Source organism: Thalassophryne amazonica, chromosome 16 (assembly GCF_902500255.1).
Source record: "Thalassophryne amazonica chromosome 16, fThaAma1.1, whole genome shotgun sequence".
Lineage (NCBI taxonomy): Eukaryota > Metazoa > Chordata > Actinopteri > Batrachoidiformes > Batrachoididae > Thalassophryne > Thalassophryne amazonica.
Window position 1 is genome coordinate 46,980,970 of NC_047118.1, and position 67,444 is coordinate 47,048,413.

General features: G+C 39.9%; 1 protein-coding gene across 1 annotated transcript; it reads left to right on the forward strand.

Moving 5' to 3' along the window:
- The first annotated feature begins 25,332 nt into the window (after positions 1-25,332).
- LOC117528467 (homeobox protein Dlx4a-like) lies at positions 25,333-56,732 on the forward strand. The gene is made up of 3 exons (XM_034191103.1): positions 25,333-26,075; positions 29,544-29,740; positions 55,312-56,732. Exons 1-3 carry the CDS (start codon positions 25,739-25,741, stop codon positions 55,552-55,554), a joined length of 777 nt encoding a protein of 258 aa, XP_034046994.1. The 5' UTR covers positions 25,333-25,738; the 3' UTR covers positions 55,555-56,732.
- Positions 56,733-67,444: the final 10,712 nt, after the last annotated feature.

Here is a 67,444-nt window from a genome sequence, read left to right on the forward strand (position 1 = left end):
AATAAATAAATACATACATACATACAACAATAACTTCATACATATTTCATAAGAAATACATAAAATAAATAAACACAGAACAAAGGAACACAGGGTGAGACATCCTTTCTGTGAGCTTGTTCACTGAGGTGTGTGTGTCGGCTGCAAGGACCAGCTGTTGAGATCTGTGGACTCACAAGTCACAGCTGGAGAACGCACACCGTGCCATGAAGGATATCACCTGACAACCCTCCCCCGTGAGATGCATGCATGGACATGCTGTCCTCACGTGGAAATACATAAAAACACATATCACCTTTGCAAAGGGCAGCAGTGATCATGTGTCAGTGTGCACATCATCACGCAGACTGCCCCATGTGAAAGGATCCAACTGATCATGTGAACAGGCAGCTGGCAAGCTGAATGTCATGTCCACCATGTGAGCTATGGTCCACATGACGCAGTGTTCTTTGGCACGCCGCTCACTGGACACCTGGTGCTGGTCGATGCAGACATGATATGAGGGCAGGGCTTCATTCATGGCAGCCCATTATTGTTTACGTCCATGACTATGGGTCATGTACAGAGGAACAAGTGGATGATATTTGTATTGTTCGCTATTTATAACAGGAATTACATGACCATGTGTCCCTCCTGACAGCAGGTTGAATTTTTCATGGTTCTCCAATTCGTATTTTTTTTTTTTCCCCACGGTTTTTCAGCTGGTTTCTGCTTCTTTCACCCAACTTTGTGCTATGTGTGAAGGAGCCATTAAACAAGTTGATGTAGATGTGTTATTGATCACTGATCATGCATACAGTCCCGTTCCTCCATCTTGTACAACTCACTTCAAAAATCTTCTTCCTTCATATCATGCCCCAAACTATGGGACATATGTGCTGATGACATTTATCACCATCCCTTAAATTTTCACCTTCTTAATAGACATTCCTCCAGGATTGATCCTACACCATTTCTCCTCAAATCCACACCACAGTAGAACAGTTTGAACCCACCTCCAGTGCTCCAGGCCTGATTCTGCTTGCACTTTGTCTCTTGTTAATGTAGTATGTCTACCACCCTACTGGCCTTCATTTCTGGCATTTGTTTCCCATTACCTGTCATATTGCCAGTATTCAAAGTACAGACTCTTCCCTCCATGCTTCTACTGTTCCTCCTCCCTTGTTGGCTCCTGACAGGGCTTGTCCTTCTCCTTTTACACTTTTTTAATAACTTATGCAAAGTAGACAGCAATTTTATTTAGTCAAACTTAACATTTTGTTTTGTGTAAACCTGTTAAATTAGCTCACTAAGATGTCTTTATGTTCAGTCAACATGAAAGGTCTGTGCAGGTAGTTGCCTTAAATGCTGAAATTTTTGTCCACATAAAGGAGGGTATGCTTTATTGATTTAATGTCCATTTGTTAGTTTATTTGTTCGCTGTCTGTCAGAAGGATTACGCAAAATATAAAGAGATTATTTTTTTGTTGATGTTCATTTGTTTGTAAAATGCAATGGAGAAGTGAAGGACAGGCCTAGCACAATTTCTCAAATTTTGGAACAGATATGTATAAAGTGGCATTTTATTATTATCATAATCTATCTATAAAGCAAGAAATGTGTGTGTGTGGGTATGTGGCTTGTATATCTCTCTGACTGTTTGTCAGATCAGCCTCATATTTTGGATATGGCTTCCCCATTGAGGCTTTTCAGGTTTCAAATCCCGCAAAACCTCGGAGAGGTCGCTGCGCTGCGAGATCTCAGTAACATTGAGAACTGCATTAAGATGCTCTGATCGGGCTTCACTTTAACCGCTGCACATGAACAACACCATTAACACTGCAACATAAAACTATTTTTATATTGTGCCTAAAACTCTCGTGAATATATTCTCTGGGTTTATAGATGTTGTTATTGCGTTTATTTTATGTAAACGTGTATGGGAGAATCACAGACTGTCTCTCCGTTATTTTCAATGGGAGCTGCTGTGAGCTCCGCTCGCTTCCTGATCATGTGGTTCTGGGGAAACTGAAGTTTGCTCTTTAACATCTTGATAATTGTTCTTTACAACACTGTTTGTCCTCTTTGTTCCAGACTAATATATATAATATGTCTGAAATTCGGTTTACGTTTATTAAATTCCATGCAGATTAAACGTAGTAGACACGGATTATTTGTTATAATTGTTTTAGCAAGTTTTCAGGGTATCATGCAGCAGTCTCTTATTAACGTGATGAAAAATTACATTTTTGTAGTATAATATTCATTTACAATTGTCATCATGTGGATTCTCTATGTTGTTTTGACTGCAGCGATTCTCTGGTGCACAAGGGATTATGGGATACGTGAAAACCCCGAATGGCACGATGATGTGCATCCTTTATTATGAAAACTTTGGATTAATTTTCAAAACCTTTATTTTGACATTAAACCTTTATTTTGACATCGTAACATTAGTACTTCCAAGATGGCGCCCTCTGTGGTGTCTAGCGACTGTAACCAACTCTGACTAAGAGCTACAACTTCAGTGTCAGAGTAAAGTGAGAAAGCAAACAAACACACTGAAGGAGAATAACTTTTGAGAACAGCAGTCAGTTAAACATGTTCTTTTCACATTTGTTTGCAAATAACATCAAGTGTGGCTCACTGATGTTACTGGTAGCAAAGTAAAACAACATCAAATAGTTCATGTTGCTTGGACCATTTCACAATAAAACATTTAATGTCAGCATCCCATCAAATACTTTTACTGTGAAAGGCATGCTGTCAGTGTTCATTGCGACTGTGTTTAACTTGACAACACCGAGTAGATGTCAGCTAAAATCTGTTTTTGCTAAAAACGATTAATTTCCCACAATTTCTACAAAGTTTCAGTAAATACATAAGATGAATAAAATTTTATATTTGCTGTGAGTTCAAGTTTAAATAAACTCTGTTCAGGAGGTGGGATACTGAGGATTTGCTGTTTTAAATATTCTAAATGTTCTGTTTAATTTTGTGTGTGTCTCTTCCAATAACCTATTTAATAGGAATCCTTTATTTTCATATAACTGATAATAAAACTGATTTCTGAAAACAACATGAAATGCTATATTCAAATAAATTGTAATGTAACATATCAAAACATACCCAAATTACATAACAAGTGCTTAATGTCAACTCCTTATGTCAATCAAATATCTTTAATTTGTGTTAGCTTTAGCAGAGGCGTGGCTCAAACGAAGTAGGACACAAATGCAAACTCTCAAGCGCTACGTAGTAATGGAGTAAGAATAGCAGGTTTAATATTGAAGACAAGCAGAGATTCGGTACACAGGTGGTCAAGCAACCAGGTGGAGGTAACAGGCAGTCAAGAGACTGAGGTGTGGTCCAAGAAGCAAGCAGAGTCCAAAATACAGTATGGTGGAGTTCAGTGGCAGAAACAAAATCAAGGTCAAAAACAAGGCAAGGTCAGAATATGGGTAGGCAGTAGTACAAATCAAAACGAGGCTGTGGAAAAGGCTGGACCACAAACATAAATTCAACAAACTAGTGGAGAGGTGGAGAATGCAAAGAGCTTAAATAGGACAGGTGGTGATTAGGAAAACAGGCCACAGGTGTGAGAGAACAATCAGGAAGAGGGCATGGCAAACAGAAGGGACAAGACACACCCATACCAAACTCTGAACAACAGACAAGAGCGTGCAGTTAGACAAAAGCAAAGTGAACAGGACCCAACTAAAAGACGAACGTAAAACCACAGTGATCCAAATAAAACACCAAAACCAAAGATGAACAAAACCCAAGGCCTTATAAATAAGACATAAAATAAAGAAGACCCAACATAAAGGAATAAGGAATTAAACCAGGAAACAAACGTAAGAACTGAAAAGGGATCAACAAGAAAATAAAGGCAAAGACAAAACTAGAACGGATCTCACATGTGGCAAAAGGATAATACATAGTGCAACTAATGATACACAATGGAGAAAAACTAAGGCTGGACAGAAACTGTAGTGGCACTAAACACATGACTTAAGTATGATAAACAGAAAGTGATGAACAGAAAACAAAACCAATGACTACAATTTAACAAACAGAAAATTAAAGACCTAGGATCAAAGAAGGATGGCATAAATACAGACATGAAACAAAACCATAACAAGAGCCCAGAACAGGTAGAATCATGACACCAAGTAGCTTTTGAATGTTTATATTGGATCAAAATTTATATTATTTCTACCTCAAATGTTAGAATGTAAGTCGTCAGCTCACATTTGGCTCACATATCAATCCACACATTTCACAACAAACCTAAATGTCCCTGACTCACATGATCAATAACTACTCTTTCACATCCATTTGTTTGTGTGTCATGTACACTAACTGTATTTATTCCTTTCTATATCTCTATGTGTGTATATATGTCTGACCATGGTGGATGAATGGCAATCTTTTTCTTAAAATCACTGTATTTGCGTGTCTCTTTGTATCTCAATCTCAACCATGTCTTAACAAATGTACACTTTGTCTGTTAAAACTATGTAAGAGTAAGTACACGTCTTTGTACATCTCACCTTCAAACACAGCCTCATACGACCATCCATGAAAAATCTACTTCAGCTCCCAATTATCTATAAAAATACAAACTTCCTACAGGCACTGCACTAGTTTCTCAGTAAATATATGTCATGGATCTTTCTGAAATATGTAAAATTTAGTGCAGATCCAGTGACACAAAATATATTTTTCTACAGTCAAAAAATTCTTAAAAATTAATTGCATCTGGTTGTCTTGAGGTTTTTTTTAAGTGATTACAATGTGTGATCTTAATTTGGGAAGAAATAAGGGAAGAAATACATACTATAGAAGAGAGGACTATTGACCCTGACAGAGGACTATACTGTCCAACTGTTCTATATGTTTGAATTTGTTCTATTTTTCAGTATAGTTGTCTTCTTGAGAAAATGTTTTGCCATCTCTCTGATTCCTACTTTCTTTTAGTGTTAGTGTTGCATTAAGCATGCTTAGAGGTAGCGTGTTATTGAGCCAAACATTAACCTGATGATTAGATTAAGAACTCTGCAGTCCAATTTTGGTCCTGGCCCATTGGTGTCAGTGCTTTTCCACAATATGTACAGTGACGCAGGTGAGACTCTATGACTCCCTCTGGGACACCAGTACAATGCAGGTTACTTCCCCATCCATATCTGGTACCCGGTACAGATTAAGCACCTTGTCTAAGGACACAGACAGTAAGAGTGACTGGGAATCAAACCCAAGTAGTGCAGTACCTTATCCCACTGACCTACCTGCTCTACAGGTGCAAAATGGCACAGGGTGGAGGTGTGGAGACCAGAGTTGTCAGAGAATTTCATTTCAACATCTTGACCTTATGAATTAAACATATATTGAGGATTGTTCAGCTAAGAACAAGAACAAGATGACTTTACTGAGTGTTCATGTTGTTGCTTTGACTAAATTCTCTCATGTCAGTGTCACTTGATATTGACGAAGCTCAGTTCAATGTGTATCTTATTATCACAAGCCTTTCCTCCACTGTCAGCAGTTACCGGCGTCACCGACCAAACTGTCCCCCCTAAAAATCCCACCCCCCACACCTTCACTGTGCATGCGTCATTTCGGATCATCATCAGCGATTCACTAATTTTCGCCTCGTTTCTGCTTAAAACTGACTTTAGAATGATTTAAGAGGTTGTCATCTGATGGCTAATAATCACATTATTCCCTTTGATCACTTTGGTTGTAGCGAGTCAGACTCAGAGAGTCACACTCAGATGTGCTTGAACTGTAGCTTTCAGCCTCCAAACACTGATGCGGTGTGTCTGTGTCACATACACAGCAATAAAAGCAGTATTAGCAGAATTATGTTTGGTTTTTTTTGCTGCAATAATGTGATTACAGCTACATTACAATGGCGTACAAACAGCCCACGCCCTTCTTCTGTTCGTTGAGGAGAGTCCTGCACACCCTTCACAGTCAGTCCTGTTTCTGTCTTACACACACCCTCCCTCCTGTGTTTGCTGCACACCTACACGGACAAACCAGAGGAGACACACATGGAGGGTTGACGCCGTGCTGTCTGCGTTGCGTTGAGTACGGTTATTAACTATGATGTGAACGGGAGCAGTACTACATCCCCTGATCTCTGACTGCTGCAGGGCTTGCTTTTGTTCTGTATTCTACAATGGGATGCCATAATTATGGTACAAGTGAGAAACCAGAGGTAGCACTGAACTCACAACCAGACTCACCTGGCTTTACCTGACATGATGACAACATGTGCTGCATAGTTACAAGGACGAGTTCCTGTGCACTTGGCAAAGTCAGTAGGCGGTGGTGCACCTCTCTGCCTGACGGTGCCTCTAATTTGTAGGATTCTGGTCATCAACAGCACAAAAAAATATTTGTGTAAACAACAGAATTTTTACCTTTCTGAAAATATTAGGATTAGAATGAAAACTAGAAAAACAGTTACTGCATGACGTTTTCTCATCATTCACCCATCAAACTTATTTATCTAATTAAAAACAAATTCAGGATCCCCAGCACTTGTATTCTGCTCCAAAATATATATATATATATATACAATATATATACAACCTGAAATCACATCTTAAGGTGTGCAACAATTCGGGGAAATCATTGATGTATTTTTCTTTTCAAAATTCTCTACACATTCTCTAATGGGGACAGGTTAGGACTCCAAGCAGGCCAGTCCAGTATCAGTACCTTCTTATCCTGCAGCCATGCCTTTGTAAACTGTGCAGAATGTGGTTTTGCATTGTCTTGGTGAAAAATGCATGGATGCCACTGGAAAAGATGTTATCTTGAAGATAGAATATGCTCTGAAATCTCAAAGAGCTTTCTTATGTTAATGTTGCCATCACAGAAGTGTACCTTTGCCGAGGGCACGTACACAACCCCATGTCATGACAGACCCTGGCTTATGGACTTCTTGCTGATAACAGTCTGGATGGTCATTTTTGTCTTTGATTTGGAGTACAAATCTTCCCAGAAAGTTCTGCAATACTGATTTGTCTCACCACAATACACATTTCCGCTGTGATGGTCCAACACAGATGTGTCCAAGCCCAGAGAAGTACCGTGCATCTGGAAATTATTTTCCACATTTTGTTATGTTACAGCCTTATTCCAAAGTGGATGATTTTTTTTTCTTCAAAATCCTACACACAATACCCCATAACAACAATGTGAAAAAGTTTTTTTTTTTTTTTTTTTAGATTTTTGAAAATTTATCAAAACTAAAAAATTACTTGTACCTAAGTATTCACCGCCTTTGCCATGAGGCTCAAAATTGAGCTCAGGTGCATCCTGTTTTCACTGGTCATCCTTGAGATGTTTCTACATCTTAAGCGGAGTCCACCTGAAGTAAATTCAGTTGATTGGACATGATTTGGAAAGACACACACCTGTCTACGTATAAGGTCCCACAGTTGACAGTGTATGTCAGAGCACAAACCAAGCATGAAGCCAAAGGAATTGTCTATAGACCTCACAGACAGGATTGTCTTTAGGCACAAATTTGGGGAAGGGTACAGAAACATTTCTGCTGTTTTGAAGGGCCCAGTGAGCACAGTGGCCTCCATCATCTGTAAATGAAAGATGTTTGGATCCACCAGGACTCTTCCTAGAGCTGACCGCCCATCTAAACTGAGTCATCAGGGGAGAAGGGCCTTAGTCAGGGAGGTGACCAAGAACCTGGTGGTCACTCTGTCAGAGCTCCAGCTTTCCTCTGTGGAAAGAGGAGAACCTTCCAGAAGGACAACCATCTCTGCAGCAATCCACCAATCAGGCCTGTATGGTAAAGTGACCAGACAGAAGCCACTCCTTAATAAAAGGCACATGACAGCCCACCTGGAGTTTGCCAAAAGACACCTGAAGAACTCTCAGACCATGAGAAACAAAATTCTCTGATCTGATGAGACTAGTCAGGATTGAGGGAAAGATGAATGCAGAAATGTACAGAGACATCCTGGATGAAAACCTGCTCCAGAGCGCTCTTGACCTCAGACTGGGGTGATGGTTCATCTTTCAGCAGAACAATGACCCTAAGCACACAGCCAAGATATCAAAGGGGTGGTTTCAGGACAACTTTGTGAAATTCCTTGAGTGACCCAGCCAAAGCCCAAACCTGAATCTGATTGAACATCTCTGGAGAGATCTGAAAATGTCTGTGCACTGATGCTCCTCATCCAACCTGATGGAGATTGAGAGGTGCTGCAAAGAAGAATGGGCAAAGCTGCCCAAAGATAGGTGCGCCAAGCTTGTGCCAGAAGACTTGAGGCTGTAATTGCTACCAAAGGTGCATCAACAAAGTACTGAGCAAAGGGTATGAACATTTATGTACATGTGATTTCTTAGTTTTTTATTTTTTAATAAATTTGCAAAACTTTCCAAAAAAAAATTCATGTGGTCATTATGGAGTGTTGTGAGGAGAATTTTGAGGGGAAAAAATTAATTGGAATAAGGCTGTAACATAACAAAATCTGGGAAAAGTGAAGCACCATGAATAATTGTACTGTAGATTCTTTTTCAGAACAAAGTAATAGGTTCTTTTTTGCACAGTAAAGTTTGAGGAGGCACTTGTGAATGTTGCTGTGTATTGTAGTACTTGACAAATATTTCCCAAAGTAATTCATTGTAGGTCGCTGCCCTTGTATTGTCTAGTCTAAAGTACTAGATTGAATTTTTTAAATTTGCAGCTCTAATTGCCTGCACTTTTTTGTGAAAATTGCCATTGAAATTTGGCAATTTAATGTTCCTGTCAGTTTGGAATTTTATGCCATTTCCAACCCATGAAGCTTTGTGATAATGGAACGTGAACTGCATTTATATAGCGCTTTTCTGTCTGCATCAGAAGCTCAAAGTGTTTACAATTATTCTCATATTCACCCATTCACACAGACACACTCACACACCGATGTCAGGGTGCTGGCATGCAAGGCGCTCACTACAGACCAAGACCAACAAGGGGATTAAGGACCTTGCCCAAGAGCCCTTAGTGATTTTTCTGGCTGGGTTTTGAACTGAGGATCCTCTGGTCTGAAGCCCAACGCTTAACCACTAGACCATCACCTCCCCTTACATGGGGAGGTGATGTAAGTAATGCAATGACAATATAAGCCAATCACCATATAGAATTTGAGAGTTGCTTCAAGAACTACAGGAAAAGTCTGACCTCTATAATTGCAAACAAATGTTTCTGTACCAAATATTAAGGTCTGTTTTTCTGTTGTATCAAATACCTATTTCATGCAATAAAATGCAAATTAATTATATAAAATCATACAATGTGATTATCTGAATTTTTTTTAGATTCTGTCTCTCACACTTGAAGTGTACCTACGATAAAAACTGCAGACCTCTCCATTCTTTGTAGGTGGGAAAACTTGCAAAATCGACAGTGGAGTAAACACTTATTTGCCTCACGGTTTGTGGCCTTGTGATAGGCTGGCCACCTCTTCAGGGTGTACCCCACCCTCTTGCCTCATAACCGTTTGGGATAGGTTCCAGTTCCCCTATGACCCTTAATTGGAAACACAAGGGGAACATTCAAACTCCACACATAAAAGACCAGGTGGGAAGTGAACCCAGGACCTTCTTGCTGCCTCAGTGATGCTTTGTCATCATTATTTAATTGTATTTGTGATGTAAAGCAGTGGCTGTCCCAAAACTTCCTTTACCTGAATGATGGTAAAACTGAGATCATGGTGTTTGAGCGCTCTGGCATATCAAATGTGGTAACACCAAATTTTGGTGCTTTGGCTAACTATGTAAAACCAGCTGTCAAGAATTTGGGAGTGATATTTGACAGCTGTTTGAGGTTTGATCAACAGATAAACTCTGTTGTCAAAGCTAGTTTTTTTCCAACTTCGCCTTTTGGCTACTTTCTCAGTAGACGTGATCTTGAGACAGCCATTCATGCTTTCATCAGCTCCAGACTTGATTATTGTAATGCACTTTATTGGGGCATTAATCAGTCCTCTCTTGCACGTCTCCAATTGGTGCAGAATGTTGCTGCTCATCTTTTAACAAACACTTTTAGACGTGAGCATATTACGCCCGTCCTGTACTCACTCCACTGGCTTCCAGTTCATTTTAGAATTGATTTTAAAATTTTAATGTTTGTTTTTAAAGCTATTTATGGCCTTGCACCTCCATACTTGTCTGAAATTTTAACTTTGCGCACCTACAGTAGGACATTAAGGGCGTCTGGCCAGCTTTACTTAGATGTTCCAAGGTCAAGATATACACGCTGGGGTGATCATGCTTTCGCGGTAGTTGGCCCCAGACTGTGGAATGAGCTACCTCTTGAGTTATGTACTATTCCTGACCTAGCACTTTTTAAATCTAAGTTAAAGACTTATTTATTTAAACTGGCTTTTAACACTTAGTGGGGAGGTGACATGTTCTGATATTTTTATGTTCTTTTTTAATGTGCTGTTTTAAAATTTTATTCTATATGTGTTTTATTTTTGTGAATTTGTGTTTTTAATGTTAAGCACTTTGGACACCAGTCGGTGCTGTAAAGCGCTTTATAAAAAAATGTTGATTGATTGATTAATTGATTGATTGATTGCTGTGAGGCAACAGTGCTAACCACTAACCACCCCCTTTTGATTCCATTCATTCTTTAAATGTAATCAGCAGTAATAAAACAAAGCCATGGGATTTAAATGATGTTATTCTTCATTTATCTGACCTAGTTTAAGTGTGACTTGCATGTTGTACGTCATCTTCATTCCATGAAACCGTGATTAAAGGTTTGCGTAGGACTCAGAAGATTTTCAGGTTTCAAAGTGGGCCACGATGTTCATCATTTGTATGCATGAGCCTTGTCACGTGTTTTCAAATCTGTTATTGACACGTGTCTTTTCTGGAGACTTTGATGCACACCGCAGAGGCACGCGACACCAAATGCTCTAATTTGTTGAAGCTTGATGTGCGCTATGCTGGGTTTGGTCATGAGTGATGGGTAGGGCAGTGTCTATGCTCCTCATGCAAAACATAATATAACATGGGAGATGGAATTTTGACTCCAGAAACTTACTTTGTACAGCTGCAGCTGAGAGGGCTCAATGAGGCACTTGTCGTCAGCAAGCACGGCTTTACATGAAAGCATCTGTCAACTCTGAAAATAATTATTTCATTTTTACATCCAACATGTTGTGATTTCTGTTGCACAACTAGCCTGACCTTTTCTGGTTCATGGTTCATTTCAATTTTCTTTGAAATGAAGCAAAACAGACACGGAAATGTTCTCCGGGTGTCAGGATTTGCACGTTAATGAAACTGCATGACGGAATCGCTTGCATTTATTTAATTTTTTTATGTTTATTGCTTTTAATGTTTTCTTACATTTTACACCTTAATGGTTGAAGAACATCACCAAAGACTGGTGCACTTCAGTTCTATTTCATACCACTTATTAGACATGAAAGCTTACCACTTCACCATAAAAAATAAAGGTTTTTTGGGGGGGTGTCATTGTACCACTGAAACATGGCTGACGCGGTGAGGAGGGTGTGCCTGGCGCTGAGAGGTGAAATCAGGGAGGGGAGGAATGTTGGCTGGAGATGAAAGCAGTAGCTCAAGATTGCATGTGTAATAATTCTCCACACTTCAGCCTTTTGTAATAATGAGCCGGCTCCCCAAGGCAGGGGAAGAGAAACACGACTCGCATGTCACAAAAAAACATGCCAAAACATTTCGCACTCTATTAAAACTGCACAACTCCTGCCGATAGAGAGTCGTTCGCATTTAGAAGCAGACTATTAATCCTTAACATGCAGTGAGTTTGCAAGCACGCGTTGCATGGGCGAGTTCAGGCAGCCAACTCGAGTCATGGCACTACAATCACATGGCATGTATTACAAAACTTTACATGTAACCAACGTAGTCGTGTTTGCTAAATGTTCTTCCTTATTCGTGTTCACTCATGCAGTTGCAACTGCTGCTTTGGTGCCTGCTCCAAATATCTCCGCTTGTACACTCTGATTTTTAAACTGCCACCCCTCCAACACAGCATCCACCTAGAGAGGCTCTGACTGTTTTTGCCCTAGTGGCAGAATTTGTATCATCACTCTCCAACTCTTTCTGTGCAAGGTCATTAAATATACGAGGGCTGTCCGTAAAGTATAGGTCCTTTTTATTTTTTTCAAAAACTATATGGATTTCATTCATGTGTTTTTACGTCAGACATGCTTGAACCCTCGTGCGCATGCGTGAGTTTTTCCACGCCTGTCGGTGACGTCATTCGCCTGTGAGCACTCCTTGTGGGAGGAGTCGTCCAGCCCCTCGTCGGAATTCCTTTGTCTGAGAAGTTGCTAAGAGACTGGTGCTTTGTTTGATCAAAATTTTTTCTAAACCTGTGAGACACATCGAAGTGGACATGGTTCGAAAAATTAAGCTGGTTTTCAGTGAAAATTTTAACAGCTGATGAGAGATTTTGAGGTGATTCTGTCGCTTTAAGGACTTTTCACGGTGCGAGACGTCGTGCAGCGCTCTCAGGCAGCGTCATCAGCCTGTTTCAAGCTTAAAACCTCCACATTTCAGGCTCTGTTGATCCAGGACGTCGTGAGAGAACAGAGAAGTTTCAGAAGAAGTCGGTTTCAGCATTTTATCCGGATATTCCACTGTTAAAGGAGATTTTTTTAATGAAAGACGTGCGGGCGGATTGCAGCGTCGGCTCGCAGCCGCCGCGACGCTCCGTCACAGGAAAAACACCTCCGTTGGAAGCCTTAAGGACAAGTTGGAACATCTCCAGCTGATAAACAATTTCTCATATACTCACTCCACTGAAAGCCATCAAAAGCCAACTGGATTTTAACAAGTGGTTATCAACACGGAGGTGTTTTTCCTGTGCCGCCGCGCCGCGTCGGCTGCGTCCCGACGCGCGGACCCGTCCGCACGTCTTTCATTAACAAAATCTCCTTTAACAGTGGAATATCCGGATAAAATGCTGAAACCGACTTCTTCTGAAACGTCTCTGTTCTCTCACGACGTCCTGGATCAATAGAGCCTGAAATGTGGAGGTTTTAAGCTTGAAACAGGCTGATGACGCTGCCTGAGAGCGCTGCACGACGTCTCGCACCGTGAAAAGTCCTTAAAGCGACAGAATCACCTCAAAATCTCTCATCAGCTGTTAAAATTTTCACTGAAAACCAGCTTAATTTTTCGAACCATGTCCACTTCGATGTGTCTCACAGGTTTAGAAAAAATTTTGATCAAACAAAGCGCCAGTCTCTCAGCAACTTCTCAGACAAAGGAATTCCGACGAGGGGCTGGACGACTCCTCCCACAAGGAGTGCTCACAGGCAAATGACGTCACCGACAGGCGTGGAAAAACTCACGCATGCGCACGAGGGTTCAAGCATGTCTGACGTAAAAACATATGAATGAAATCCATATAGTTTTTGAAAAAAATAAAAAGGACCTATACTTTACGGACAGCCCTCGTACATTGCAAGGAATGATGAGGTCAAAACTTTGAAGATGGTAAATGGACTGCATTTATATAGCACTTTTCCATCTGTATCAGACGCTCAAAGCGCTTTACAATAATGCCTCACATTCACCCCGATGTGAGGGTGCTGCCACACAAGGTACTCACTACACACCGGGCCCAACTAGAGGATTAAGGACCTTACCCAAGGGCCCTTAGTGATTTTCCAGTCAGGCTGGGATTTGAACCAAAGATCCTCTGGTTTCAAGCACAGTGCTTTAACCACTAGACCATGACCTCCTCCAAAGATAAACTCTATCTGCTTCATTAGCACACTGTTCAATCAATCAATTTTTTTATATAGCGCCAAATCACAACAAACAGTTGCCCCAAGGCGCTTTATATTGTAAGGCAAGGCCATACAATAATTATGTAAAACCCCAACGGTCAAAACGACCCCCTGTGAGCAAGCACTTGGCTACAGTGGGAAGGAAAAACTCCCTTTTAACAGGAAGAAACCTCCAGCAGAACCAGGCTCAGGGAGGGGCAGTCTTCTGCTGGGACTGGTTGGGGCTGAGGGAGAGAACCAGGAAAAAGACATGCTGTGGAGGGGAGCAGAGATCGATCACTAATGATTAAATGCAGAGTGGTGCATACAGAGCAAAAAGAGAAAGAAACAGTGCATCATGGGAACCCCCCAGCAGTCTACGTCTATAGCAGCATAACTAAGGGATGGTTCAGGGTCACCTGATCCAGCCCTAACTATAAGCTTTAGCAAAAAGGAAAGTTTTAAGCCTAATCTTAAAAGTAGAGAGGGTGTCTGTCTCCCTGATCTGAACTGGGAGCTGGTTCCACAGGAGAGGAGCCTGAAAGCTGAAGGCTCTGCCTCCCATTCTACTCTTACAAACCCTAGGAACTACAAGTAAGCCTGCAGTCTGAGAGCGAAGCGCTCTATTGGGGTGATATGGTACTACGAGGTCCCTAAGATAAGATGGGACCTGATTATTCAAAACCTTATAAGTAAGAAGAAGAATTTTAAATTCTATTCTAGAATTAACAGGAAGCCATTGAAGAGAGGCCAATATGGGTGAGATATGCTCTCTCCTTCTAGTCCCCGTCAGTACTCTAGCTGCAGCATTTTGAATTAACTGAAGGCTTTTTAGGGAACTTTTAGGACAACCTGATAATAATGAATTACAATAGTCCAGCCTAGAGGAAATAAATGCATGAATTAGTTGGCAAACAGTGCATAATGTTTGCCATCTGATACCTATAATTGCTCATTGTGCATGATTTACAGATCATAACATGTAGCACAAACAATATACAAATGTTTATGAGTTCAGTTGTAAGAATTAGAGCCTAAGTGATATATCAGATGGCCGATAATATCGGTCATTGTGAGTCTTTCACCAATACATCAGTATTGTGTTATTTTTGCAGATATGAAAACTTTAACTTTACTGAATCAACAATGCAGAAAAACATCTTGGCTATTGGAAATGGTATCATTATGTAGTTTACAATGCTGTCAAGCATGGCTGGAACCCTCATCACCCGTTGGTCACATTAGCGACAAGAGACAGAGGCAAGGTGACCAGGTGCCATTCAAACAGAGTGACCACTTTACAGTGACAAGAAAAAAGTGGTTGCTATGCCACCAGCTAGGCAGGCCCAAAAGACACAAGAAGTCTGTTTTGTTGACATCTGTTTCATGCAGATATTTATTAAAAAAAAGTTAATGATTAAACTGTAAAATATGACGCCTCAATTACATTTGTTTGCCATGAGGGTTTGATAATGAAATGCAATTTCCATTTTTTATGGATGTTTACTCTGTAATATCGGTATTGTACCAGCCCCCCAAAAATCTATTTCATTCTGGATTTAGTAATAAATTTTCATTTGTTAAGAGATGCAATCTTCTATTGGTGAATGGAGCATTCCACCTTTCAGTGAGGTGAAATATTCTTTCTATTGTACAAATGGAAAACATTAATTACTTGTTTTATGTGACATCTAAAAAGATCATAGTCAAGGCAAAGTTCACCTGCCCTAAATAGCCTCCTTGTATCATGGATTCATTTTTGCAAAAAGGTAGTGGAGTAGTTCAATGGAGCAAAATATATGGAACCAAAATGAACCATGAATGGAACCAAATTACACACACACAAAAAAATCACATAAATCATATACTGGACTATGTTGTGGGCTGCCTGTTCCTGCTGCTGCTTCTAATTCTGTCTCTCTCTCTCTCCTCTGCACAGGTGGTGCGCCTCAAGCTGATCGACACACCTGCTTCTCATCTCATCAGTCTCTGCATATAAACCCCAGCTCTTCACTTCATCATCGCCAGAAACTCAATGTATCTTCCATGGTATCTGGCCTCTCTGTGTGTGCGTTCCTACGCAATGATTTTTCTGAGCTTTCACGCTCAATAGTTTGCATGCTGCTACTTTCCCTGCAGCTTGTCTGAGTTTCCAAGCTCAGCATTTTTGTCTGTCTCTTTCTAGCTTTCAGCTCGTTCCAATATTTGGGACTCTGCTAAGATATTGACTGATGCTCATAGACCTGACTGTGAACTTGAATTACTTCTGGAACTGTACTGATTCGTGTGCACAGACTCAGTCCTGGGCTGGGAATCAATGATTCTCCTCTTCTCCACTTGTTCTCCTCGTTTTCCAAAGAGTTCCGTCTAATATTTGACCATCCCACATGGAAAAAGTCCATCTCTCACTGTCTATTAACTCTGAAACAGGAGCAGCGTAGTACAGCGCAGTTTCAGTCGAATTCCACATTCTTGCTGCGGAGGCCGACTGGAACACTGCGGCACTGTGAAGCATTTATATTAACGGGCTAAATGACACTGAAGGATGAGCTGGCGGTCCGGGATGAACTGGCTGATCTGGATTCCCTCATCTCTCTAGTTATCCGTCTGGGCAACTGGTTGAGGGAGCGCCGTCAGGACAAAGGCCATCGGGCTGACCGGGTAGTTTCCACTCACCCCACCCCATGGCATGCACTGGGGCCGTCCCAACCAAGCTCTAGTGAATCGCTCTCCGAAACGCCAGCTCCCCCTGCGGGCGAGCTGATGCAGCTTGGCAGGGCCAAATTGTCCCCCCAAGAACGACAGCAGAGACTGGCGGCTGGGGAGTGTCTATATTGCAGTGCTAAGAGGCAGGCGTATCCTCAGCACTTGCCCTGTTCGGCCAAAAGCCAACGCTCACCCGTAGGATCCAGGCTGCGGGTGAGCCAAGCCAGCTTCACAGGTGTGGGATCCAGTTGCACTCAAATCCTGGCAACTATTCTTTTTGGTGATGAAATGTTTTTGGCCTTGGCTGTGATTGATACTGGAGCTGAAGGGAATTTCATTGATTTAGCATTAGCTTCCAAGGCTAACATACCTCTGGAACCACTACCTTCCCCACTGTCCATGCATGCTTTAGACAGCATGGCCCTCCCAGCCATCACTCACTGTACTAAGCCAATCACGTTAGTGCTGTCGGGTAATCACAGAGAAACCATTCAGTTTTTTTGTTATTCCTTCATCATCTCCTGTGGTTTTAGGCCACCCTTGGGTTTCTAAACACAATCCCGGTATCAATTGGTTGACTGGGGTTATCACTCAGTGGAGCGAAGCCTGTCTCAAGGGGTGCCTAAGTTCCTCGGTTCCTCCCAGTGTTGCTGTCAAGGAGGTGGTCCACTCACCTCCTGATTTGTCTTTAGTTCCCCCTGAGTATCACAACCTTGGTGAGGTTTTCAGCAAGGATCGTGCATCGTTCTTATGACTGCGCCATTGACTTGCTTCCAGGCGCCCCGCTACCTTCGATAGACTATACAGTCCCTCCTGCCTGGAACGTGAGTCAATGGAGACCTATATCTGGGACTTCTTGGCTGTTGGGTTGATCCGGCCTTCTTCGTCTCCCCTTGGAGCAGGTTTCATTTGTTGGTAAGAAGGACGGTACCCTGCGCCCCTGCAATGATTTCCGGGGGCTAAACACCATTATGGTCTGCAATCAGTACCCTCTACCCCTCCTAGATTTGGCATTTAGTTCCTTGCATGGGTCGACCATATTTTCCAAGCTGGACCTCCGTAACGCCTACCACCTGGTGCGTGTCCGGGAAGGGGATGAGTGGAAGATGGCCTTCAATATGCCATTGGAGCACTTGGAGTACCTGGTCATGCCCTTCGGCCTGACCAACGCACCTTCAACCTTCCAGGCGTTAGTGAACGACGTGCTGCGTGACTTCCTCAACCAATTTGTGTTCGTTTATCTAGATAATATTTTGAATCTTCCCCGGATCCCCAGACCCACACCAAGCATGTCTGGCTCGTGCTCCAGCGGTTACTTGAGAACCGCCTGTTTGTCAAAGCCGAGAAGTGCGGATTCCATCTCGATACAGTCGCCTTCTTGGGCTTTATCATCTCACACAACCAAGTCAAACCCAACCCCGCTAAGGTCAAGGCCGTTATGGACTGGCCAGTTCCATCTTCAGTTAAACAGTTACAGCAGTTCTTAGGATTCACTAACTTTTACCGATGATTCATCCGCAGTTTCAGTCAGGTTGCAGCTTCTCTCACTGCACTCACTTCCACCAAGACAACTTTTCAGTGGACTCATCAGGCTGACTCCGCATTCACCCTCCTTAAAAATTGGTTTGCCACAGCTCCCATCCTCAGTCAGCTGGACCCGGATCGTCAGCTCATAGTGGAAGTGGACGCCTCTGACTCTGGACTGGGTGCAGTCCTGTCCCAGAGATCAGAGAGTGACAACCGAATCCACCCATGTGCTTTCTTCTCGCAGCGCCTCTCCCCCGCTGAGAGGAACTATGACATGGGGAACCGGGAACTCCTGGCAGTTAAGGAGGCACTTGCAGAGTGGAGACATTGGCTGGAAGGGGCCTTAGTTCCATTCACTGTATGGACAAACCACCGCAACTTAAAATATATTCAGTCCGCCAAATGTCTGAATGCCCGTCAAGCTGGGTGGTCGCTGTTCTTTAGTAGGTTCAATTTCTCCATCTCATACTGTTCAGGCAACAAGAACGGCAAACCAGACACCCTTTCCCGTCAGTTCTCTCCGGCAAAGGAACTTCAGTCCACTCCAGAGACCATCCCCCCCGATTCATGATTGTGGGAGCTCTGACCTGGGATGTCGAGCGAGACGCCCAGGAAGCCCTCAACCACCATCCTGATCCTGGGGGAGGGCTGCCCGTTTGGCTTTTCGTGCCGCCCGAGACCAGATCCCAAGTCCTGCAGTTCTGCCATTCCTCCAAATTGTCCTGCTACCCTGGAGTTCATCGGACTTTGGAACTCCTCCATCACCTCGTATGGTGGCCCACTGTCCAGGCAGACATAAGGGACTTTGTGCAGGCCTGTTCCATCTGTGCCAGGGGCAAGACATCTCACCAGCCTCCTGCTGGGCTGCTACAGCCGCTCCCAACTCCCAGCCGTCCATGGTCACATATTGGCCTGGACTTTGTTACAGGACTTCCTGCATCCCAGGGTAACACAGTCGTCCTCACAGTCGTGGATTGGTTCTCCAAGGCAGCCCACTTTGTGCCCCTGCCAAAGATTCCATCTGCCCAGGAGACCGCCAACCTCCTGGTTCTCCATATGGTCTGGCTACATGGCATCCCCCAGGACATCGTGTCTGACCGAGGGCCCCAGTTCACTTCACAAGTCTGGCGAAGTTTCTGTTCCGCTCTCAGGGCCTCGGTCAGCCTATCATCCAGGTTCCAACCACAGACCAACGGGCAGGCAGAACGGGCAAACCAGGACCTTGAATCCACCCTTCGGTGTGTCTCAGCCTCACACCCCACGGACTGGAGTCACCAGCTACCCTGGGTGGAATACGCACACAATTCCCAAGTTTCCTCAGTCACCGGACTCTCCCCTTTTGAAGCCTCCCTAGGCTACCAACCTCCTCTATTTCCATCCCAGAAAGCCGAAATATCCATCCCATCCATCCAACTCCACCTCAGGAAGTGCTGTCAGGTGTGGAGGACCCCCCATTCTGCCCTGCTGAGGACCAAAACCCAGACTCTGAGCCATGCTGACCAGCACCAGACCCCCGCCCAGACTATCAGCCAGGGCAGGAGGTATGGCTTTCGTCGCAGGACATCCTTCTCCAGACGGACTCTCCCAAGTTGTCACCCAGGTATATTGGGTCATTTGTTGTTGACCGGGTGGTCAATCCTTCTGCCGTTTGGCTCTGGCTTCCCCGTTCTCTGCCGATTCACCCAGTCTTTCACATTTCCTGGTTGAAGCCGGTGTGCACCAGCCCTTTATGCCCTCCGGCTTCTCTGCCTCCTCCTGCCCCAATTGTGGACGGTCATCCAGCCTGGACCGTGCGGAAAATACTGAACATTCCTCATTGGGGATGAGGTTTCCAGTATCTGATGGACTGGGAGGGCTATGGACCTGAAGAACGCTCCTGGGTCAAGCAGGGCCTCATCCTGGACACTTCCCTTATCCAGGACTTCTACCATGACATCCTGATCATCCTGGTAGGTCACCTGGGGGCTGCCATTGAGGAGGGGGGGGTACTGTTGCGGGCTGCCTGTTCCTGCTTCTGTTGCTGCTTCTGCTTCTGTCTCTCTCTCTCCTCTGCACAGGTAGCACGCCTCAAGCTGATCGACACACCTGCTTCTCATCTCATCAGTCTCTGCATATAAACCCCTCTTCGCTTCATCATTGCCAGAAACTCAGCGTATCTTCCATGGTATCTGGCCTCTCTGTGTGTGCATTCCTGCGCAGTGATTTTTCTGAGCTCCTACGCTCATTAGTTTGCATGCTGCTACTTTCCGTGCAACCTGTCTGAGTTTTCAAGCTCAGCATTTTTGTCTGTCTTTTTCTAGCTTTCAGCTCATTGTACTTCTGGAACTGTACTGGATTTGTGTGCTCAGCAAACCACTCACCTGTGTGTCCTCTCCAGATTCCATGTCGACAGCTTGCAGGCGGCCACCTGGCTCCCGGATTGCATCATCCATTCCTCGCTCAAGAATCAACGCCGTCCAGACTGTGGTCCCCTGGTTCCACCCTTGTGCAGGCCCTGTCTCCTCTCTGCAAGACCACTGTCTTATCCACATACGCATTCATTTCATTGTCAATAAATCCGTTTTCTGATTCACTCCACTCTTGTTTCTGCTCCAAGCACTTGGGTTCTCCGTTCCACTCCGGTCCAAACCGTAACAGACTATTTTTCTATACAATGGGACAAATGACACGTGGAATACAATCCACCAGTCAAATGACACAGATTTATTTAGGTGTTAAAATAATAACAGATAATTTCTTTGAAACACCAGTTCTAGAAAAAATGTATTAAATGCTCAATTCAATAATAGATGCCAGTAATACGTCAATTACATTCATGCAGTTGTAGTCATATCTGCCGCTGCAATTAGTTTCTCTAAACCCAAAGCTGTACAGTTGTGAACAGATGAGGCTACAGTACCTGCAACAACATACGTAACAAACCAGACGCAACCAAAATATACTGTACATCCAGAAAGTATTCACAGTGCTTCACTTTTTTAAAATGGAAATTCCAGAATGAAGACAATTCATTTTTTTCCCTCAAAATCTGACTCACAACACTCCATAATTACCACATGATTTTTTTCTTTTTGCTAATTTATTAAAAATAAACCAAGAAATAAACCAAGAAATCATAAGTACATAAATATTTATACCCTTTGCTCAATATTTTGTTGATGCACCTTCAGCCTCTAGTCTTCTTGAATATGATGTCACAATCTTGGTGCACCAATTTTTGGGCAGTTTTTTCATTCTTCTTTGCAGCACCTCTCAAGCTCTCTCAGGTTGGATGGGGTTTCAGATTTCTCCACAGGTGTTCAATTGGATTCAGGTCTGAGCTATGGCTAGGCCACTCAAGGACATTCATAGAGTTGTCCTGAAGCCACTCCTTTGATATCTTGACTGTGTGCTTAGGGTCATTCTCTTGCTGAAAGATGAACCGTCGCCCCAGTCTGAGGTCAAGAGCACTCTGGAGCAGGTTTTCATCCAGGATGTCTCTGTACATTGCTGCATTCATCTTTTCCTCGATCCTGACTAGTCTCATCAGACCAGAGAATTTTGTTTCTCATGGTCTAAGAGTCCTTCAGGTGCCTTTTGGCAAACTCCAGGTGGGCTGTCATGTGCCTTTTACTAAGGAGTGGCTTCTATCTGACCACTCTACCATACAGGCCTGATTGGTGGATTGCTGCAGAGATGGTTGTCCTTCTGGAAGGTTCTTCTCTTTCCACAGAGGAAAGCTGGCGCTCTGACAGAGTGACCACCAGGTTCTTGGTCACCTTCCTGACTAAGACCCCTCTCCCCCTGATGACTCAGTTTTTGGAATAAGGCTGTAATGTGGAAAAAGTAAAGCACTGTGAATACTCTTTGGACTCTTTGGATTACAACTGTATGTTGTAAAATTGCTATATTATTATTATTATTATCATTATTATTTTTATTATTTTATAGGGTTAAAGAGAGATTTTTGGTTCATGGTGATAGCTCATTTGTACGGAAGCATATTGCATTGACTGCATAAAAAAATTAGACACCTGATCTCTTAATCACAAGAAAAGATCTCGTAATTACGAGATCTGGAGTCTAATTTTTTTTTTTATCCAGTGAATGCAATATGCTTCCGTTTTAATTTTTTTTTTAAATAGACACCTGATCTTGTAATTACAAGATCAGGTATCTCCTGATCTCGTAATTATGAGATCTTTTCTCGTAATTATGAGATCAAGATCTTTTCTTGTAATTACGAGATCAGGGGTCTAATTATTTTTTTATCCAGTGACTGTAATACACTTCTGTACATTTGGATATTTCAGGTATCATAAGGTACTTTACATAATTCAAAACTATTTTCTCACTGAAACTAAAAAGGAGAGTTTTCATTGTCCATGTAAAAATTTAATTACTGCTGCTTTGAATATTTTGAAAGAGGTAATCCATCTTTTCTGTCCGGTAAAATGGATATTTGCGACCGTAATCCAGCATTAACGTCCACAAATTATCAGACACAAGGGGGTTATTCCCATTCTAATCCAATTCCATCGTTTGCATGGTTTATTTTTCTGTAAGTAATTCCGTCAGCGAATCTTGCCGTAGCAACAGCATTGTTTCTCTTGCTCTCAGATGACAGCGCCATTATTGATATCTGCATAGCAATGCGGCAGGGCGTGGAGTAATACATTAAATGTGAAACAGTTGAATATTTTGCCACCGTCAATGCAATATTTTATGGTCAGAAATCTCACACAATTAACCAATCAGATTTGCGGAACAAATGTAAATGGATTAGAATATTATTTTATCACCATGTCCACAGCTTCATGCTGAGGTCCGAATGTGTGATTAAATGTCACTGTTGTACTTGAATGTACAGATGTGTATTCTCTCACTTATATTATGTAATACCAAGATATTTTGATTTGGAATAGAAGGAAACTTGCATTGATTTCTGGATTTGCAAGAGGCCTAAGGCTCAATGCAAGTTTCATTCCATTCTAAATGATTTTATTCTGTTTATTTTCCTAATTTTACTTTCACTTCTTACCTTTAAAAATTCTCTTTTTGCAATGAGTGATATTATAACTGCACAGTTATAATTAGGATTAATAATACGGGACTCTTGAAAAATAATGTACTGCTATAACCAGTCATAATTTATACATTTAGCTTTAAAAGTAGCAATAAATTTTCAGTTTTACAATTTGCGTTCTACAATATTCTCTTTTGAAGCTTCCTATATCACAGAATGGAAAACTGTGCATGAAAGTATTATATATTATTATTATTATTATTATTATTATTATTCCATATTCGATCTGCTCTGTCTCAGCGTGATCCCGTCAGATCTCAGGAGCTAAGCAGTGTGGGATCTGGTTAGTACTTCGATGGGAGACCTCTTTGGAACACCAGCAAAAGTGTGTGTTTCTCCAGGTAAAACTGGAGTTGTGTCAGGAAGGGCATCCGGTGTAAAACTTGTGCCAAATCCCAATGCAGATCTGGCTGTGGAGACCCCGAACACAAAAAATGGGAGCAGCTGAATGGACAACAACAACATTATTATTATTCCATCTGAGTGTTTTAAGATTCAGTCCAAAAATGGCACCTGACAGGTTTAGTCAGGTTTCCTCCCACATTTAAAGATATGCAGGTTAGGCAAATTGGAAACTTTGTAATTGCAAGTTAGGTGAATGGGAAAAATTTGAATTGCAGGTTAGGTGAATTGGAAACTTTAGAATTGCAGGTCTCTCTTGCAAAAGAGATTTCAATCTCAGTGGGCTAACCTGGTTAAATAAAGGTTAAATTAAATTAGTCCTGCTGTATAAGTCTATGTTTTACTGGTCATCAAATTTATCTCAAGCATTAAATTTATTCAAATAATTCAAATTTCAGGCAGTGCACGGAGTAGAGTTTCCTCTGCCGATAATGAATCTGTGAAAATTACCTCTACTGTGCCAAAAACACAGTTTTGCATCTTACACTTTAAAAAATGAACCGCTGTTTCAAGACAAAAAGTGATGTAACAATTTGCATAATTTTTTTATTTTAACTTAGCTAAATTTATTTCAACTTAACTATTGACGTCTTGTGGCATTAACGCAGTTGAAAGTTGAAATAACTAAGTTGAAATAACTTTTAAAAAATTATGCAAATAGTTATGTCGATTTTTTCTCATTGAAACAGCAGTTCCTTTTATAAAGTGTACAATCCTGATGTTGCTGGTAATTAGTCTTCATGTGGGACCACATATAAGTGTGTGTGTGTGTGTGTGTGTGTGTGTGTGTGTGTGTGTGTGTGTGTGTGTGTGTGTGTGTGTGTGTGTGTGTGTGTGTGTGTGTGTGTGTGTGTGTGTGTGTGTGTGTGTGTGTGTGTGTGTGTGTCCATGCAGCTCACATTAGAATAATTTTGGAACAAGTTTGCTCTTGAAAGTTTGGCAAAAAATTAAAAAAAATAATGCGCGCTTCGACCTTTACGCAGCTCAGCAGCGTTAAAATATTTTCTAATTTTGCTTTCATGTAATATAAGAAAATTCTCTTTTTATGAAGTAATACACACGAGCAGGAGATGCCAGTTGTTAACCTATTGTATTGATATTTTTGGTGTTTTATTAAAAAAAAAAAAATCCAAATTTCATGGATTTTGCGGAAAAGTTGAAAGAGAAAAATTGCGTTAATCTCTTTCGCATATTTTTGTGGCTCAAATACCGTGCACACCTCCTTTTTATGCATTATAAGGATTGGAGATAAAGTAACAAATTTTATTTCAACCCTTGTTTTTGTTTGTTTTTTTGTTTTTTTTTTTAAATAAATACTTTACAATAACCCCAAAACTAACGCACTTGAAGGAGGTGCATTTGTGTGCAATCTAATTTAGTCTGAATCCAAATAATCCAGTGTGCGTAAATCAAAAAGCGCAACTGATGTTTGCATTTAGGAGATCTTACCCGTTATAATGATCATCCTATCATAATTAGATATGTTGCTATTATTATTTAAGTTGAAATGAGGCCCTGTTTAATAATTTAACTCTTTATCAGTCCGTTTTATCTTTTCAGAGGATTGGCGTTCGTTTGTAAATTAAAGTTGAAGAAATGGGGATCTTGGCATCATATTCCATTTTTTACCCTTTTTTCCTTCTTCTTCTTCTTCTTCTTCTTCTTAATGACTTTACAGATTTATTTTGGCCACCAAGAGGAGCGACTTCACTGTCTCACAATGATGTGTGTGACATAGTAAACCGCAGCCAATGAGCGCGCTGCGAGCAGAGAGGAGGCAGACAGTTTTCTTTTACGCACGGTGCGCTCTGGTCAGGACGCACACGCTGCGCCGTCCGTGCTCCCAAGATCCTCTTCACAACACAGAAAAAGACAAGGTCCAGTTTCGGATCAAGAGGACACAAATAAGAGGGATTTTTAAACACTTTTAAAAAAATCGAGTCTTTCCGTGGAGTTCTTGGGGTATTCGTCGTTGCGCTCCTGCCGCGCGCGTCTTGTTCGTATTCCTGCGTGATCGTTTGAAACCAGGAGCGCCACGAGCTTTCAGCTGGGATATAACGGGGAGTAAATCCACCTCAACCCCCGAACAGTGCGGACACGTTTAAATATCAGCGCGCAGCAGGTTTTTGGACCCCCCCCCCCCCCCCCCCACCCCCCTCCAAAAACTCAACCCCCCAAAAAACAGTTTGTTGACTTGGGGTCGCCTTATGATGACTCGCACGCGGCGGTCGTGCTGACCCTTCTTACGTCTCCCCTCACCTCAATGATGACGATGAGCTCGATATCAGACACTTTGGTCCCGCCTGATCCGTCCAAATCTGCGTTTTTGGAGTTCGGCGGCCACGGCTACCCAGGGCACCCCGGACACCAGCAGCCCTCACCCGGCTTGTCCCACAGCCATTACTCGGTGCACGGCCTGCACGCCGTCGGGCCCTCGCAGCACGAAAGCCCTTTTTCTCCCGGCGCGTCCTCGTACGGTCGCCCGCTGGGGTACCCGCCGTACCACACCTCCGTGGGCGCGCCGCACCCCGGAGCCTACCTGCCCTACCAGCACGGGGGTCACGGCGGCGCGCTTGGACACACGAGACTGGAGGATGCTGGTAGGTTTTCACACACACACATACACACATATCTTCGTATTATAAACCAACAGGGGTGGGGAGGAAAAAAAACAATTAATTTGTGCATTTTGATGTATATATATTTTACACCATATGAATTAAACTCACGCTTAATATGCTGCAAATAATCATAATAAATAAATAAATACATGCAAGGGATGCGGATGCAGCTGGTAAACTAATGGGCCTCATGTTCAAGTTATGTTTTTCACATTTTACCCATAACGACAGGGAAAAAAAAACGCACACTTTAAGTCAACTTTGCTATGACTTTTGGGTTAAAAACTAGCATTTTTAAATGTTATACTGTGAAAGGTAATTTTACACATTTATCTCTGTATTTAGTTCCACATTCATGTCGATTTGTTGAAATAGTTTCTGAAAAAGTAATAGGCCTAATTAGTATTGAACTAAATGTTGGGTTAAATATTTAGACAAATGTGAACTGACATATTTATTTAAATGTTTTTTATAAACACTTCATTAAATATTTTAATAGATGTTTAATTCAATACTTTCCTAAACATTTAGTTAATTATAAAAACCCAAGTACACGAACATTTCCTGTATATTAAAAATTACAATTTGTAAGATGAGTGTCATGGAAAAAGTGAGTTCAAACATCGTTGTTGGAATTGTTGTTATTTTGGCTAAATGTAGATCATTTGAACCCTCCGTTGGCAAATAACACTCCATATTTGAATTGTATTTTTGGGGAGGGAAAAGTCACAAAGTGGGGAAAGAGTGTGCGCACAGGACAATCTGCAGAGAGCAGAAATGAAAGATAACCTCATGCTAAAAATAAGGCACCAAATCTAAAATGGGTATCAAATACGGTTTATTTACTCAGATTCATTCACGTTCATGCTCGGAACCAATTCATACGCGTTTTCGAGCGCGCCCACGTAACGCGCAGAGCTCAGCAAAATTGTAGTGGTTTAACCAAATTCTGTTAAATAAGATGAACATTTTTTCAGATCATAAAATGACTATTCAACCCGTCCTACAAGAGAAAGTATTCTTAAACATAGCTTAAATATGATGTTGTAATTCAGTTTGAATCGTGGGTGTTTGCTGACTGGGTTGGTTTGCTGACACGTTGATTACTTTCTAAAGTCGAGCACCCCGCCTGTAGAGCGCAAACCTCCACCAACACCAGTTTCCAGTTCCACAAATTTTTATCTTGGAGAAAAAAAATTTAAGTTCAAAGTCCTGTTAGAAGTGGCTTTTCATAAATTAAATTAGATTTGATCAAATGTCAGGAGTATGTATTACTTCATGCACTTGAATCAAAGTTTTTTGTGGTGTTGTCAGTTTTTTGTTTTTTTTTTCAGCTTTTTCAATTTCTGAATTCTTTTCCAGATAATTTTCACAGAACATTAGTTATCGCTGCTATAGGCACAATTTGTCATTGCTTTGTGGCACTTGTTTTTCCCACTGATAACTGGAAGAAAGACAAACAGGCACAAAATTGGAACCTCTATGCAATTTTGGTGGTAAATCTATAACAGAAAAATGAGAGTGACTTTTGGGCACTTTTGATCGAGATATAATGCAAAATATACACCAAATGGGCTTTTCAATATTAAATTCAAATGTACACAAAATACACGATTCGCATCAGATCTGTATTTGTCAGGCGATAATGAGTGCCAGTCTGCAACTCACTTTCAAATATGAGAGTGACTGCGGCATGTTTGATTAAGATATAATGTAAAATATACATTAAATGGAGTTTTCAATGTTAAATTTAAATGGCCACAGCATTGGCCATCTGTATCAGGTCCAGATTAAACTTTGTCAGTCGATGATAAAGGATAGCATCCTACATAACACTCTCAAATATGAAATAAATTTGATCTTTCGTGACAGTGTTATGAATTTATGAAAATGAGTTCAATGTTAAAGTATAGAGATTTTTCAAATATTTTTTCCTGACTTTGACCTTTGACCTATGACCTTGAAATTGAATCAGTTATTGCCTATCAGGATATGAATCCCCTAAAAAAAAAATCAGAACAATATCTGAAAAATTGTTGGTTCCAGTCTGTTCACAAACAAATGCAAACGGGTGCAAACATGACCTCCACCCAACTTCGTTGGCAGAGGTAAAAACTGATTGTGTTCGAAGGCATTGCAGTAAACTGTGAAAGTATGTTCTCTCTCTCTCTCTCTCTCTCTCTCTCTCTCTCTCTGTCTATATATATATATATATATATATATATATATATATATATATATATATATATATATATATATATATATATATATATATATATATATATAGACAGTACATGTCAACACAAAGATAATTACCAATCATGAATTACTGATAGCGTGACTGTGAAAATCTTGTTAATTACATCCTGACTTTAATTGCAGACTAGTTACAACAAATGAAAAGTGGTCACACGTTTTCTCATTTCTATTTATTTAGAAATACTAAGAATATGTATATAAATGTAGGAATAAAACTTTAGTACAGTGGGTGTATTATTATTATTATTATTATTATTATTATTATTATTATTATTATTATTATTATTATTATTATTATTATTGCAGGTTTTTGCTGTAATTAATTTAATATTTAAAACACACTTTCTTGCTTGCTTGTTTTCTTCCTTGCTTTCGGTCTGACTGTTATCTGAGCGTCTTGTGGGGCCTTTGCTTGTGCACAGCTGTTCTCTGCTGCACTGCAGGCTATGAGCTCATGTCAAAACAAAGATTGGCGTGGGCGAACATACACGATTATGTTGCTCTTGATACAAAAAAGAAAAAAAACTTGCTTCTTCCTAGCAGCATATATATGATTTCAATAAGCCAGAAGGTTGATCATTGTTGTTATATTAACTCAGTCTGACAGACATCCACACATTTAGATTCATATAGTTTTTCTTTGTATTTGAAATACCAGACTGCACTTTTATTTGAAGGTTCTCACATGCTTTTAAGACTTTATATGAAAAGTAACAGGCGTTCTTATCTTACTGTGTAAATTTATATCATTAGTATAAAAAAATGTCACCACATTTTCACACTTTCGTGTTTTTCAGGTTTTGTTCAGGATTTTGTTCCATTACTACAAAATATAACTTTTGTGTAACTCCAGCACCATCATATTTATGAAAAAAAATAGACATTCCCAGAAGTGCTGTCATCATTTCCCATATTTCTATTTCAGTTTCTTTCAAATATATCCCGAATGGAAAACATTAAGTGTCACGTTACAGATCCCACTTCGCAGGACCACAACACCACAGACCATAAAACTGTCAATATGTTTTTAACAATCCAGAAAATCAAATAATGTCTTCAACAAAAAGTAGTTTTAAAGAGTAAATGAGCTTTTGTATTTTCTAAAAGAAGACTGATTTCTAAGCAGTCTGTTCAAACACACAAGGCCAAAACCAATGTAAGAGAGTTCTGCTGCCGTCCCTCATTCAGATCATGAAAAACCCACAGCGATGATCGAGAACGGTGAGGTCCGTCTCAACGGGAAGGGCAAGAAGATCAGGAAGCCACGCACCATCTACTCCAGCCTGCAGCTTCAGGCACTCAACCAGCGCTTCCAGCAAACCCAGTACCTCGCTCTGCCAGAGAGGGCGGACCTGGCGGCCAAACTGGGCCTGACGCAGACCCAGGTAAAGAAACCAAAGCCTCTAAGCAGTCACATCCAATCACACGTTTGAAACAACTAATTTTTCACATTTTTCCATTTTAAGATGAAGCGCAGACTAAAGTTGTTTGTGAATATCTGCAAAATAATAGCTGGAAACGTAATATGTCTGAACAGATTACAAACAAATTTCTGTAATTAAGGGTGTGTTATGACTCATCTCAAAAGGAGTCAGTTGAGCTGCCGGGAGAATACCTGGTCTAACTTTTACATTTGTGTTCATGAAGCTGACAGGTCACAACAATCACAAACAGGCACTGTTACATTCTTCTTAAAGTGTCTTGCACACTTACTGTGGCTAGTGGCGTCTTCTTAATTAGGGTTTTTGTAATTACTGTCTAGTATATCTTAGTCACGGAAACACAACGGCACACAGAGCAAAGATGTGGCAAATGTGCATCGTAAATGTTTCAAAATAAAAACAGTGGAACTAATTATACACATAAACCCATTCAGGAGAAAATCTGATTGATTGATTGATTTTTCAACTCCTTACAGCTATGACATTTATTAGTGCAACCATTCCCAAATGTAAGAAAATCTGGGCCCACTGGGAAATCTGAAAATTGTTTCAGGTCAACACAAAACCATCCATCGATTTTTTTTTTTTTTTTTTTTCCTATACCGTTTACTCCACCCACACTCAAAAAACTGATGCTTTGGAACTCAATTCAGTTATGAGTAGGATTTCCATCTAAAAAATATATGTAGCCCCAACTAAAAAACACATTCATGCAAGAAAATTTTATTTAATGTAGTTGGGACAACATACACAGTAAATTTTGCTGAGTAAAATTTACTCTGCCCGGATAACATTTGGTCCCAGTCTAAACAGAATAAAATACACTCTATTAAAGAGTGAAATCAGCTCTACCAAGAGTTGATTTTACACTGTGATAGAGTATATTTAACTCTATTGGGACTGGGACCAAATGTTATCCTGGCAGAGTAGATTTTACTCTGCAAAATTTATTGTGTATATTTATTAGATGAAAATCCTGCCCATAACTGAATTGAGTTCCTCCAATGAGTCATTTGTTTGAGTGATACACTCAAACAAATGACTCACTGGACTGAATTTCCATCTAATAAATATATGTAGTCCCAACTAAATTACATTATCTTGCATGGATGTGCTTTATTTGAGTTGGGGCTACATATATTTATTAGATGGAAATCCTGCATATAATTGAATTGAGTTCATCCAATGAGCCATTTTTTGAGTGCAATTAAGGGTTATATATATATATATATATATATATATATATATATATATAAAACTGAGGACACTAATTGTGAGTGTCATGATTGGGTATAAAAGGAGCATCCCCAAAAGGCTCAGCATTCAACAAGCAAAGATGGGGTGAGAATCACCACTTTGTGAACAACTGTGTGAAAAAAATAGTCCAGCAGTGTAAGAACAATGTTTCTCAACATTCAGTTGCAAGGAATTTAGGGATTCCATCATCTACAGTCCATAATATAATCAGAGGATTCAGAAAATCTGGAGAATTTTCTACATGTAAGCGGCAAGGCCAAAAAACAATATTGAATGCCCGTGACATTCGATCCCTCAGGCGGCACTGCATTAAAAACCAACATTGTGTAAAGAATCTAATCCCGTGGGCTCAGGAACACTTCAGAAGACTATTGTCACATAACACAGATCATCGCTACATCTACAAGTGCAAGTTAAAACTCTTACCATGGAAAGTGAAAGCCATACATCAACAACATCCAGAAACGCACCCGCCTTCTCTGGGCCCGAGCTCATTTGACATGGACAGACGCAAAGTGGAAAAGTGTGCTGTGGTCTGATGAGTCCACATTTCAAATTGTTTTTGGAAATCATGGATGTCGTGTCCTCTGGACAAAAGAGGATAAAGACCATCCAGATTGTTACCAGTGCAAAGTTCAAAAGCCAGCATCTGCAGCCCAGTATCACGTTTTTTTGTTGTTGTTGTTTGTTTGTTTGTTTGTTTTTTTGTGCTCCCATGACAAAATGAGTCATGGGAGAAATTTTCGTGATGGAGCTTTTTATAACTCACTATTACTAACCCTACTCCCACCTCCAACCCTAACCTTAACCATAACCTAATCTTACTCCTTCCCCCCACCCTAACCATAACCTCCCCGACCCACCTGCTTCACTTTTAATTTTGTGCAGCCATCATGGAATGAATGAGAATGAATTCGTGCTACTGTGAAGAAAATGACTCGCTTTTTGTCACAATATCACGAACCAATAGATTAATGTATATTTCGTGCTGCTGAAGCATGACTTGCTGTGAGACCAGGTTGAGTATGGGGGTGTGTTAGTGCCCATGGCATGGGCAACTTATACATCTGTGATGGCACCATCAGTGCTGAAAGGTACATCCAGGTTTTGGAGCAACACATGCTGCCATCCAAGCAACGTCTTTTTCAGGGGCATCCCTGCTTATTTCAGCAAGGCAATGCTAAGCCACATTCTGCACGTGTTACAACAGCGTGGCTTCATAGTAAAAGAGTGCGGGTACTAGACTGGCCTGTCTGCAGTCCAGACCTGTCACCCACTGAAAATGTGTGGCGCATTATGAAGTGCAAAATACGACAACAGAGACCCCGAACTGCTGAACACCTGAAGTTGTACATCAAGCAAGAATGGGAAAGAATTCCACCTACAAAGCTTCAACAATTAGTATCTTCAGTTCCCAAACGCTTATTGAGTGTTGTTAGAAGGAAAAGTGATGTAGCACAGTGGTAAACATACCACTGTCCCAGCTTTTTTGAAACGTGTTGCAGGCATCCATTTCAAAATGAGCAAATATTTGCACAAAAACAACGTTTATCAGTGTGAACATTAAATATCTTGTCTTTTTGGTGTATTCAATTGAATATAGATTGAAGAGGATTTGCAAATCATTGTATTCTGTTTTTATTTACATTTTACACAATGTACCAACTTCACTGGAATTGGGGTTGTATATATATATATATATATATATATATAGAGAGAGAGAGAGAGAGAGAGAGAGAGATACAAAGTAGGTCAGATAAATTAGTAATTTTTAGTTAATTTTAAGCTTTACTGCAAAATTTAATGTCAGGGGTTGTTTGTTTGAAATAAACTGTTGTGGCCCAACTGCATGCCGCACACTTTCGGAATCAATGCTCTAATGATTTGTAGACGCTGGACAACCTTGTCTAAGAAATACTTCCAAGCTGGAAAGGTACTCAGCGGAGCATGTTCTTTTGGTGAGGTGTGTCTTTGTTTATCCTGGGCTTTGGAAAAGCCCATACAGTTGTGCTCCAAAGTTTACATGCCCTGGCAGATTTTGTTTTTTTTTTTTTTTTTTGGCCATTTTTCAGAGAATATGAATAATAACACAAAAAGGTTTTTTTCCACTCATGGTTAGTGGTTGTGTGAAGCTATTTATTGTCAAACAACTGTGTTTACTCTTTTTAAAATCATAATGACAACAGAAACTACCCAAATGACCCTGATCAAAAGTTTACATACCCCTGTTCTTGTTACACTGCTTTGCCCCCTTTAACATCAATGACAGCTTAGAATCTTTTGTGGGAGTTTTGGACGAGGCTCTCTGATGGTAAAGCTGCCACTGAATATGTTTCAGACTTTATTTACATCAATTATAAAGAAATACAAACAGTATGACACTCTATGGTAAATCCGCATGGAGTAGACAATTCTCAAAAACTGAGTGACTGTGCAAGAAGGAGAAGAGTGAGGAAAGCCACCAAGACACCCAGACAGCTCAGGAGAAGTTATGGGCTTATGTGGCTGTGATTGGAGAAATTGTGCACAGTGCATGTTTTGCATATTTTGTATCACGACTAGCTTCATACTGGAGTAGAGCAGAGAAGGATATTCTTTCACCAAAACAGATCAAATCTAGGCTTGCATCTCAGATGTACCTTCTGTCAATTTGTAGCTAAACTTTCAGGTCTTCTTAAGAAAATCCTCCTCTATACCACTTCATCATGAAGCTGTATAACTGGTGATACAAAATGCAAAGCTTGCACTGTGCACAATTGCCACAGCAGATTAGTCACTTCCATCTCACCCTGTCCTCTGTCTGTCCTCTGTGCCCTCACCACATCCATAAACCTCCTCTTTGGCCTCCCTCTTCTCCTCCTGCCTGGTGGCTCCATCCTCAGCATCTTTCTTCCTGTATACCCTGGATCCCTCCTCTGCACGTGTCCAAACTATCTCAGTCTTGCCTCTCTGACTTTGTCTCCAAACCGACCCACCTGAGCTGTTTCTCTGATGTATTTATTCCTAATCCTGTACATCAACCCTGTTCTTAAAAATAGGAACCAGCACACTTAGTCTATATTCTTCAGGCATCCTTTCACTTTCCAAGATTTCATTAAACAACCTGGTTAGAAACTCCACTGCCATCTCTCCAAGACATTTCCATGCCTCCACTGGAATGTCATCTGGACCAACTGCCTTTCCACTCTTTATCCTCTTCATCACTTCATCCTTACTAATCTCTTGCATTTCCTGATTTATTCTCTCCACATCATCCAGCCTTTTCTCTCTCTCATTTTCTTGAATGAATTTGAATGAATAAATTTATTCGGCACACAAACTCAACAATAAGAAAAAACTGATAAACAAGAACAAAAATTGATAAACAAGACAATTCACCAGTGAACATGTGTGACTGAAAGGGTGTGGGCAGAAGCAAAACTTATAAATGACCATTCCTTATATATAGATACATACATACACATAAATGCATACTTCCAACAGCAAATGCCAGCACAGACAGTATAAATTAATCAAAAAAAAAAAAAAAAAAACACAGCCAGACACAGTACACAATCCCCCAAAAACAGTAGCAAAAAAAATCTATAAACCTAGTTCTTCACATTATAAGAAGCAATTATATTGTTCTTATAGAGCCTTTTAAAACCGACTAATGTACCAGATAATTTGATGTTATCAGGACAGTTATTCAAAATATTAACACCTTTAACAGAAATGCAATGACTTTTTACAGTTGTTCGAATCTTTGACTTCTCAAATACTAACGTTCCGCTCAAATTGTAATTGGACTCTCATTTTAAACAGATCCTGGACATGTTGACGAAAAAATTTGTTTTTGACTTTATACATGATTTGAATTGTGGTGTTTTCAACCAAGTCCCAGTATTTTAAAATATATAAACCGACAAAGGGTTTGTCACTAATAATTCTTATGGCTTTCTTTTGTAGTAAAAATATTAGTTTTGTATGTGTTTCCCCAAACCTCAATACAATAGGTCATATATGGAACAAGTAATGTAAATCCCTTCGGCTGCTCCCTTGTTTGCACTTGGGGTCACCTCAGCAGATTCAAGGTGGATCTGCATGTTGAATTGGCACAAGTTTTACACCAGATGCCTTTCCTGATGCAACTCCACATTACATGGAGAAATGTGGCAGGGTGGGATTTGAACCGGGAACCTTCCATGCACTAACCGCTTGACCACCCCCCCTGCTCTATGGAACAAGTAATGAATGATATAAAATAGTTCTTCATTTTCTTCATTCATCCGCTCCTCAAAATATTCCCCCCCACCTTCTTTATACACTCTTCTCATTTGTCAGTACTTTACCATCTGCATTTTTTACGACCCTAACCTGCTGCACATCCTTTCCAGCTCTGTCCTTTTGTCTGGCCAATCAATACAAGTCCTTTTCTCCTTCTTTACTGTTAAATTTCTTGTACAGCTCGCTAAATGCCTTTTCCTTAGCTTTTGCTACTTCTCTTTTTTCCTTACACCGTGTGTCCTCATATTCCTGTCTACTTTCTTCATCTCTCTGATCCCAATTCTTTTATGCCAGCCTCTTTCTCCTTATGCTTTCCTGAACATCTTCATTCCACCACCAAGTCTCTTTGTCTTCCTTCCACTATCCAGATGTCACACCCAGTACCTTCCTAACTGTCTCTCTCACCATATCTGCAGTACATTTCCAGTTATCCAAAATTGCTTCCCCTCCATCCAGTGCCTCTCTCACCTGCTCACTGAATTTTATGCAGCAGTCTTTCTGCTTTAGCTTCCACCATCTGATCCTTTGTTGAGCTCTCACTCTCTTCTTCTTCTTCCTCTTCTTCTTTACCTCTAAAGTCATCCTCCAAACCACCATCCTATTCCGTCTAGCTACACTCACTCCTGCCACCACCTTACAGTCCCCAATTTCTTTAAGCTTGCATCTCCGACAGAGAATGTAATCTACCTGTGTGCACCTTCATCCACTCCTACATGTCACCCTGAAAAGGGAGGACCCTTTTCTCAAAGTTGGTATTCACCACAGCCATTTCCATCCTTTTTGCAAAATCAACTACCATCTGTCCTTCCCCATTTCTGTACTTGATACCATATCTGCCCATTAACTTTCTCATCACCTCTGTTCCCTTTGCCACCATGCTCATTGAAGTCCACTCCTATCACCACTCTTTCGTGCTTGGGCACACTCTCCACCAACTCATCTAACTCACTCCAGAAATCTTCTTTCTCCTTTGTCTAACAACCTACCTATGGGGCATATGCACTGATGATATTCATCATCACCCCTTCAATTTCCAACTTTGCACTCCTCACCCTACCAGACACTCACTTAACCTCCAACACACTCTTAACATACTCTTCCTTTAAAATGACCCCAACACCATTTCTCTTCCGATCAACACCATGATACAACAACTTAAACCCACCACCTATGCTCCTGGCCTTACTTCCCCTCTACTTGGTCTCTTGTAAACACAATATGTCTACCTTTCTTGTACATCCAAATTTAAATTAATTTCTTTCCACCAATATATATTTATAAGATGGAAATAATTGAATTGAGTGAATTCAATTAGTCTTTTTTCTGTGTATATCCACTGACAATGTCTGACACATGGTGGATTGTTCATGAATGCTGGTTGGATGATGGATCTGGGGCAGGTGTTGCTGAGATAGGTAGAGAGAGAGAGAGAGAGAGAGAGAGAGAGAGAGAGAGAGAGAGAGAGAGAGAGAGAGAGAGAGAGAGAGAGGAGATAGAGAGGAGAGAGAGAGAGAGTTCCTGATCAGAAATGTAATAAATCAGATTTTTTCACAGCGGTAACATATTAAAACTCAAATAACACAGTCATACATCCACCCAACCCAGCAAAAAGGAGTTTGTATGAATTTATCTTGTAAAGAAAAAGAGATGATGGAGCTTGGTGTGCAGGGACCATTTCTGCACAGAATTAATCAGAGGAATAAACTATTTTCTGTTTGTTAAACACTAGCTATGCTGTAAAACTCAAATGACACACTCACAACTCTACATAATCCCGTGGAAATGATTTAGTATGAATGTAGCTCAAGCAGACACTTCTTCATTCTCTCTCTATCTCTCTCTTGCATATGTGTGTGGTTTTGAAGTAGCTTGAAATGAGCTTCTCAGTTTCTTTCATATCCAAATCATAGGTCGGGCGGCCAGTCAAGCGACTGCTGCTTGTATAATATAGGGACAAAAATAATAAAGCTTGTCATCCTATAAACAGATATTGTGATCCATATTAAAGCATACTGTTCTTGGATATTGTTGCATTAATATGAAAATTTATTTAATTGAATCCATGCATTATTTCTTAAGAAATTGAAAAAAAAGTTGGAAAAATGGATTATTTCACAATATTGGCTGAAATTAGAAAAAAAAATCAGATCAGAGCATGTGGGATAAAGGCAAAAGTCTATAACGACTTCTGTAACATATTTGAATTTGAATTTATTAGACACCCATGCATAACACAAGTTCACTCATACACAAACAACCAAACTCATAACAGAAAAGTCAAAGGTGAAAATAAATATAAGAAAATAAACAAAATACATGGTGCCTAAAGGCATAGGCAGAGGCAACACTTATCAATGCCTACACCCCTGTATAAAGTTTTACACCCATTTTAACACACAAGCCATTTGAGGGTTAATTTTAGTTTACACCTTGATAGTCTCTAAATGTACAAACCAATAACTGTCAGAGTTTGCGGATATTTCAAATGAAGCTCAGTCCGTCTTCATATATAAAATGGAAAAAAGAAATCTAATTTAGGAAAAAAAAAAAGCCCACTTTAAATACACCATAAAGATTTAAGCATTAATTCATTCATTCCTTCATTTTCTGCCTCTTATCTGGGTCTGGGTCACAGTGGCAGCAGATGAAGCAGCTCATCCTATGCTTCTCTATTGTTGGCCAAGTCCTGTAACTCTTTCCAGGGGAACCCGAGGTGTTCCGAAACCAGCTGGGAAATATAATCCCTCCAGCATGTCCTAGGTCTTCCCCAGGGCCTCTTCCTAGTTGGATGTACCTGGAAGACCTCCCTAGGGAGACGACCAGGGGGCATCCTCACCAGATGCCAGAACCACCTCAGCTGGCTCTTTTCGCTATGAATAAGCAGCTGCTCTACTCAGAGTCCCTTCCAGATAGTTGAGCTTCTCACCCTGTCTAGAAGTGGAAGCCCAGACACCTGACGAAGGAATCTCATTTCTGCGCCCTATTACCCAAAGTTTATGACCACAGGCAAAGACAAGAGCAGAAATAGACTGGTAAATCGAGAAATCACCTTCTGACTCAGCTCCATCACCACGATGGTCCAGTACAGCCTCTGTAAAACAACAGATGCCACCAAATCCGTCTATCGATCACACACTCCAACAAGACCCTGAGAAACTTACACTCCTCTGCCTGAGATAATAACTCTCCCCTGACCCAGAGGGGTTAATCCACCCTTTTCTGACAGAGGACCATGATCTCAGATTTGAAGGTGTTGATTCTCATCCCAGTCGCTTCACACTCAAACCTGCTCAGTGTGCACTGGGCGTCACTGTCTGATAAAACCAACAGAACAAATTCATATGCAAAAAGCAGAGATGCAACTCTGATGTTACCAAACTGAACACCGTCGTGTCATCTTGAAATACCGTACATGAATATCATCATAATCATTATGGTTAGGGTTGGGGATAGGAGTAGGGCTAGTAATAGTGAGTTAAAAATTTTTTAAAAACCCCGTCACAAAAATTTGAATCATTTCGTGACATGAGGACGAAAAAAAAACCTGAGACTGGGCTGAGGATACATGCACACACACATATACATTTTATATATATATATATATATATATATATATATATATATATATGTGTGTGTGTGTGTGTGTGTGGGTGTGTGTGTGTGTGTGTGTGTGTGTATACACTCAACAAAAATATAAACGCAACACTTTTGGTTTTGCTCCCATTTTGTATGAGATGAACTCAAAGATCTAAAACTTTTTCCACATACACAATATCACCATTTCCCTCAAATATTGTTCACAAACCAGTCTAAATCTGTGATAGTGAGCACTTCTCCTTTGCTGAGATAATCCATCCCACCTCACAGGTGTGCCATATCAAGATGCTGATTAGACACCATGATTAGTGCACAGGTGTGCCTTAGACTGCCCACAATAAAAGGCCACTCTGAAAGGTGCAGTTTTATCACACAGCACAATGCCACAGATGTTGCAAGATTTGAGGGAGCGTGCAATTGGCATGCTGACAGCAGGAATGTCAATCAGAGCTGTTGCTCGTGTATTGAATGTTCATTTCTCTACCATAAGCCGTCTCCAAAGGTGTTTCAGAGAATTTGGCAGTACATCCAACCAGCCTCACAACAGCAGACCACGTGTAACCACAGCAGCCCAGGACCTCCACATCCAGCATGTTCACCTCCAAGATCGTCTGAGACCAGCCACTCGGACAGCTGCTGAAACAATCGGTTTGCATAACCAAAGAATTTCTGCACAAACTGTCAGAAACCGTCTCAGGGAAGCTCATCTGCATGCTCGGGGTCCTCATCGGGGTCTCGACCTGACTCCAGTTCATCGTCGTAATCGACTTGAGTGGGCAAATGCTCACATTTGCTGGCGTTTGGCACATTGGAGAGGTGTTCTCTTCACGGATGAATCCCGGTTCACACTGTCCAGGGCAGATGGCAGACAGCGTGTGTGGCGTCGTGTGGGTGAGCGGTTTTCTGATGTCAATGTTGTGGATCGAGTGGCCCATGGTGGCGGTGGGGTTATGGTATGGGCAGGCGTCTGTTATGGACGAAGAACACAGGTGCATTTTATTGATGGCATTTTGAATGCACAGATATACCGTGATGAGATCCTGAGGCCCATTGTTGTGCCATACATCCAAGAACATCACCTCATGTTGCAGCAGGATAATGCACGGCCCCATGTTGCAAGGATCTGTACACAATTCTTGGAAGCTGAAAATGTCCCAGTTCTTGCATGGCCGGCATACTCACTCGACATGTCACCCATTGAGCATGTTTGGGATGCTCTGGACCGGCGTATACGACAGCGTGTACCAGTTCCTGCCAATATCCAGCAACTTCGCACAGCCATTGAAGAGGAGTGGACCAACCTTCCACAGGCCACAATTGACAACCTGATCAACTCTATGCAAAGGAGATGTGTTGCACTGCATGAGGCAAATGGTGGTCACACCAGATACTGACTGGTATCCCCCCCCCCATGAAACAAAACTGTACCTTTCAGAGTGGTCTTTTATTGTGGGCAGTCTAAGGCACACCTGTGCACTAATCATGGTGTCTAATCAGCATCTTGATATGGCACACCTGTGAGGTGGGATGGATTATCTCAGCAAAGGAGAAGTGCTCACTATCACAGATTTAGACTGGTTTGTGAACAATATTTGAGGGAAATGGTGATATTGTGTATGTGGAAAAAGTTTTAGATCTTTGAGTTCATCTCATACAAAATGGGAGCAAAACCAAAAGTGTTGCGTTTATATTTTTGTTGAGTGTGTGTATATATACACACACACACACACCAGACAGGAGCAATTCCATCTCTCTCAAAACCTTATTGGACTGTCGCCTGGACTGCTCTCCTTTTCTTTAAAAACAAAAAGTTATGAGTAATAGATAATCATTAACATGATTTGTTTCAAGCTCGCTTTGTTAGAATGTCAGAATGAAAACCTACCCTGTGTTATTAGTCTGGCTATCATTATATTCATTGTTCTCGCCCTTCAAAATAAAAGCAAATGTTAAGCTGAAAGGCAGAGGCGGGGCATGTAGTTATATAAAATCAGACAAGTGGAGCCACAGTGAAACTGGATGTACACACCCGTGGGAACAAGAGAAAAATTAAGGTTTGAGTGCGGACGTTTCAGCAGGTGTCCCATTAAGTGAAAGTTCGCTTGTTGCGGTACACGCCATGTGAAACACAACACTTGTGTGTGCAAGTACGTTGAGTACATATAAGCAGCTGATGCCATCAGATGTACAGACCTAATGCCAGATGAATGAAGCACCACAGCTCTGTTTACACTGGGAGTAAGAGCTCATCCATTTGTTTGACTTTAGCGTTTGTAGTGGAACAGCGGGTTTGCATGCGGCCTGCTGAAGATCAGGCCCATATGCCTGATTACCAGTGACGGCATTTTTGTTGTCTTCCACGTTTGGTTTTCATTGAGGTGTTTTGGATCAGGGCACGTGTGTCTGCTCTGAGTGACACAATCGTAGAAATAACAAAAAAAACAAAAAACAAAAGAGATGTGTAGGTTGCCAAGCTGCACAAGAAGACAGCTAACACCATTTTTGTGTAGGTAAAAATATGTTTGGCTGCACCTCAAGAAAATGAAACAGCATCTCAAACTTAACTGCTGCAGAAAAAAACTTTTTTTTTTTTTTTTTTTTTTTGTCAGGATAAAATGTCATATCAAATACTCTGATCTTTTGTTTCTGGTTTAACGTAAAATGTTTTTTCTCTTCATGGTTGACTCAGAGGGTGCAGAGGGATTTTTTTTTTTCAGAAAAACTGTTTATACCAACACAAGGTCAGCAATCGAGCCAAATACAATGTTTTTCGTCCTTTTGTTAAATTATCTTAAATCTTTCTACAGTTAGATTTCATACATTTAGTTATATTTAAGAAAAAGTTCTGCTGAGGAGCTGCTTTTTGTGTTCCTGACATGATCTTTTTGAAAAAGTATAACTTGAAGTTCAATCCTCTGGTCATCTGAATGTTCTAATGTTTTTAATATCACCGAAAAACAAAAGAAATCAGTTTAGACTTGAGAAATAGAATTGTTGATGCTCATAAAGCAGGAAAAGGAGTTACCACAGCATTTTCAAGTGTCAAGAACTGGAGCTGGAAGTTCCATCAAGAAATTCAAAGAGATCAGAACAAGCCTCGCAGAGGTAGGAAGCCAAAGATTTCAAAGAGCCTGGAAAGAAAACTAGTGAGAGATGTGTCTAAAGACCCCAGAATAACCAACAAGATACTAGTGAATGACTTGGCCAAGTTGGGAATTGTCGTCTCAAAGAAGACAATCACTAGAACCCTGGACAGGAATGGACTGTGAGGTTGGAGTCCAAGAAAAACTCCACTTTTGCAGAAGAGACACCTTAAAACTAGACTGAAGAATGCTAAAAACAACCTGGAGAAAGACTGTGCAGACTGGAAGCATGTCCTTTGGTCAGATTAGATGAAACTAGAGCTCTTTGTCCAGAAAGATATTGCTTATGTTTGGAGAAAGAAGGAAGAGGTGTATAATCCAAAGAACACCGTCCCCACAGTGAAACACAGCAGTGGGAGTGTTATGCTGTGGGGATTCCTCATTGCATCTGGAACTGGGAATCTCCTCAAGGTGGAAGGAATCATGAAGAAAGAAGGATATGTGAAGATTTTGAAAGAAAGCCTCAAGCACTCAGCAGCAAAACTGGGTCTGGGTGGTCACTTTGTGTGCCAATGCAACAGCGTCCCAAAACATACATCACTGCTGGTGAAGGACTACCTCCAGAAGACCAAAATGAACATTACTAACTGGCCTTCAAAAAGCTCTGACCTTAATCCCATTGAAAATCTGTGGGGTGAACTGAAGATCCAGGTCCATGCCAGAAGACCATCAAATCTTGAGAAGTTTGAGAGATTTACCAAAGAAGAATGGGCTGGGATTCCTCAGGAGACATGTCTGAGACTTACTAAAAAGTACAACAAATGACTGCAAGCTGTTATCCAGCAAAAAGGATACACAATTGATAATTAGCATCACAGGGGCTAATAATTTTGACCCTGGTAGTTTTTGGTTTTTGTAAAATAATTTTGATACGTGCATTTTTTTTCTTCTAGATTGGACTATTGTAATGCTCTATTTTCTGATTTGCTGAAGTCCAACATTAGGGATCTTCAACTGCCAGACTTTTGGCACGAAGCAGAAAGTTTGACCATATTACATCCATTTTGGCATCCCTTCACTGGCTTCCTGTTGGTGCAAGATTGGATTTTAAGGTACTGTTATTGGCCTATAAATTGTTCATGGACTTGCACTTCCCAATCTGGCTGACCTGGTGAAACCCTACGTACCGGCTCGGGCCTGCGTTCACAGGGTGCAGGACTTTTATGTGTTCCCAGGGTGAATAAAAAGTCTGCCTGTCACAGAGCTTTCTCTTACCGTACCCCAGCTCTGTGAAATGATCTCTCGGCACATATAAGGCAGTCGGATACTGTGGAGACTTTTAAATCTAGTCTAAAGACCCATTTGTTTTCCTTATTTTATCATTAGTTTTATTGTGTTATGATGTTTTCTATTCATGTGCTCTTTTATGGTTTTGTGTTTTTATTGTGTTCTTAATTTTTTTTATTCATTTTTTTTTCTCTGTTTGTTGGTATTGTGTTGTGTGAAACGCCTTGATGGCAAGCTCATTGTGAATTGGTGCTATAGAAATTAATAAATTTGAAAATAAATTTGATTTTGTTTGTCTGCACTAAGTAAAATAATGTAAGTGATGATGAGACACACTTTGTTTTTGATGCTATTTTTCTGTTAAATGTTTCTTCACTTGGTAAAAACTTTGTAAAAGCCTTATAACTGTTAGAATGGCCAGTGGGTCACCCCTCTGAGTCTGGTCTGCTTGAGGTTTCTTCCTCAAACATAATCAGGCGCAGTTTTTCCTTACTGCTGTTGCCTGTGTGCTTGCTCAGGTGCGTTGGTAAGGTTAGACCTACTTGTGTGAAGCACCTTAAGGCAGCTTTGTTGTTATTTGGGGCTGTATCAATAAAATAAATCAAACTGATATTGAAGCGTGAAAAAAATAGAATTTATAGAAATGCTATGTTGAAAATTCCTTGATCTGGTTTAAAAAAACAAGCATGCGGGAAAATTTTGAAAAAATGTTCATTTTCATAGGCGGGCTAATAATTTTGTCCTCATCTCTATATTCTGTAAATCGGTAAGTTCCATATTGGTTTGCAATAAAAAGCAAACAAAAAAAGCACCCAAACAACCAACACATAAGATATAGACAAAATAGAATTACTAAATAATTACAGGAAATGCCAACGGTTAAGAAATGCCATGCGACAAGGTCAATGAGATTACCAGTCTGACATCTCATGGTTGGTCATTCCAGGTTAGTAGGGAAATAGCAGATCGCAGATGGATGCAGGAACCTGATAATTTGAAGGGATTAATATTTTGATTGCACCTACATAACATCAGCAATGGAAGCTAAACAGTCAGAAATGTCTCTCTCACACACACACACACACACACACACACACACACACACACACACACACACACACACACACACACACACACACACACACACACACACACACAGATGTGATCCTTAAATTTAACTGATGCACAACTTTTCAGATCTGTGCCGTTAGTTTGCACAATTTGTTTATACCACCCCAAAAATTATAATCATAGTTAGATGTATTAGATTTACGGTTGTGATGCAAATCTCGACTGCAGTCTGGTGAATGTGTTTAAAGGTGACTCAAGGTCATGCTGAAGATTCTTTTGTATATATGGATAAACATAAATGTGCCAAATGTACAGTGATTAACAGCCAGTCATATGAAATGAACACGAAATAAACACGGCAGTGAGTGTGAGCCCTACAGCACCACCAGCCTAACACTGACTGTGTTTCCTTCTTCAGGTGCAGCTGAAGAAAAATTCTCTTTTCATTATCCATTCACTGGTATTACGGTTTTCTCAGCGCACACAAACTGTAAAGTTTGGTTGAATATGCTCTGAGCCGTACCCCCCCCCCCAGCACTAATGCGAGTGTCATTAGTCTCGCTCTTAGAGAACCTGTCAGCCCCATGTTGCTGCTGGAATATGAAACCAATAATTACAGCAGAAATCCTGCATCCACTTAACGTGCTGTTGATTGACACCTGGCTCATAAGTTAATGCTTCGCATGTTCACCTTGGTTTTTATTTGGGAGCCACAACTGTGGGTGGATCACTGTGGCTGTACGCTGTGGTTTAATGGCTGGAAATTTTTATTGCATTAGTACAAAAATTATAATGAGGAGGTGCTTAAAAATGAATCCAAAGACAAAGGCAGGCAGTTTTAGTGATGACAAGGCTTTCACTTCAGAACTTTCTTGTCGGCAGTGTTGTCACAGTTACTTTGAAAAATTACTTCTATTAGTTATTTTATACAGTTACTTTATACAGTAACTTCATTAACATGTTTATGCAGTTACTTTATTAGCAGCTGCTGACAACTTGCATCTAATAAGTAATGTAACTAATAAGTAATAAGTAGGAGAGGTGATGGTCTGGTGGTTAAGGTGTTGGGCTTGAGTCCAGAAGATCATGGGTTCAAATCCCTGCCTGACTGGAAAATCACTAAGGGACCTTGGGCAAGGCCTTTAATCCCCTATTGCTCCCGGTGTGTAGTGAGCGCCTTGTATGGCAGCACCCTGACATCGGGGTGAATGTGAGGCATAATTGTAAAGCGGTTTGAGCGTCTGATGCAGATGGAAAAGCGCTATATAAATGCAGTCCATTTAAGTAATGTAACTAATAAGGTAACTAGGTAACTTGGTTACTCTTAAGATTGAGTAATCAGAAAAGTAAGTTACTTTTCTGTTAAGAGTAACTAAGTTAGATTACTTGTTACTTTATTAGTTACATTCAGCAGCTCCTGACAACTTGTCCGCAGCTGCTAATGAAGTAAATGTATAAAGTAACTGTAAAATGTAACTGTAAAAACTAACTAATAAAGCAACTATTCAAAGTAACTGTGGCAACACTGGTGGTAGGTTTATTATCCAAGTTTTATCCAAGTTTCTGGGTTAGTGATTGTCCTGGATTAGATTAGATTAGATTAGATTAGATAGAACTTTATTGATCCCTTAGGAAGACTCCCTCAGGGAAATTGAGGTTCCAGCAGCTTTGTATAGCAGCAAACAGGGTAAGAAGCACACAGAGTATCAGAAGTAGACGTAAGAAGCAATATGCAAACTGTAAATACAAATAGAAATACCAGAAATATTGGCTTACTTGGCTACAACCGCTCCTCTCATTCCTGTCCTCTGTCTTCCTGTTACTCCTCCTCCCCCTGAGTGAGGAGTTGTACAGTCTGATGGTCTGAGGGACAAAGGAGTTTTTCAGTCTGTTGGTCCTGCACTTGAGAAGGAGCAGTCTGTGGCTGAAGAGGCTCCTCTGGTTGTTGATGATGGTGTGCAGAAGGTGACTGGCATTGTCCATAATGTCCAGCAGTTTGTCCAGTGTTCTCTTCTCTGCCACTGTCACCAGAGGGTCCAGCTTCATGCCAACCACAGAGCCGGATTTCACTGGCTTTCAGTAATTTTCCAGACTCAGCGATGAAGGTGCTGAACTTGTAGTGACATTTATGTGTCTGGGTCCTCTGCCTTTGACATAGAGAGACACATGAGAAGAGTGAGGTCACTGGACACAGGAGTTTGGTGTTGATATCAGTGGAGGAGAATGAAGGTCCTGGTCTTTAGGGTCTTGGTGCTTCCTGTCTTATAGGCTAGTATCTCACTGGGGTGCAATAGCCGAGAGTTACAGACATCCATGAGGACATTCGCACAGTTCGGTGAGGTTTAAAACAATTCACCGTCCCCTTGCCTCAGTGGCTGGGCGGCACCCACACGTCGCTTGATTTTTGAACAAACCAAAAAATAATCGCCACGATGAACTCCCTTGCCAAATCGTCAGGTGATGTAATTTTGGCCACCACTGCAGGTGGCATTCAGCGGACAGTCAGCCGCCATGCGCACACGTGTCAGGAGGACCAATTCAATAACATTTAACATGAGAAAGTTATGCTTTTTCACCTTATTCGTGCGATGTTGTGTCTCCACCTCCTCTCCCCCAGTTGTGTGTCAGTGAGATACTAGCCTTACTGTTTGGTTGTGAGACTTGGGTCCTCATCCTGGTAATGGTCTCTTGGTTAATTCCTGGACTGGATGGTGAAATTCTACATCCAGGATCGATCTAGTGATGCCTATGCGTGTCTTTGCTTAATGTGGGAATGCCATTTCACACTGATAAACACACAGTTGTTGACAGATCCTTAGCCTGGACTGATGGCTGGCAAATCCCAGACAATCGGGGGTTTGAGGACCTGCTGCTGTCTTCATCCTCCCTCATAGCCTTTGGGCTACAAGCCATCACTTCCTCTGCCCAATCCGCCCTTGAGGACTTCTTGTTTCAACATTGCCTCATTATCTGTCTTGTGTTTAGAGTTCCTGTTGGGCCTTCATGGCTACCATAGCGGCCACAGAAGGTCTCCACATATTTTACCCTAACAGGTAATCCCCTACTTCAGGGCTGGGCAACTTGTTCCAGAAAGGGCCAAGAGGGTGCAGGTTTTCTTTGCAGCCACTGACTCCAGCAGGTGATTTCACTGATTAACATCACTTTGAGCAGATGGAATCAGTTAAGATTTGGAATGTTGGGGTTAATATGATTGAAAAGCCTGTTGAAGGAAGATTTAACTCTACTGAGTTTTGAGTGCGCCTCTAGTTTATGAACTGTGAACAGACATGTTGCAGGACTACAAATAAAATGAGAAGCCCACTTGGTTTGAATCACTGAGTTTTATGCAGAAATCTGGTTTTGAATATACATTAATTATAAACAATTAGAAAACGCTGAGAATAGATTTTATGGAATAGAATTTCTTCCACAAAACACTTTAATTGTCTTTATAAATACCAGTAAAATTCCCCAACAATAATTCTTCTGCCTCTCAGTGTGACGGAGAAAACAGTTTTTTATGCCAACCCTGTTTTCTGCTGATTTTATTTTTATTTATTTGATTATTTTTTGCTGGTCAGACTCTTTCTTCTAAGTAGTGCTGGTTCTTTTACTTTCATTTTCTTTGGCATCAGAGTCTAAACCTGTTTCAGATTAAAGTATCTTTTACACACAGTAGTGTTCAGAATAATAGTAGTGCTATGTGACTAAAAGATTAATCCAGGTTTGAGTATATTTCTTATTGTTACATGGGAAACAAGGTACCAGTAGATTCAGTAGATTCTCACAAATCCAACAAGACCAAGCATTCATGATATGCACACTCTTAAGGCTATGAACATTGGGCTATTAGCAAAAAAAAAAAAGTAGAAAGGGGGTGTTCACAATAATAGTAGTGTGGCATTCAGTCAGTGAGTTTGTCAATTTTGTGGAACAAACAGGTGTGAATCAGGTGTCCCCTATGTAAGGATTGAAACCAGCACCTGTGAACATGCTTTTGTCTTTGAAAGCCTGAGGGAAATGGGACGTTCAAGACATTGTTCAGAAGAACAGCGTAGTTTGATTAAAAAGTTGGTTGGAGAGGGAAAAACATATACGCAGGTGCAAAAAATTATAGGCTGTTCATCTACAATGATCTCCAATGCTTTAAAATGGACAAAAAACCAGAGACGTGTGGAAGAAAATGGAAAACAACCATGAAAATGGATAGAAGAATAACCAGAATGGCAAAGGCTCACCCACTGATCAGCTCCAGGATGATCAAAGACAGTCTGGAGTTACTTGTAAGTGCTGTGACAGTTAGAAGACGCCTGTGTGAAGCTAATTTATTTGCAAGAATCCCCCACAAAGTCCCTCTGTTAAATAAAAGACGTGCGCAGAAGAGGTTACAATTTGCCAAATAACACATCAACTGGCCTAAAGAGAAATGGAGGAATATTTTGTGGACTGATGAGAGTAAAATTGTTCTTTTTGGGTCCAAGGGCTGCAGACAGTTTGTGAGACGACCCCCAAACTCTGAATTGAAGCCACAGTTCACAGTGAAGACAGTGAAGCATGGTGGTGCAAGCATCATGATATGGGCATGTTTCTCCTACTATGGTGTTGGGCCTATATATCACATACCAGGTATCATGGATCAGTTTGGATATGTCAAAATACTTGAAGAGGTCATGTTGCCTTATGCTGAAGAGGACATGCCCTTGAAATGGGTGTTTCAACAAGACAATGACCCCAAGCACACTAGTAAACGAGCAAAATCTTGGTTCCAAACCAACAAAATTAATGCCTTGCAGATGTGAAGAAATCAAGAAAAACTGTGGTTATACAACTAAATACTAGTTTAGTGATTCACAGGATTGCTAAAAAAGCAGTTTGAACATAATAGTTTTGAGTTTGTAGCATCAACGGCAGATGCTACTATTATTGTGAACACCCCCTTTTCTACTTTTTTTTACTAATAGCCCAATTTCATAGCCTTAAGAGTGTGCATATCATGAATGCTTGGTCTTATTGGATTTGTGAGAATCTACTGAATCTACTGGTACCTTGTTTCCCATGTAACAATAAGAAATATACTCAGAACCTGGATTAATCTTTTTAGTCACATAGCACTACTATTATTCTGAACACTACTGTATAAAGTGTAACAAGACACATTGCTTGAGGCCTGTTTGTGTAATGTGATGCTCAAAGAAAACATGCCAATTATGTCAAGCGCACACCTGAATAATATCTAACCACAAAATAATTCAGAGATTCAGCTTCATATTCTGTGACATCAGAATCACTGGAAGCCAAATTTAGGACTTTTTTACATTTAAAAAACCCTGACCAATATGGATTTTTTTGTTTTCTGTTTTTTCTTTATTGGGGGGGGGGGGGTTAGTAATGCTGACATTAGGTAGTAAAATATTTATAACACAGATAAAGCTGCAGATACTCGTATATAAGTTACGGTGATTCCTAACATTTAATTATTGAATACTTGTGACAAAGAAATGTAATTGAAGCTTGATGTTTGGCAGTTTAAAAATGAATCTTATTATAAATAACTATAAATATAACCAACAGCTAGGTAAGGCTGGCATCACTCAGATTGGTAGTCACTATGTCGCATCGCTCAACATTTGCATAAAATAGACTTTTTCTCTATTTTAGCCCAGCCTAGCAGCCCGTGTCTCTTCTTGCTGTTAAATGCTCACTCTATTTGAAAAAAGAATGGCAGCTGTTTGCTTTTCCTCTGTCTTGTAAAACTAGTGTGACCAAGGACTGATGGGGGTCCAAGCCATGCTTGACAGCACTGTAGACTATGCTATTCCAAAAGTTCCAACAGCCAAAATGATGATGGGGAGCTGATGGTCTAGCAGTTAAGCGTTGAACTTGAGACCAGCGGATCCTCTGTTCAAACAACAGACAGACCAGACAATCACCACTGGCAAGGTCCTTAATCCCAGAGTTGCTCCCGGTGTGTAGTGAGCGCCTTACATGGCAACACCCTGACATCAGTGTGTGGAAATGGGTGAATGTGAGGCTTCATTGTAAAGCAATTTAAGCTTCTTATTCAGATGGAAAAGCACTGTAAATACAGTCCATTTACCATTTTCTGCTTTGTTCACTCAGTAAAATAAGTTTCCATATTGGCAAAAATAATGTCAATACCGAAATGTGTGCAAAAGGTTCCATTATTTAATAAAACCGAACATTAACATTCAGTTCTTGTCATGTTTATTCATTATATGTCAAAACTGTGTGCTGTGGTTCATTTCTACAAGGAATTGAAAAAAAATACAATTATACAAAACATATTGATCTTGAGACTGAGTTGATTTGAATAGCAATTTTAAATTAGTCAAATATCATATTACCTAAGTTGACAAAATTAATGCCTTCCACTGAATAAACTTAAATGGGCCTATCTTGTTGATTTATAGTCTAAAGGGCAAGATGCAACTGCATTTACACTGTGTATGCACTTCATTTCAAAACAGAAGGTTCCCAGTTCAAGACCACCCATGTAACGTGGAGTTGCATCAGGAAGGGCATCTGACATAAAACCGTATTGGATCTTTCTATTTTTACTTTACTTCCCGGAGGGGGAGTGAAGTAATGCTTTTAGTGGCTCTGTGTGTCTGTTTGTCTGTGCATTTTAATACATGCAATGGCGTGTAACTAACCAGGCGAAACCACAGATGTGTATTACTGGACCAGTAGCTGAATTGGTAAATTTATAATTGATAAAATTTTACAAATTATTTGATGAAAATGGTTTTGATAATTATTATATTCCACTAGCTGCATGAATGGGTGAAGTCTGCTGTCTCTGATCGACTTGTTCTATTAGTGTTTTATTTTATTCAGAATTTTTATTTTAAATTCAGTTTTCTTGTTTGATGTGCAGGACAGTATATGCATCCATGAGTGTACAAGCAGGGAACATGCATCTTGAACCCGCCAGTGTGTCTGAATATTGTGCCACATAAAAAGCTGAAAAACTCTCTGCTTGACTTTAGACCTGGGCCTCTATTTACTATCAAGCTTCTTAGAATTACTCATAAAAACACTGCTAAGAACTGATTTAAGAGGGGAAAAAAAGTAAATCTTAAGTGTCAGTCTTACAGCTGATTCACGACACTTTGCTGTGTCGCAAACAGGATTTTGGATGACAGACATTGAGCAATCACTGACTTGTCAGTTTGAATGGAAAAAGAGTTGACAAGCAACACAGAAAAGACAATAAAGAATTTTCAAGAGAATAAATTATGATAAACAAATGGGAAATTACAGGAAAAACTAGAGACATTCATCACGAAATGCCCTGCGCGCAGTATTACAACCCCTGGCAAAAATTATGGAATCACCGGCCTCGGAGGATGTTCATTCAGTTGTTTAATTTTGTAGAAAAAAAGCAGATCACAGACATGACACAAAACTAAAGTCATTTCAAATGGCAACTTTCTGGCTTTAAGAAACACTATAAGAAATCAAGAAAAAAAGATTGTGGCAGTCAGTAATGGTTACTTTTTAAGATCAAACAGAGGAAAAAAATATGGACTCACTCAATTCTGAGGAATAAATTATGGAATCACCCTGTAAATTTTCATCCCCAAAACTAACACCTGCATCAAATCACATCTGCTTGTTAGTCTGCATCTAAAAAGGAGTGATCACACCTTGGAGAGCTGTTGCAACAAGTGGACTGACATGAATCATGGCTCCAACAGGAGAGATGTCAACTGAAACAAAGGAGAGGATTATCAAACTCTTAAAAGAGGGTAAATCATCATGCAATGTTGCAAAAGATGTTGGTTGTTCACAGTCAGCTGTGTCTAAACTCTGGACCAAATACAAACAACATGGGAAGGTTGTTAAAGGCAAACATACTGGTAGACCAAGGAAGACATCAAAGCGTCAAGACAGAAAACTTAAAGCAATATGTCTCAAAAATCGAAAATGCACAACAAAACAAATGAGGAACGAATGGGAGGAAACTAGAGTCAACGTCTGTGACCGAACTGTAAGAAACCGCCTAAAGGAAATGGGATTTACATACAGAAAAGCTAAACGAAAGCCATCATTAACACCTAAACAGAAAAAAACAAGGTTACAGTGGGCTAAAGAAAAGCAATCGTGGACTGTGGATGACTGGATGAAAGTCATATTCAGTGATGAATCTCGAATCTGCATTGGGCAAGGTGATGATGCTGGAACTTTTGTTTGGTGCCGTTCCAATGAGATTTATAAAGATGACTGCCTGAAGAGAACATGTAAATTTCCACAGTCATTGATGATATGGGGCTGCATGTCAGGTAAAGGCACTGGGGAGATGGCTGTCATTACATCATCAATAAATGCACAAGTTTACGTTGATATTTTGGACACTTTTCTGATGTTTGAGGATGATGAAATCATTTTTCAAGAAGATAATGCATCTTGCCATAGAGCAAAAACTGTGAAAACATTCCTTGCAAAAAGACACATAGGGTCAATGTCATGGCATAGGGTCAATGTCAACGAGCAGATGTGATTTGATGCAGGTGTTAGTTTTGGGGATGGAAATTTACAGGGTGATTCCATAATTTATTCCTCAGAATTGAGTGAGTCCATATTTTTTTCCTCTGCTTGGTCTAAAAAAGTAACCGTTACTGACTGCCACAATCTTTTTTTCTTTATTTCTTATAGTGTTTCTTAAAACCAGAAAGTTGCCATTTGAAATGACTTTAGTTTTGTGTCATGTCTGTGATCTGCTTTTTTTCTACATAATTAAACAACAGAATGAACATCCTCTGAGGCCGGTGATTCCATCATTTTTGCCAGGGGTTGTATTTTCCATGCAAAGTGCAGTAATATGTACTTGTATGGGGTGGGTATTTGGTTGAAGCCTTATGTGTTTGATGTAAACTGGGATATACAATGAAAAAATTGGAGATTGGCATAATATTTATTTAGAGGAAGTGGCAAACAGTGACCATAAAAAGTCAGCCTTCAAAAGAAATGCAACCACTGGTGACCTTGAAACGGAGGTCAAGGTCACCGGCCTTCGAACCCATGCGAAGTACTCCTCCAAGGCATGTACCCACCAAATATGAAGTGTTTGCGAGCAATAGGTGTCGAGCTACGTTGCGGCGAACGAATTGCGGCCGGACAGACGGACGGATGGAGGGACAGACGAACTGACGGAAGGACGGACAACCCGGACTCGCCAAAATGTGTTTCACTATTTCCTAATTAAAATTTTGAAACTAGTGTGCTGTTACCTGACCTGCCTATATAAAGCCTGGAGTTTCTTTCTCTCTTGAGTCTGTTGGAAATTATGCCTCCTCTGTCCAAATGATACTGTTTGATTAACAACGCATCATCATTCATTCAATTCAATTCAAGTCATTTGTTCCTCTCCTGAAAGTTGTGTGTGCATCTCTCTCTTTAATACCATCACATTTTGATTTGATTTATTTGGCATTCAAGAAAAAAATAGCATAACATAAAATAGTACAGTGTTGTTGATAAAAACAATAAAATACTGGCATATGAACTAAATGTGGAGGATAATGCAAGAAAGTAAAAAAAAAATACAAAGTGTAACATGTTAAAACTATATGAAATGAACACCACTATGATATTAAAGAAGAAAGAAACATACCTGTTAAAAATGCAAGAATGCATTTCTTTCAAAATAAATATTAGAATAAATAAAACTTTTAATTCTCTTTTTAAATGTTGAAGTTGGTGTATAATAATAATAATAATAATAGAGATCCACAGATAAACTATTCCACAGTTTAGCACCAGTAATTGCAAATGTCTTTTTTTGCGTGAGTACCATGAAGAGGAAAGCTCTTGCTGGCAACTCTTAACTGCTTGAAAAACCTCTCAAGATGTCTTAAATAACTGGAAGAGTCAGTGTGATTCTTCACGTTAAGAAATTTGATAAGTTTGAAAGTAGGAGACAAATTTCATGAATTGCACTTAAGACTTAAAAATGGCACTTTGAGATGCTTGATAAATACAAGCAAAAACCAGCTTTTTGTGTGACTTCTTTTTGCTTCCACCTGATATCGGTCCACCTGCAGTGTGCCTGTCCACAACCTCATTTTAAGACTAACATAGTCTCACAGATGAGTGCACGTTTATTTGGTAATTAAAAATTATGGGTGCCACTGCCAGACATAAAAAATAACAGCATCTGTTGGTCACTAACAAACTCAGCAGCTGTGTGCTGTTTTTTGTGAAATAATCTATTTAGAATTTTTTTTAAGATTTCACAAAATTTCAGCATTTTGGAACATGAGAAACTGAACCCAGAAAAAAAAGGGGGGGGGGGTAGAATCCTCCAAAGGTTGTGGATGGATTTTGGCAATATCTTTTGGTGATATTGTCCAAGTGTCATGGATGTATGGAGCAAATTTTTGATAGCGATTAGGTCTGCTTCAAAAATCCTTTACACTCTTGTAACATCACAAAGAACGAAAAAATGACTGCATTTCTATTACATTTTTCTATCTGAGGCAGAAGTTCAAAATGCTTTACAATGATGCTTCACATTCACCTGTTCACACTGCCATATGAGGTATTCAACAGCACATCGGGAGTAACTTGGTGACTGAGGACCTTGCCCGAGGGCTCATAGAAATTATCTGGTCTGACAGAGATTTTAACTTTTTCCAGTTTAACTTTTAGACCATCATCTTCCTGTATGATGGAAAATAGAGCTATGATTGGCCTGGTCCATCACATGTTGATAATAACGATGGACTCATGTTCTCATGGAGGTATCTGCTCTTTGAGTGCTAATATATTTTGTGTCAATCTGCTGTCAGTTTGTCTCACAAATCCATGAAGCATTTCAAACAAACAAGTGGAACTATTATATGTATTTTTTCCAGTTAATTGTGCGTATAATAAACATTATGAAGAAGATGTAACATGGAATGAACTCTTTTTTTCTCATTTTTTTAGGTGAAAATATGGTTCCAGAATAAACGATCCAAATACAAGAAGATTATGAAGAATGGGCCCTGTGGACCTGAGGGAGATCACCTTGTTCCACCGGCGCCGTCCGCTTCCTCTCCTTGCTCACTGTGGGACATCAGCATGGCTGCCAAAGGTGCACCAGTACATTCTGGAGGATACATGAACAATTTTGGACACTGGTACCCTGGACACCAGCAGGACTCCATGCCAAGGACTCAGATGATGTGAAAAGACAGAAGCAGGAGAAAACACTTCCAGGATAAATTGTGGATTTATTCCACAACCGGAGTGGAACTGTTAGGGATGCAGACATTATTGAGAGGCTGAGCCACTCTGGAGGCAAAAATAAAATGATGGCTGTAAATATACTACATTCGCCTCAGCTTGAAAACAAATGCATAAAGAAAACAACTGGAAGTTGAATAGCATCCTTTCAGAATTTAACATGAAATATTTTTTTAATTTTATGAAACAAATTCAGAAAGTGTGTAGTGTACCTCCACCATAGCTTCACAGTTCTTTGGCTGTTCTTATCTAAAGTGTTTTGGGGTGGTGATGTTTTTCCAAAGCATCAAGAACATAGGAGTCAGTAGGAGTAGAAAAACATTACCATACTGTGACAAATGTAAAACAGTTGGAAATACACCTGAAAAAAAAAAAATCAGGTCATCACATAGTCAGGGTGTAGAACTTTGCATAACAATCCCCAACAATAAGAGGTGCCATATATCAGCGAAATGAGTGTGTTCCCAGGACTGTAGCGACCCACCCCTCTAATTGTCTATGGCAAAAGTTGCTGGTGAGTGTTGTTGTTCTCACCGAATACATTGCAAACTGGTTAACTGTTTATTATTGCCATAGAAACAAAATGCATATGCAGTGTTTTTGTTTTTTTTTGTTTTTTAATGAAAATGCTGGAATGAAGAACTCTGCAGCATCATGACAATGCTTCTCTGCCAGGATACAAAGCTATATAAGCACAAGACCTGTACACTGATGAGAAATTATGATTGGGACTTTATGCTCATGGTAATGCATTCTGCAGTCATCAAACAACTCTCAAGCAGTCAAGAAATATAGTAGGACAAAGTGTAATGTTGGAAGACAGTGAACCCAAAAAGACCCAAAAAGTCAGAAAACCTTATCATGGTTAAAAAAAAAAAAAGCAGCACTTCTAAGAGAGAATGACAGTTGAGTGTGTCAGTGAATGGTTGTGAAAACTCAAAGCCACACTGCTCTGTGTACACATGATTCTGTCGGATGCCAGAAGTGAATCAAAGTAGGCCTTGATTAGTACTTGGCTGAGAGACCACTTGGAAACACCAGAGGGTGTGTGTGTGTGTGTGTGTGTGTGTGTGTGTGTGTGTGTGTGTGTGTGTGTGTGTGTGTGTGTGTGTGTGTGTGTGTGTGTGTGTGTGTGTGTGTGTGTGTGTGTGTGTGTGTGTGTGTGTGTGTGTGTGTGTGTGTGTGTGTTTCCATAGGTACACCTAGGATTGCGTCAAGAAGGGCATCCAGTATGAAGCTTGCATCTAATCCCATTGAGGATCTTTGCTGGATCTTCTGTGATGATTTATTTATCAAAAAGAATATTTGTCTTAAAGTGTTTTTCCAAAAATATGCCTTGAAGAGGCGGGTCAGGTTATTACCAGGGATGTGGCAATTAAACATTATCTAGATTGACATGTACCTCACAGTCTGTTCGTCTTCTTTAACCCATTTCCTGCCTCTCCACCAACTTTTATTTAAATTCATTCTTGTGTTTTCCTGTTGACATACAAAGAAACTGTGCTGAAAACCTCCTGCTTGGTAGAGGTAATAAGACACATCACCAAAGTTGGTGTCAATTCTGATTTTAAAATTCGACTTACACTTCTGCCCATTGCACATGATCAAAGCCAAGTCACAAGTATTATACTAAAAGGGCACTCAGAGAGAATATATCGCTTAAAATATTAAGTAAACTATTTCTAATGGGGAATGACCCCATTAGAGTGGAGTGACATACCACCAGTCTGAAACCAAAGAAATGGCCAATATGGAAATATTAAGGCTAGTGTGGCCAGTGTGATGGATGAAACAGAAGGGTTGAGGGTCTCTTTGCTTGGGCACATAGAGCAACATCCTGAAATAATGCAGACCTGCAAACGTGTAGCTCAGCCAGACAAAAGTGAGCACGAATGATTATTAAGTTCTTTCAGTTTCTCCCTTTTTGCCACAGCCGATCCGATTTGGATCTGCATGTTGTTTCGGCACAGGTTTTATGCTGGATGCACTTTCTGATGCAACCCGACGTTACATGGAGAACAGGCACAGGTGGTCCTGAAGCGGGAACCTTCTGTTTTAAAAGCAAGTGCACTGATCACTTCGACATCATGCTCCCAACTAAGATTCTCTGTCGAGTATTTTCATTTTATTTTATTTTTTGTGAGGGATTTGAGTTCAATTTTGTGCAACAGAGAGAAACACAAAAACAAATCTGATCGAATGCATTTATGAATGACTGGCGCTGTAGTTGGAAAAAGAACATTTTCTTCTTCTTCTCTTTCAGAGGTTTCAGAACAACTTTCTAGTACAGTGCCACCTATAGTCCTGACATTAACATGCAGTTTCTGTTCATGATAGAAGGTCTGTGAGAAAGCAAACAAAATCCTCCTCTCAGATGAGTAAAACCTGACCTTTCATGCGTGCATGATATGTCACTTAAAGCTCAGTTATGACTGGATGAATTCTGAGACGTGTCCTGGAATTTCAGCCCAGTCTTGCACAAACAAAATGTGTTTTTTTATTATTATTTTACCCTTTTTGTATGAAAAGATGTATATTTAGCTTGTTTGTGTCTTATGACAGGTTTATTTATGCCTTCAGAGGAGCTCTGCCTGACAACAAATCTCATAGTGCCAAATCTGCACATGTGATTTCAGGGTAGTAGTTTTTTTGTTTTGTTTTGTTTTGTTTTGGGGTTTTTTTTTTTTTGTTTTTTTGTTTTTTGTTTTTTTTTTTTTTGTCTTCACAACGGGTTTACATCAGGTAGAAGATTTATCATTTTGGCTCTTAATGAAGCCATAAAAATCAAAGAGCCAATTTCACTAAAGAATAAACAGATCAAATGAAAGCATTAAATAGAAGAAGAAAAATGCTCTTTATTTTTTGACTATTTTGTGTGTTTTATGTATTCTTACAGGGTTACTGTATGTGTAAAGATATATAAGTATGTAGCATATAAATATCTGTTATAACAGCAGAACATTACACCACCAGCAGGTATAAGAAAAATAATTACTTTGTGTTAGCTAAACCTTCAACTGGCACTGAATTTAACTTGATGTATTTTCATTATTATAGTGAGTTAAATTGCTGGTTGTGTGTGTGTGTGTGTGTGTGTGTGTGTGTGTGTGTGTGTGTGTGTGTGTGTGTGTGTGTGTGTGTGTGTGTGTGTGTGTGTGTGTGTGTGTGTGTGTGTGTGTGTGTGTGTGTGTGTGTGTGTGTGTGTGTGTGCGTGTAGGAGAGGCAAGAAAGCAAAAAAGAAAACAAGGCATTTATGGTTATTTTCCCTTCAAAGTTGATTTTATTATTTTTCTGATTGATCACATTGAATAAATTAAGATAATTGATTACATAATGCCAATCATTAAGTGGTAATAAATGCTCTGCGGTGTGATGCAGGAACTTTGTTATGTCTCAAAGCAGGATTTCATTGCTATTTGTGATCTTGGAGAGAAATTATTCTTTTTTTTTTTTCATTTCATTCTTCTGTGGATTTAATGGAGATAATTCTCCTGGTTTCTGCCTGTTTAAATGTTTCTTCGGGTTGTATAAATATCACTCAGACCTTTTGAAGTGCCTAAGAACTTAGAAAATTGAATTTGATGACTCTTGAAGTTTACAGTCTTATAGGTTTTGTTGAATGCAAAAATATACTCTTTAAAAAATCATAAAATGTTGAATTAGTATTTTTCCAATAAAATATTGGCAACTGGTCAAGTGTGTTATTTTAAATGAAACAAGTCAGTTTCTTATTACATTTAACTTCCATCAGTAACATATCACAATTATTTATTTATTTGTTTATTTAGTGCATGTTCACTGAAAGAAATAGACATCTGAATTAGCTTCAACAAATTACTCTAATTGGTTTCACTTAAATTTATAAGTTTCTCTCAAAATATATTTATAATTTAAGGTTTCAACTATATTGCAAATATGCATTGAAGAAAAACTAATACATTTAGCTGTAACAAATTAGATGTATACATGTTTTGTAAGTTGATTCAAGCTTGAGTTTTTTCAAGGTTTGGTTTGAGGTATTTTCTCTAAAAAAAAAAAAAAAAAAAGCGGTTCACATCTTTTTCCACTCTAACATCTGGAAAACCAAAAAGAGTTGTCAAGCACTGTCAATGATTTTTATGAAATGACCATGTGAATTATAGGCACTTTGGGATACAGCTTGTTAAATAAAGCTTTCAGGCTGCTGTTGTAATTATCAATAATTGGCAGTTGACAAAATATCACTCTTTGGCTTAAAGAGACTCAGTCTGGCAATAGAATCATATGTTGCATCAGTACTATGAAAATATTTCTGCATAATTGTGTTTGATGCAGCCCGCAACGACTATTTTGAAATTAATGACATATATAAAGCTAAGGCTGACATTAAGCCTGCGCAATCAAAACTTTTTTGGAATACACAAGCTGGTATTCAGCTGTGAGGTAAATAATATTTATTTTTATCCACTAAAAGTGTTATTCTCTTTTATGAGATTAGGTCACAAGGAATTTTTCATCAAATCGTTTGCCAAATACACGTATTGCTTTTCTTTTCCCATTCTGTGGAAGGACAAAAAGCAGCCTGACGAAAATATCGTCAAGTGTACAAAACTGCAAGAAGAAAATAAAATGCGATATGTTTGATCAGAGTTCACTTAGCCAACCCCTGTGGATTTATAGCTCCACATTCCGCTTTGTTCCTTTTGTTGCCATACCTAGCCTTTTGAGGGGGTCACATAGGCCAAAATCTATTCATACAGTCAGAACCATAAGTATCTGGACAGTGACACAATTTTTGTAATTTTGCATCTGTGCACCACCAAGATAGCACTGAAATTCAACAGTCAAGATGTGCTTGAAGTGTAAACTGCTTTCATTCAAGGGGTATAACAGAATCATTGCATTAACCACTTAGGAATTACTACCATTTTTATACACTATACCTCAATTTTCAGAGGCTTTAGGTAATTGGACAAACAATTATAGTTAATACAAATCGCTACTTTTGCAGCCAGTTTTATAAAAACAAGTCAGAAGATCAATAAGTTAACATTCCCATGTTCCAGGCATTACGAAGGATTTGTGTTATGCAAGATTTGTTACATTTTTTTTATTTTTATTTATTTATTTATTTTTGACAATTTGACAAAAAACAGTACTATCCAAAGATCTAAGGCCCATTTTAATGGACAGAAAAGTTTTAAAAAAGAAAATTCTCTTATATGCCTAATGTTGATAAATAAGTAATAAGTAAACCACTTTTCAGCTTTTAAAATAGATCATTTATTTTAGGTGATTAAAAATACATTTTTACATTTAGGTTATCACCTGCAAATTATAAGAAATGTGTATATATAATAATACAATAAATGGCGGGGGAAAGCTAACAAGTGTATGAAAATTCTCAGGTGCCTAAAATGTTGCATAGTACACTCTAAAAAATGACAGAATTATTGCACTGGTTCTCATATGTACATGAGCTGGAAAATATATGCACAGTTACAGCATACAACAGAAGTGAGTACATCACTGTGCAAAATCAACTAATTGTCAAATGATTTAAAACTATACACCTTTTCAATAATTACATTATGTTGACAGTTGACAATGTTTTCTTTTGTGAACAATCAAAAGTAAACACTTTAGAACGACTATATTGAAAACATAGACCCAAAAGTACAAACTCAATACAGCAAAAGGCAGTACTAGTATGCACCTCACATCTAAATCATCACTTTTACAGCCAGTCTTCTTAAAATAGGTCAGAGGATGGACACAAGAACATTTCTGTTACTGAGTATCTCTTAGAGTCTGTTTATGACATGAAATGAAGCTGCAGTTTGTCAGAAGATGGAGAGGAGATTTTGTCAAGACTGAATCTGTTTTTCTTTAAAAATGACTCAGTTGCATAATGGAACCCAGACCTGTGACCCTAACACCAGCTTTTATCTCTAATATGGATCAGCACAAAGATGCAAATTATTGGCTACATACCCCCAGTATTTCTTAACCTATGTCTGTATATTTGTTCAATCTGAAAGTGAGGGATATATTTTTTAAAAACTCCAGATATCTCACAATTATTAAAATTGCTTTATTTAAATTATAAGGTGCTCATATATGTCTAAATTGCCACACAAAATAAAAGTTCAATATTTCTCCAAGCCAGACTTAATTACTTCATTGTAACCTTTAAAAAAATGCAGCCACCTTGGTAAACAGTACTAGTGATTAATATGTTGAATATTGAACAGCCGCTCACTGTTAGATTAAACACTGTTAAATATGGATTCTGGTGTGGAGTGTGTGCTTCATCGGCCAGTTTTTAATCAGAATATTCTTTATAAAGTGCAGGAGATGAGAGTGGGTTTTGAATTTAACAAGCAATAGTTGAATATCATCAGCATACAATGTGATTTTTTTTTTTTTTTTTTTTTTTACAATATGGAGATAAAATCATTAAGATGTCAAATGTAAATACATTGTTGCTTTTAAACTGATCTTCAGTTATTTTCTGGTTGCTTTTTGTTCAGGTAAATGTTTGTGACATAGTGAAGTGCTTGAAACCACTCTACGCCCCTCATGAGAAATTGTCTTCCTGTTAAATCTAGTAGACCGTTGGGTGGTGCATTTTTATAGGGAAGCACATGTTAGGGAAACATTTTGTAACAGACATATAACGGAACTTATTTATGACTTATTTACATTTTTTGACAACCCCTCCTGCTATACTAACAGTCCATGAATGAGTTATAGTGAGTAATTATAATGCGCAAATATAATAAGAAAGCATGTTTTCTTATGGCATTATTCAGAGTTATTCTTTTTCTCCTTGCACTTATAGATTTAACTTTTACCAGTCTTTTGTTTTCCTCTTTCTTTTCTCGAGAACCTCAAGCATTCCCTTCCAAAGATCTATGCTGGGACTTTCAGAAGGCCAAGTTAACGTGCTACGAAAAAGCAGCATCCTGTCGCCTTGGGGAGACTTTACATTGTATAGTTTTATAGAATACTTTGTTGTGCAGACATCAGACATACTGTCCTAATGAACTGATGAATGCCAGCCAGGAGCTGAGGGGAACACAAACTGTCTGCTGAGAAACAAAGAAGTATGTTAGAAAGCAAAGCAGCACTTATTAGACAGCAATCCTCTGCCAAAGGCAAATAATTTGCCAGGTGAGTAATCAAACATCAGATCAAATTAGATTTGTGGACAAAAATGTGCACACAACAACATTTTTTTTTCTCAAGATTCAGCATTGTACAAAAAAAAATTGTTCATGAAAATAATGTCAATGGAACACAGATAGATAAATAAATATAACCAAAATAAAATGCATGATTATGCTTCAACTTTAAGAATACATTATTTCTTTTAGGTTTTCTCATGCACTCTGTAAGAAAACAGGGTTATATTTATTGAGGTTTTGAAATGTTTCACTGTTTCATTATTGACGGATTATCATCAACTCTCTTTGTGTCATCATGTGCCAAGCACTGCACCTACAGATAATAATAAGATGACAACTAACTGTTGAAATAAGGGAAAATAAATCACATTTGATTTTACTGTAACACAAGTGTTTGCACATTACAAATGAGTTTTTGTGTTGACACATTGATGAAGACAAGCTACGTACGACCTCGTATATGCTAGTGCATGAAGAGAGCTTGCGGTGACCCATGCAAAGTCTTCCTTTTCATGCACATCAAAGGTTTCAAACATTTTTAAATCAGTGTTTTGAATTTGCCATCACAAATTTGCATGTCAGATGAAAGAGTTTTGTATCATCCATATTCATACATTTTATCCATGTTTTAATTTCAGTTATATGTTCTCCTTCTGTCTCATATTTCATCCCATATTTGCCATCATAGTGGGCATCATGTTTCTCCTGGCGGCTGCTAGCTTATATTCTTAGTCCATGTGAAGCCAGATGTCAGTCCAGCAGATGGCAGACACGTCTGTGGAGTTTGTCAGGGTTCCCCCACAATCTCTTGAAGCTGGAGAGGTTCCCACATGTAACGACTATTTAGTGTTCCCACTTGTTTTAAATTGGATTAATGGCACATTTTACTTAGAATTTACATGAAATGAAATAGAAATAAAAAATAAATATGCATTCCTTTTTGTCAGGGTATCCCAGCATTCCCTGAGCTCTGATGTGGTTCCAGTGTGTAAACAAACCTGCCGTGTGTCATATTTTAAATTGGAACACGTACATTTATGAACAAGACTGGCATGGAAATTACTACAATAAATACAGGAAAATACGTTCGAGCAAAGATCAAATTATAATCATTCAAAGGAAGGAAATAAATGGAATTCGGTTTCGTGGTGAGCACTGTTGCCTCACAGTAAGAAGGTCAAGGGTTCGATTCCCACCTGTGGCCTTTTTGTGTGGAGTTTGCGTGTTCTCCCCATGTTTGCATGGGTTCTCTTCGGGTGCTCCGGCTTCCTCCCACATCCAAAGAGATGCAGGTTAATTGGATTTGATTTTTTTTTTTTTTAAACTGTCCGTAGGTGTGCGTGCAGGTGTGAATGTGCTTGTTTGTCTGTTTGTGGCCCTGCGACAGACTGGCATCCTGTCCTGGGTGTACCCTGCCTCGCACGCTATAACTGCTGGGATAGGCTCCAGCCCCCCTGCAACCCTTGATTGGACTAAGCGGTTGAAGATGAGTGTGTGAGTGAGTGAGTGTGTGTGTATATATATGTATGTTCTCCACTCAGATTGCAATAACCAATCACAGATTAGCCTTTCTGTCCATCATTTACCTGTATTGTGGCATACTTGGCGCCAGAAAGTTATGTTGGATCCAAAAGGATCCAAAAAGGCTAGGACCAAAAGTTATATTGGATCGGTTCCCACTGACCAATAGCGTTAGAGCTTACTGCCAACAGCTGGCCAATCAGAGCGCGGCATACGAAGGTTAGGAACTAGCTGACAGACGCTGGTTGAAAAAATGGCAACAAACATGTCAACAGCAGAAAATCGTCTGCCAGCGAGGTTTGCTGAGTTCACAGAGGAGGAACTGGTGGAAATATTGAACTCCAAGGATGCCAAAAACACTAAGAAGGTAGACAAGCACGCTACTGACGTTTTAGAAGCATTCATCACATCAAAATCATCGATCACGGCAATTGGAGCTGAATCAACAAACTGTCACTGGACAGAACTTGACAAGCAAGGGCTTGCAAAGTTGTTACGAAAATGTTACGCTGAGGTGTGGCTTAATTTGGGAGGGGTATGGAGAACATAACAATTGATGGATGGCAAGTCGTCCAACATAGAGAAATATTGGATGAAGAAAAGAAGGACTCCTTGCCATCCATTATTTGTATTTATATTATATATGTCAGAAGGCAGCACTGTCAAGCTGGCAGTGAAATTTGTGTAAGTGCCCCGCTGCAGGCGAGAAATCTCTCATCTGATCACAGAGTGACATCTTGGCTGCCCACAGCTGTTGAGACATCTCCGGTTCTGGACATCACAGCTGCAGCACATGTCCCATGTTTTGACGGACACGCGCATGTGTGTGCCTGTGTGGAAAGCCATAAATACATAAAAATGGACCGTCAGTCTGTTTGGACATGCAGGAGGTGATCTGAATGTCACGTCTGACAGGACACGCATGTCGGGCTGTAAGCGCTGCAGGACCAGGACAACCCAGCAGTATGACAAATATGCCCCTTTCAGTCACGTATCAGCAGAAATACACTGTACCAAATGCCATTTGGTCATTTATCACAGCACTTTTTTTTTTTCTTTTTTTAGAAACTACGTTTATGATTTTAGCCATTTCATGCTCCTTTTGCAAGAGAGTGACTGTAGCACAGTGGTAAAGTTTCTGTCTGGTAATCAGAGTGTGTGGATTCAAATCCCCTGAGTGGCTTTTTTTTAACCAGGTTTATTTATATCAACCCAGTGATATTCACTAATTATACAGCAGCTGCAGCTGCTCACACTGTGTTCCTGCTCAAAAGACACTGTCACATGCACGAACCGTCACACCGGCATTATGCATGCCTGCCCATCGGCGCAATATTTCGTGGTGCGATCATATGAGCTCTGCCGCCGTGAGTTGCCCTGAGTTGTACGTATTTGCACTATGTGTAAAGGGGCCCTTACAAATGCATCTCTTAGTAGATTTGTTCAGTTTATCTTCATTAGATGCCCTTTTAATACGGAGATGAACAAAATGATTTATTGTGTTTGTTGTTTTTCTACACAACATTCACAGAGGTATGTGTTCTTTTTTGAGTTATTGTCCAAAATTATTATCTCAAAATGCCAAAGAAAGCACAAATCAAACTTTTAAACCTAAATCCAGATAGTCAAGAAAATGTAATCAGTCTATCATCCAAATTGTAGAATAATGGTTTTACAACTTCAGCAATAATAAGGAAAAACGAAGCAGCAGCTTTTTAGTTTTCTTCAGAACAGTCATAAAATCCTGAAAGAGTAAGTTAGAACAACTTTAACAAAGACTGCTTGAAGAAAAACTGCTGGTTTTGGGTTGACCTGTGTCAATATCTTTTAGGCTTCATGAACAGCAAGCTTTTAACATTGGCAGAAATAGGACACCAAAAGTGTTGAGCTTGTGTGAGGATGAAAATGCAAAAACGATAAAACTAAAGAGTTGAAAACTTGCTACTGGGCAGATGACAGCATGTGGCCACCTGTAGAGTAGAAAGAAGGAAGAGGAAAAAGATGTTTCTCATAGAAGAGAGAGAGAGAGAGAGAGAGAGAGAGAGAGAGAGAGAGAGAGAGAGAGAGAGAGAGAGAGACTTGAACAAAGGACAATTAAAACAAGTTATAAACAGCAGGGGTCACGTTATATTTGCCTGTTAAACTTGACCCATGCTGTGAGAAAACACACAAGCTCAGTTTTAAGTGCAACAGAGATACAGCAGAAACTATGTGCTATTACACCAGTATATTTGAAAGATACCAGTAATATGTAATAGGAGACGGCTTTTGCTGTGATTTGGCGCATTATACTGGTGGTTGGCTCTTACTGCGGTATTGTATCACTTCCTGTTCCGGAGCACAGCGGTGTTTTTCTGTATCTGTTAGCTGTTTAATCTGCGCAGTTAGATTGATCTAGTTATCTAGATTACGATTTGTTTCCCAGTGTAATCTTTACGTGCCTTAACTAAAGCACTCCTTCTGCTGAATCACCTCTAAATTATTTACACATTATTCACTTTGCGTGTTTTTAGGAATCCGCTAGCTTAGCGTAGCTACTAGCTCTTAGCCGATTTAGCATGGCGGCTTCTCCTGTCTCTCCTGCACTTTTCTGCTCTGGGTGTGAAATGTTTAGTTATTCCTCGACCTCCTTTAGCAGTAACGGTACTTGTAATAAGTGTAGCTTATTCGTAGCTTTGGAGGCCAGGCTGGGCGAATTGGAGACTCGGCTCCGCACCGTGGAAAATTCTACAGCTAGCCAGGCCCCTGTAGTCGGTGCAGACCAAGGTAGCTTAGCCGCCGTTAGTTACTCCCTGGCAGATCCCGAGCAGCCGGGAAAGCAGGCCGACTGGGTGACTGTGAGGAGGAAGCGTAGCCCTAAACAGAAGCCCCGTGTACACCGCCAACCCGTTCACATCTCTAACCGTTTTTCCCCACTCGACGACACACCCGCCGAGGATCAAACTCTGGTTATTGGCGACTCTGTTTTGAGAAATGTGAAGTTAGCGACACCAGCAACCATAGTCAATTGTCTTCCGGGGGCCAGAGCAGGCGACATTGAAGGAAATTTGAAACTGCTGGCTAAGGCTAAGCGTAAATTTGGTAAGATTGTAATTCACGGCGGCAGTAATGATACCTGGTTACGCCAATCGGAGGTCACTAAA

Coding starts and splice junctions, on each gene's coding strand:
- LOC117528467 (XM_034191103.1), top strand. CDS start 25,739: ATGATGACGATGAGCTCGATATCAGACACTTTGGTCCCGCCTGATCCG. Junction 26,076..29,543: donor CACGAGACTGGAGGATGCTG/GTAGGTTTTCAC, acceptor TCCCTCATTCAG/ATCATGAAAAACCCACAGCG. Junction 29,741..55,311: donor TGGGCCTGACGCAGACCCAG/GTAAAGAAACCA, acceptor TCATTTTTTTAG/GTGAAAATATGGTTCCAGAA.